We start from the raw sequence: 72,089 nt of genomic DNA, 5'->3' as shown, positions 1-72,089 counted from the left end.
TGATATGGAGTACTTGGCAGTAGGTGGCATTGCAGTGCACCTAATATGAAAAACGTACGTTTTTGGGGGTGTCCGGATACTTTTGATCACATAATGTAATTCCATCTTGCAGCCGGACCTTCGGCCGAGCGGTTCTAGGCGCTTCAGTCCGGAACCGCTCTGCTGCTACGGTCGCTTGTTTGAATCCTGCCTCGGGTATGGATGTGTGTGCTGTCCTTAGGTTAGTTAGATTTACGTAGTTCTAAGTTTAGTGGACTGATGACAGATGTTAAGTCCCATAGTGCTCAGAGCCATTTGAAGCATTTTTCCATTTTGCAGTTATGGGGTGTGAGACTGCGACTAGTCGATGAATTGTAAAAATAATATTCCAACGGCCGTTATTTTTATAGTTTTTTATTTAGCCTACCCGTTTCAACTCCTCATTAGAGTCATCTTCAGGCCCTGGAGAACGAACGACAAAAAACATGCAACCGTACATGAATGTAAGAAGGAACCTAGATTTGCACCTCGTTTGTGTGTTATCGTTGTTGTTGCATGTGTGGAGGGCACACATTGCTCCTGATGTCATATACGGAAACAAGGCGCAAATATAGGTTCCCTGTTATGTACATGTACGAGTAGAAGCTTTTTGTCGTTCGTGCTACAGTGGCAGAAGATGACCCTATTGAGGAGATGAAGCTGGTAGCCAAAATAAAAAGTTAGAGTTCCCTGCAGTTGTCTTCCTCTTTCAGAGAGAATGTCGTCAGAATATATTAAACAACGTACGGAAATTATATTCGTAAAAATCTCATATCTTTAAAAAGTGATATGCTTTTCGATTATTCTCATGTAAAAGCTTAACTCAACATGGGACAACATTATCTCCTCTCTTTCTAACGTCACTTTCGCTCTAGTGTTCATTGATTTCTATCTGCTCGCCTTGACTAATGCAGGGTTCATCATTGATCTTCCGTATTTTCTGATTCTGGTGGAAAGAAACCACGATTTGAACACTGTCTTACAGTTGGAAGATATTATTTTAAATACATAAAAGTGGAGTAGTTATCCTACTATAGCGACAAGCAGGATTATGAGAACCAAACCGGCTGTCTCCGTTAATTTTTGTGGTTAATATCGGTATATATCCTTGTCATGGTCCCTTTCCTGTTTTAATTTCATTCCATGAGTATAGAGAAAACTTCCGACAGTAACTCCTTAACTCATGCATATAAATGTATGTTGAATGGATGTATAAACTGAAGAACTGCCGCATCCGCGAAAATCGTCCATGGTCCTAGAGAGAAAATCTTTTTTTTCTGCACATTTCTGTCAAGGGCCAAGTACATTTTTACCTAGAAAATTTTGGGGCTTTCCTTGATCGCAAATTCGCTAGTGTTTTCTTCCCCGGCGTGTGTGCGACCAGAATGCTCGCTATTCCTATGTTAAGGCGTCGTATCACTGGTGAGATTGCCACAGTGACAGAGAATACGTTACGAAGAACATGGCAAGAAACTGAATATAGGCTCTACATTCTTCATACTATGAATGGTTCACATGTTGAGGTGTACCGATGTTTATTAAATAAATTCCTTGAGATGCTGCAGCATATGGTGCAATTTCATAATCATATGTGCCATAATTTTTTTCCTTTCTTGGGCCTTTGAAATGTGAGAGTTTCGACAGGGACAACCTGTATTCTGGGATAATTATTCCTATTCAAAAAAAAAATTATTTTTTAATCTGAAACGGGATGTTCGAGCAATATGTGGTGAAAGTTCGCGAACCTCTTGTCGAGTCCTGTTCAGGTGTCTGAGAATTCGGACGTTCTTGTCTCAATATATATTTTCTTTAATCTTGTTTGTTGTTAAGAATATGCGCATACTGTAAAAAATTAGCAGCTTTCACTCAGTTACTAGGCTCAAGTCCAGCCTGCACCACCTTGACCATCTTGACTCTTACGCAGAAAGTAGTGCAGTATTCTGTTGCATCCACCTTCTATAAGCTAGCACAGGAATTTTTAGAAAATCTAAGTCTAACCTAAAAATTTCCTCATGGCTCACTCTCACTCCTATGCCGTCGGGGGAGTTCCTGGAAAAGAGGAAGCTGATTCCTGCGTTATATCGTCAGTTGCACTAATATATTGAGGCTATAGATTATATTCATAGTCTGGAAGTCAATTTGTAATTAAATTGTACACAAAGTGTGTAAGAATGTCGATGTGTGCGACACGATAAATAAATAAATGGTAATATAAACACAGCTGCTTGTCTTATTACGGTATATTGATAATTTCTTCTTGTGGACCGTCTAACAGCAACTGAATGAAACACAATGTTAGTGCCATACGCGTTTCGTCTTTCTTTTCGGCAAGGCGTCACAGTGGCCTGGAATATGTACATATGTTTGCTATTTAATTTCCATTTTGGTCACTGTAACTATAGGTAATAAACAGTTCTGGTGGTTGGTATTTCCTATTAAGTAGTAATGTTTTGAACTGTACTTACAGGATGCGTGGGCAATTTCCTACATATTACGCTCCTGTTGAAATTTTGGTGATGTTCTTCTTCTTATAAATGCCAATTTGCGGTTTTTCCCCACATTCCACAGCACTATGAACTGAACGCTTGTATCAATGCAATTTTTTGATTTCTGTTGCCGAATGTCAAAGGTTTTTGCCAAAGATCGAATGTTATTGCCAAACTTTCGAGTGTAATTATTGAAGTATCTGTGATCTGTTCGTATATGCATTTGTGTGTGCGTTTGTGTATGTGTGTGTGTTTTGGAGTGATATACTTTTTATTTTTTATTAATTTATTAATTTATTTTTTGGTGGGCTGTGTGTGTGTGTGTGTGTGTGTGTGCGTGCGTGTGTGTGTGTGTGTGTGTGTGTGTCCAGAAGGTGAAGGGGGAAAAATTTTTGTTTTGTTTTATCTTATCATTTCCTTCATTAAGTGTAGTAGGAAGCCTGTGCTGATGTGTGTTTGTTCATTTATCACATGTTTGTTATCAGCTATGGCTTTCTGCATGTGGAAGTTTTCTTGCGTTTGTATAAGATGTTTGTCATGGTTGCTTATTCTCATTATTTTCATTTCTTGTTCCATGTTTGTAAGCTGATGGTTATGGTGTTCGAATTGTTCTGCAAATATGGAACGGTTTGTTTCGTACTTCCAACATCTCATATGTTCTTTGTATCTTGTTTTAATATGCCTGCATGTCATGCCTATGTATACTGCAACACAACTTTGACATTCAAGTTTATATATCCCTGATTGTTGGAATTTGTCACTTTTGGTAGCTGGTTGGCTTAGGTATGATTGGAGGGTTTGCCTAGACTTATATGCTATTTTGAAACCCTGTCTCTTTAGGATGTTTGCAACTATGTGTGTTAGTTTGTGTGCGAAGGTCATGGTGTACCATCTGGTTTTTTTCTGTGTGGTGTTGTCATTATGTGTGTTTGTAAGATTTCAGCTTGTGAGTTATCTTGTATTCTGTAAATGTTGTTTGTTTTGTATTTGTGTTTTTATTTTTTGATTGAGCCTGTGTACTATATGTGTGTGATAGCCAATGTTCCTAGCTATTTGTATGATTGTACTCATTTTTGTTCATAATTTCTCTTGTTGAGTGGGATTCTGTTTAATCCATGTAACATATGTCTTAGTGCTGCAAGTTTCTGGTTGTGGGGGTGGTTGGAAATGGAATGTATTATTGTGTCTGTGGCTGTTGGTTTTCTAAAGATGTTAAATGTATGTTTGCCATTTTCTTTATTTATTGTAATGTCATGAAAATTTATTTGATTTTCTTTTTCTTTTTCAAGCGTAAATTTTATGTTCTGATGAGCTTTGTTGATTTTTGAATGGAGTTTATCTATTTTTTCACTTGGTTCATCTACCAGAGAAATAATGTCATCCACATATCTGTACCAACATATGATTTTGAAAGTTTCATTAGTGGTTATCTTTTCAAACATCTGATTTCTAGATGCCTGATGAAAATGTTTGCTAGTGTTCCTGATACTGGGGATCCCATGGGCAGTCCATCGCTTTGTAGATAATATTCTTTCTCCAACTGAAAATAGTTTTGCTCACACATAGAAAACATCATAGTAAGAACTGAACACACCTTTACACGTGAAGAACAACAAAGTAAATGTGAAATAAACATAGCACTGACAAGAGAAGTATTAAAAGAAGAAATAAAAGGCATAATAAAATAAATACAGCAGACACACAATAAGAAGAACTAAACAGAAGCAGCCACTACGAAAAGGATAAAACAAAAGTTAACAAATAGTAACATATTAATAACAACAGCAGACAAGGGAAATGTAACAGTACTCATGGATAAAGAGCAATACATCACAAAAACCTAGGAATACACAAATACCAATATCGTACAAAAACTGAAGTCTGATCCAACTACACGATTCCAGGCAAACGTGAGACGAACACTGAAAAACATTGGACACACACTCACAGACAAACAGAAATACTACATAACACAGAAAAACTCACAAGCTCCAAGACTCCGCAGTCAACCGAAAGTACATAAAGACGGAATGCCAATGAGATATGTTATCAACTTCAAGAAAGCCCAAACATACCACACATCCAAACACCTCCAAAAGTTAGTTACAAAACACTATAAAGTAGAAAACAACAGAACAGTGATAAACATAGGAAACCTAATAGAAAACATACAAAACACACAGCATCACTGAGTTCATTCGACATAGAAAATATGTATACCTTCATCCCTATCACAGAAACAATAGAAATCATAGAACAAAATCTCTCATCCCACAGCAACCTCACCACAGACACAATAAAAGAAATGACAGATATGCTCAGACTGACAACTGAACAAAACAACTTTCAGTTTGAGAAAGAATATTATCTACAAAGCGATGGACTGCCTAAGGGATCCCCAATATCGGGAACATTAGCAAACATTTTCATCAGTCGTCTAGAAAATCAAATATTTGAAAAGATAACCACTAATGAAAGTTTCAAAATCATATATTGGTACAGATATGTGGATATTGGTATTTGTCTGGTAGATGAGCCAAGTGAAAAAAATAGAGGAACTACATTCAGAAATCAACAAAGCTCATCAGAACATAAAATATACACTTGAAAGAGAAAAAGAAAATCAAATAAATTTTCTTGACATTACAATAAATAAAGAAAATGGCAAACATATATTTAACATCTTTAGGAAACCAACAGCCATAGACACAATAATACACTCCATTTCCAACCACCCCCACAACCAGAAACTTACAGCACTAAGATATATGTTACATAAATTAAACAGAATCCCACTCAACAAGAGAAACTATGAACAAAACTGAGTACAATCATACAAATAGCTAGGAACAATGGCTATGACATACATGTAGTACACAGGCTCAATCAAAAAATAAAAACACAAATACAAAACAAACACTACATTTCCAGAATACAAGATAACTCACAAGCTGAAAACTTACATAAAAACTCAACAAACACACACAATGACAACACCACACAGAAAAAAACAGGTGGTACACCATGAAATACACACATAAACTAACACACAGTGTTGCAGACATCCTAAAGAGACAGGGCTTCCAAATAGCCCCTAAGTCTGGGCAAACGCTCCAATCACACCTAAGCATAATACAATGTGGTTTATAATACAAGGGGACTGATGACCTGAGATGTTAAGTCCCATAGTGCTCAGAGCCATTTGAACCAGAAAAGAGAGAGAGAGAGAGAGAGAGAGAGAGGGAGAGGGAGAGAGAGAGAGGGAAAGCAGAAGAAGGGCATGCGTGCATCGAAGTCCATCAGTACTTAATGATTCGTGCTACGCTTGTAGCACGGTTTTCAAAGCCCAACTATTGATTATCACAATGACTACGGAACAGTTTTTGGTCATGTCTCGTATGTGATGTAGTTCTACAAGAAACTAACACGTTGTAGAGAACACAGCTATTTAGAGTAACTTGATCTCACAGAACAAGCAAAAATTTGCCTTTGAAATTTGCAAGTGACATTAAAATTCTCCTAGGATTACGCCGATTATGTCACCATTAATGTTGTTTATAATACAATGACCTTTGAACTTTCAATGCTTGGATGTATTTTGCGACATTATAAATTGGTGATAGGTGAGCTACATGGAAGTAAGGAAGAGCAGGGCCTAAACTTTCTAATAAGTGGTGTTCACGCGTGGTCGTCAGGTCGCCGACAAAGAAGAGGTAGCTAGAGACAAAGTTCTTATACAAATTCAGACTGGACAAGGATGAGGTAAGACGTCATCCTTTCCCCAGCATTCACAGTATCTAATTTAGGGAAACTTTAGGAAACCCAAATTTAGATGGCCAGACAGGAATATGAACACTACATTCAGCGCCACCCCTCCTTCCCTCCGCGTCCCTTATTCTCTCCCAACGCAACGCTATTACTAGCTTTCAACTGCGAAGCGCAAACGCCTTTATGTGGAAACATAAGTCGTCTATAGAGCTGCGACAACACTGAGGCGTTGCCATAGAGACGTATACAAAATCGCGTTACGTGCTTGCTTAATGCAGACGCTCGTACCAAACGCGCTAAGCTCTCTACAACTGTCCAGGTTCTTCTTTTGCCGACTGCATTATAGCTCTGTGAAAGCTAAGCTCCCGGTCTGTGAGAAAGTTTCTTGTGTCGTTTTGTGTTTTGTTACAGGCAAAGTCCGATACTAACACGTTACGGAATTAAGATAGGGTTTAACTGTTGGAATGCTACTAAATGATTTCTTCTACTAATAGCATATATCTGGAGATCGCAGTTGTACAATAAGTAGGATCGACAGGCAACTCTCACTACAGTGGTCATGGATCGCACCCCAACATCTTCCACATTACCAAAGCAGTGGAGTACATTGAGGTGACAAAAGTCATGGAATACCCCCTAATATCATGTCGGACCTGCTTGTGCTCGGCGTAGTGCAGTAACTCGATGTGGCATGGACTTTACTATTCGTTGGAAATTCCCTGCAGAAATATTCAGCCATGCTGCCTCTGTAGCCGTCCGTAATTGCGAAAGTGTTGCCGATGCAGGATGTTGTGCACTAACTGAACTCCACATTGTTTCCCATAAATGTTCGATGGGGTTCACGTCAGGCGATCTGGGTGGTCAAATCATTCGTTTGAGCTCCTCAGAATGTTCTTCAAACCAATCTCGAATAGCTGTGGCCCAGTGACTTGGCGCATTGTCATCCACAAAAATTCCTTCGTTGTTTGGGAACATGAAGTCCGCGAACGGCTGCAAATGGTCTCGACGTAGCCGAACACAGCATTTTCCAGTCAGTCATCGTTTCAGTTGGACCAGGGGACCCAGTCCATTCCATGTAACCACAGCCCACATCATCATGGAGCCACCACCAGCTTGCACATTGCCTTCTTGACAACTTGGGCCCATGGCTTCCTGGGGCATGCACCACATTCGAAGGCTACCATCATCTCTTACCAACTGGAATCGGGACTCATCTAACCAAGCCACAGTTTTCCAGTCATCTAGTGTCCAACCGATACTGTCACGAGCCCAGGAGAGGCGCTGTAGGAGATGTCATGCTGTTAGCAGACACTGGCATAGGTCGTCTGCTGTCATAGCCCATTCAAGCCTAAATTCGCCGTACTGTCGTAACGGATACATTGGTTGTACGTCCAACATTGATTTCGGCGGTTATTTCACGCACTTGTGCTTGTCTGCTAGCACTAACAACTCTATGCAAACACCACTGCTCACGGCCGTTAAGTGAAGGCCGCCAGCCACTGCGTTGTCCGTGGTGAGAGGCAATGCCTGAAATTTGGTATCCTCGTCACACTCTTGACACTGTGAATCTCAGAATATAGAATTCCCCACGGATTTCTGAAATGTCATGTCCCATGCGTCAAGCTCCTACTACCATTCCGTGTTCTGTGTCTATAAATTCCCGTCGTGTGGCCATAATCGGTTCGGAAACCTTTCAGTGTAATTTGTATTGTTTGTATTTGTGTTGTTTGTTTGTAGTGTTATTTGTATTGTTTAATTTACCGCCATGTGTGACAAATGTGGATGTTGTCGTAGATCAGTGAGCATGGGAGTGAAATGTCACGATTGTGGGTTGGTGTTTCACTGGGGGTATTGTAGCGGGGAAGCTGTTATAGTGTCAGATGAAGCTCGCCAATGGAGTTGAGGATTATGTAGCCATGACAAGAAAATCGTGGAACATGGAAAGAAAGATTTGTGCCCTTCAGGCTGAACTAGAAAGTGTGTGCTTCGAATTAGACAGGTTGAAGGGGGAAAGAGACAATGGGAGCTGGGAACAGGTAACAAGTCGTAGCCAGAAGGAGAAAACCTCAGAAATCACCTTTCAGATTCCAGTGAGCAATCAGTTCGATTTTTTACCTGAAGTAGAAGAGCCTCAAACAGTTTTTGAGCAACGTACGGTGCAGCAGACTCGTAGTAACAATTGTAATGCTAGGTCGGGAGTAAAGTCAAGCAGAAAGAAAAGAGTCCTGCTGTTAGGTAGCAGTCACGGAAGACGTGTAGGCCAGTTGCTACAGGATAGACTAGGAGTCGAGTACCAGGTTACAAGCATTGTGAAACCTAGTGCTAAGCTTAGCCAGGTTACAGAAAACCTAGGGGCCTTGTGCAAAGATTTTGTTGGCGACGACCATGTTCTTGTAGTAGGAAGAGCAGGAAACAACTTGGTTAGCAATTCGGACTTAGTATTAGGTGTGACCTGGATGTAATAGGTGCAGCAAAAGCTCACACTCGTGTGGGGTTTGTGGATGTTTTGCAGCGCCATGACCAGCCCTTGGTTAATAGGGCTGTCAACAGTGTTAACAGAGAGCTGGGGGGGGGGGGGGGGGGTGTTACTGTTTGCAGAAACTGAATCAAATATCTCTGCTATGCCTGTTGATGCAATTGGGAGGTGGGATTACACTAGTCATGGCCTGTACCTGAATAGGAGGGGGAAGGATAGATAAGCTGATCTTTTTGCAGAAAATGTAAGGGGAGCCACATGCACACAAGACAAAATACCTGTGATTACTGGAGTCAGAGGGACGCATGTTTTAGGTTAGAGTCAGGTTACAGACAAAGGGTATTGAAAGAGATTAAAACATAACTGTGCCATAACGTCTGTAGCAATATCCAAAGCAATAAAATTTGTGTGTTTCATCAGAACATTAGAGGACTGAAAACTAAGATAGATGAGCTTCTTGTATGCCTAGAAAATGGGGTAAATTCTGAAGGTATAGATGTTTTGTGTCTCTCTGAACACCATGTAACCGCAGGGATGGAGAGGTTAAATTTAAGAGATTACAGATTAGCATGTTATTCATGTAGAGTCAACATAGAATATGGAGGAGTTCCTACTTATATAAAAACTCGACACAAAGTCCAAAATATTGAAACAAATAGTTTTTATATAGATCAGATTCTTGAGGCATGTGCATGTGAGCTGCTACTGCAATATACTTTGAGTTACCTGTCAGAAAAAAAAGAAAAGTTTGCGGTTTGTGGTGATTTTAGTGTACATATCTTAAAGGATAAGTATATGAAAAATGAGCTAGAATCTTTGTTTGGTTGTTTCAATCTAGTATCTGTTGTAAATTTTCCACCTCGTGTGCAGCAGGATAGTAGGTAACTTATCGATAACATTTTCATAGACAGTGCTCAGGCAGAAACTATTAATGTGTAACCATTTGTTAATGGGCTATCTGATCATGATGCACAGTTAATGGAAATACCACATATAGCACCTTACGGGATTCAGGCAGGTTCATACAAGGCAGGGAAGCTTATTAATGCGAACAGGATAGAGAGCTTTAAGTGCAGCCTAGAAGAAGTAGAATGGGATGAAGTACATGCAGAAAATGATGCTGATGCCAAATTCATTTTATTCCACCGTAAATTTGTCTCAAAATGTGAGTGTTGCTTTCCTGAAACGTTATAAAAAAAGCCATTACAAAGTCAAGTAAGCCATGGATTACTAAGGGAATTGATATATCGTGTAAGAGGAAGAGGGAAATACATGAACAGGCCAGAATAAGTCAGGATTCGACGTTACTTGCTTACTACAAAAGATAGTGTAATATTTTAAGAAAAGTCATTAAGAAGTCGAGATGCTTATGTCTTCTGACAGAAATTAATAATGCGGATACTAAGATTAAAACTATATGGAATATTGTCAAACGGGAGACGGGGCAGCCTGACAATGCACAGCATTCTCTAGCAGTACAGCTAAATGATGATGTTGTGAGTGATAATTTACAAGTTGCAAGTATTTTTAACAATCACGTTCTAAATGTAGCAGCAAAAATAGGGTTAAAGGCCTCAGTTGATGAAGCAAAAGAAAAGGTAAAAATGTCATTCCCCAGGACTTTAGGCCTTTAGAAATAGCACCAACATCCCCCACTGAAATTAAGGGAATTATAAATATACTGAAAAACAAGAGCTCATGTGGTGTTGGTGGAGTCTCTAACAGACTTCTGAAGTGTTGTTCTAATTTAATAAGTGGAGTCCTTAGCGATATATGTAATGCTTAGCTAGCACAGGGAATTTTTCCAGGCTAATTGAAATACGCAATTGTCAAACTTTTTCATAAAAAAGGAGACAAGAGTGACTTAAATAATTATAGACCAATCTCATTACTGACTTCATTTTCTAAAATATTCGGAAAAGTTATGTATTCAAGAGTATTCTCACATTTAAGTGAAAATAATTTATTCAGCATTATCGCCAGTTGGTATTTTTTGACTGTGTGGATCATGTCAGACTCTTAGAAAAACTCAGGTTTTATGGAACTGAAGGCTATACACACAGCTGGTTTGAATCATACTTAATGAACAGAAAGCAAAAGGTTGTGCTGAATAGCACAAATAATGTTGGGAGGGTGGTAAATTCTAGTGAATGGGAAGTTATCACAAAGGGTCCTCTGCTGTTCCTTGTTCATGTGAATGACCTCTCACTTAACGTTCAGCAAGCGGAACTAGTACTTTTTGCAGATGACACAAGTGTTACAATAACTCCCATTCCAGAAAAAGCACCTGAAGATATTGTTAATGATATCTTTCAAAGAATTGTTAAGTGGTTCTCAGAAAATGGACTCTCCCTTAATTCTGAAAAACTTACTATATCCAATTCTGTACACTAGTCATACCGACAATTGATGTAGCATGTGAACAGGGCTCAATTAACTGTGTAGATTTCTCCAAATTTTTGGGTGTTCATATTGATGACAACTTGACTTGGAAGAAGCATATTACTGAGCTTCTCAAACAACTGAGTTAAGCTTTTATCGCTCTTCGTGTAATCGCTAGTCTTGGTAATAAACAGATCAGCCTCCTAACGTACTTTGCATTTTTCCACTCAATAATGTCTCATGGAATAGTTTTCTGAGGTAACTCACCGTTTAGACATAAAGTACTGATTCCACAGAGGAGAGCAGTGAGAATAATTAGCGGTGTTTACCCAAGGACGTCATGTAGGCACCTTTTCAAGGAGTTAGGTATTTTAACTGGACAATCCGAGTACATATATCCGCTAATGAAATTCGTTACAAATAATCCATCTCAATTCGAGAAGAAAAGTGATGTTCATACGTACAACATTAGAGGGAAAAATGACTTTTCCTATTATCCATTATTGAATCTGTCAGTTGCTCAAAAAGGAGTACATTATTCAGCAACCAAAATCTTTGATCATTTGCCCAACAACAAATAGTGTCTGGCAGGTAGCATTGTACCTAAATGTAGTTGCATGTGTAGAACTAAAAACTTCTGTAATATTAATATTAGCACTATTCATGTGTGTATATATATCTTGTAATCTGACTTGTTCAGATCATATCCATAAAATAATCGGGAATATGATCTACGGAACGTGACAAAACTAAAACTAAAAATAAACTCACATGAATCACCTGAGTAAAGATCACAGCCCCGCCATTGCACTGGCCTTTTATACGTTGTATATACGATACTACCGTCATCTGTATAATCATCTTGTGGTGCAGTTCTTCTTGTTGTCTCCGTGCTTGCTAAGAAAATGGGATGAGAAGTTCCGCCTTACGCAAGACACCTTTTCTTCTTTTGTTTCACCCATACATGTTTCAGCGCTTTTGTGCTATCGTCAGTGGGTTCTGTTTTTATTTTTAACTGTAAATTTGTTGTTAACATATTAACTTTTGTATCGTTTACAACATTATGTAAAAGTTGTATTTATAACTTAATTGGCGAAAAGTGGGTGTAATCATAAGTAACATACCTTACATGATGTTATTCTCCACTTGTTTTGGTAGGTGTTCTGCTACACAATATACAACTTGTCATCTGCAAACAGCAAAACGTAATTTATTTTCTGGTTGTTATGCATTTACGAACGGAAATAAGACGGTATCACGTTTTCTTTCTGTAACTCACAGTTTTGAAGTTGTGGTACGTTTTCCTGTGTTGTTGTCGAAGTAAATAGGCTTACTTCTTCGCCTGTGTTCCCGTGGCAATGCAGTTTTTCCGATTACTCAAAACATAGGCGGAGTTTTCGCTGCCATTACGTGTTGTTGTGGCTGTGTGGCGTTCATTTGTTTCGTAGTGTGTTCTGCTGGGTAAGGCGCGCGAGTTTGAATTGTATTTGGTGTTAGTGGTGTGTGGTTTGTGTGGGTTTGCGTGTGTGTGATGAGTACTGGGTCAAAGAGTGAGAGAGAGAGAGAGAGAGAGAGAGAGAGAGAGAGACTGAAATTAAGAAAGAAAGAAAAGAAAAGAGAGAGAGAGAGAGAGAGAGAGAGAGAGAGACAGAGAGAGAGAGGATTTGTTTGTGTGTGTGTGTGTGTGTGTGTGTGTGTGTGTGTTACTTGTATAGTTCTTCTATTGTGGCGAAGAGGGTTTTGTTGCACAGTGATGTGTATTCATTGAGTACTTTCTTTCCTTGGGCTATTGATTTTTGGATCTGGTAGTTTTCTTCTATAGTTAATTTTTGGCATAGGCTGCTGCTAGTTTTTAGGATGTGAAGGTCAGTTTCAATGTTTGTTGGGTGGTGGTTGTGTGCTACCAGGAAGTCTGCAAATGTTGAGTGTGTGCTTTTGCTTTCCAGTGTTCTGAGGTGTTAATTATATCTGGTTCTAAAGGTCCTACATGTTTGGCCCACATATACAGATTGACAGCAGTTGCAAGTAAGTTGGTAGATGCCGGACTGGCTGTATTTGTCAGTGTTGGTGATATTTGTCAATAAAATTCTTCTGGGTTAGAGACCGCATTGTCATTTATAAAATTCCAACGTTTCGGCGTCTGTTGCAAGACGCCTTCCTCAGGGTGTGTTGCTAACGACGCAGTTAGCAACACACCCTGAGGAAGGCGTCTTGCAACAGACGCCGAAACGTTGGAATTTTATAAATGACAGTGCGGTCTCTAACCCAGAAGAATTTTATTGACATTGACAACGGCCGCGGAAGCCTACGGTTACATTGGTGGTATTTCTTCCGAGTCTTCTCTGTATTGTGTTGCAGATGACAAGTTGTATATTGTGTAGCAGAACACCTACCAAAACAAGTGGAGAATAACATCATGTAAGGTATGTTACTTATGATTACACCCACTTTTCGCCAATTAAGTTAAAAATGCAACATTTACATAATGTTGTAAACGACGCAAATGTTACTATGTTAACAACAAATTTACAGTCAAAAATAAAAATAAAAATAAAAATAGAACCCACTGACGATAGCACAAAAGTGCTGAAACAAGTATGGGTGAAAAAAAAGAAAAAAAGTGTGTTGCATAAGGCGGAACTTCTCATCCCATCGTCATCTGTATATGTGCATATCTCTGTCCCATGACTTTTGTCACCTTAGTGAATTTTCACAGTTCTTAAGATATACATGAGCAGTTTTTGACGTCATCGCTTGATTTCAGGTCAGTCTGTTTGCCACCTTCCATTGTCATTACTACTGGCTGTCGACTGTCAGCATTCCCAATGGGCAGTATCTAACTGGAGACAGGGATAGAAGTACGCTTATGACTATTCATCGTCAGTATTGATACGCATTTGTGGACTTCTCACTGTGTACTATTTATCGAGATCATTGTTCCGACTGATGCTCTTTCCGTCCTGAAAGACTGTCCTAACACGATATTCCAATAGGATGATGATCAGCCGATGACATTCAGACTATCAAAGAAAGTTTCTGCGAAAATCACGAAAATCGCTAGGCATTCCTTCGTAGCTAACACATTAAACCGGCCTGTATAGAACACCATGTATCACCGACAGAACATGTGTAGAACACGATGCTCAGAGACTAATATCTCAAATCCCACAACTTATGTGTACTTAAATATAAATCACTAAGAAGTGCATGGCATTTTGTACATTTCGTTTTATCATAAATTGAAATACCTTCTCATTACATTCAGGGCTGGAGTGACGGAATAGTAGATGTTCATATACGCCTCAGTGATGTCTCTGGGTGAGCGATACCATGAAAAGAGAAAATTTTTCGTAGCTTCCACCCATTACACCAATTCTTCGAATTTTCTATTCGTCTTATTCGGAGATATTATGTGTCTCAGAGTTCATATTCCTTCCTGATAGTCAAATAAACCATTCACGTTGTCCTTCATAGGGCTGACGGACTCTCCCTGAAACGAACTGTCCCAGGATGATTTTCACTTGGTAGCGTCCACAGTTCGTTTTGCTACAAGTGTAACGTCATCTTATGTAACGTTGAGAATAACTAGACAACACTTCCTCTCATGCATAATCAGAATTTTCACAGTGTACATCGTTACCCAGATTCTCACAATTGTCTTCTCGTTCAGCATTACGAAAGCATACGTATAGCTTCGAGAGTATGAAATCCATAACTTAGAAAGTATAGGCTGACCTCTTAGAAACCGTCCTTGGGGAAGATCAATATGGGTTCCATGTAACTGTAGGAACACTCGAACCAATACTTATCCTACGACTTGTTTAGCAGATAGTCTCTGTATGTCCATCTTTTTTAGAAATGGTTGCGTGATTCGGCTGTTCGACAGAAGATGTCAAATTAAATACCTTTTAGCCGCCAATTTTCAACCTTATGTTATTTAGCAACCAGTTTCAGCGTTTTACTAAGCCACCTTCAGGTCCCTGACCGACGTGCAGGAAGAATCTACCTCGGTTGTGTTCAAAACACGGGCCAATATTTGCCACAGTGATCACTTCAACCATCTCCATCACTAGTCGGCAGGTGATGGCTGAAGTGATCACTGTAGCAAATATCTACCAATACCAGTATTTCTGGCCCCTGTTTTGAACACAACCGAGGTAGATTCCTCCTGCACGTTGGCCAGGGACCTGAACATGGCGTAGTAAAACGCTGAAACTGGTTCCTAAATAAAATAAGGTTGAAAATTGACGGCTGAAAAGTATTTAACTTGACATCCTCTATTTAGAAGATAGGTTGTAGAAAGGTAAACCGAAATGTATAGCTTTTGTAGGTTTAGAAGTAGTTATTGACAGTGTTCATTGAAATACATTCTTTGAGATTATAAAGTCGACAGGGTTAAAACACTGGGTGCAAAACTTTATCTACAAATGGAACAGAACCCACGCAATTACAAGGGTCAATGAAGATGAATGATAGGGTGGCAGTAGCTGAGAAGAATTGAGGCAGAGTTTTAGCTTACCCCTGTGTTATTTAATTTGTACATAGAGGAAACAGTATGGGGAACTAATGAGGAAGTTGGAAAGATAACTAGATTACAGCGAGAGGAAATAAAAACTTTGAGGTTTCCCCACGATACTGTAATTATGTCAGAGATGGCAAAGGACTTGGACGATTCAGCTGAACGGAAAGGATACTGTTTTCAGAAAAGATTATAAGATTGACATCAACAAAAGTATATCAAGTGTAATAAATAAGACACTGAAATCAGTAGATAAATTTTGCTGTTTGGATGGTAAAATAACTGACAATGGCTGAAGTTATGGGGATGTAAAATACACTCTAGCAACAGCAAGGAAAACGTTTCTGAAAGATATAAATTTGGTATTGTTGTTGTTGTTGTCTTCAGTCATGAGACTGGTTTGATGCAGCTCTCCATGCTACTCTATCCTGTGCAAGCTTCTTCATCTCCCAGTACTTACTGCAACCTACATCCTTCTGAATCTGCTTAGTGTATTCATCTCTTGGTCTCCCTCTACGATTTTTACTCTCCACGCTGCCCTCCAATACTAAATTGGTGATCCCTTGATGCCTCAGAACATGTCCTACCAACTGATCCCTTCTTCTGGTCAAGTTGTGCCACAAACATCTCTTCTCCCCAATCCTATTCAATACTTCCTCATTAGTTATATGATCTACCCATCTAATCTTTAGCATTCTTCTGTAGCACCACATTTCGAAAACTTCTATTCTCTTCTTGTCCAAACTATTTGTCGTCCATGTTTCACTCCCATACATGGCTACACTCCATACAAATACTTTCAGAAACGACTTCCTGACACTTAAATCTGTTCGCGATGTTATAACTTTCTCTTCTTCAGAAACGCTTTCCTTGCCATTGCCAGTCTACATTTTATATCCTCTCTACTTCGACCATCATCAGTTATTTTGCTCCCCAAATAGCAAAACTCCTTTACTACTTTAAGTGTCTCATTTCCTAATCTAATTCCCTCAGCATCACCCGACTTAATTCGACTACATTGCATTATTCTCGTTTTGCTTTTGTTGATGTTAATCTTATATCCTCCTTTCAAGACACTGTCCATTCCGTTCAATTGCTCTTCCAAGTCCTTTGCTGTCTCTGACAGAATTACAATGTCATCGGCGAACCTCAAAGTTTTTATTTCTTCTCCATGGATTTTAATACCTACTCCGAATTTTTCTATTGATTCCTTTACTGCTTGCTCAATATACAGATTGAATAACATCGGGGAGAGGCTGCAACCCTGTCTTACTTCCTTCCCAACCACTGCTTCCCTTTCATGTCCCTCGACTCTTATAACTGCCATATGGTTTCTGTACAAATTGGTATTATGCTATATAAATTTAATTATTATAAAGTCATTTCTTAAAATGATTTTTCCTGGAGTGTTGTCTCGTATGTATGTGAAATGTGGGCAAGAAGCAGTGTAGATACTAGGAGAATAAAAGCTTTTTAAATATGGTGTAACATAAGAATGCTGACGATTAGATGGGTACTGAACCGAGTCGGAGAGAAAAAAATACGCCACAACTTCACTGAAAGAAGGGTTAACGTTGACAGATTAAAGCCAAAGCATCAAGAGCCTGTGGTGTATGGACCACTCGCCTCGCAGACCTGCAACCTCTCTCACACCTTTGTATGCAAACGGCCGAACGAAGAACGGGTTACATCAGCAGATGACAGAACTTCAATCTCGCTGGCCGACTATAGGCGACACCGCGAGTGCTGCTGTAGGTCGCCAGCCCCACAGACTGTGCGCTTCTCTGGGTCACGTGACTGCAAATAGTTCTTCAAGTATCATACACGACCTGGGCATTTGGGGCGGTGCGACGCCATACCACCGCTTCGGTAGCCACGCGGTTAGCATGGCGGATTGCTAATCCAAGGAGCCGGGGTTCGATTCTCATTCCACTATTGAGATAGATGTATGGACACATCTCGAAACTCAATACATTCATAACAACACCACTCCAAGGCAGATTTCTGTCGAACTCTGGACCATGTGCCAGCTACAACCACAGGTCTTCAGTCAGTCTCGTTCGTAACCGTCGCTACGTTCGACGCCGTAGCGTTCCCCAGCCACCACCAACCGAAGGAATCCCCAGTGTCTGTCACCGCCATCACCAGGACTTAGCCTGTGCATCAGAAACGAGTGGCCGGTTCTAGGCGCTTCAGTCCGGAACCACGCGACCGCTACGGTCGCAGGCTCGAAACCTCACACGGGCATGGATGTGTGTGATGTCCTTAGGTTAGTTAGGTTTAAGTTGTTCTAAGTTCTACGGAACTTATGACCTCAAATGTTAAGTCCCATAGTGCTCAGAGCCATTTGAACCATCAAAAACGACCAGGACTTGGATATCAATCATCGACCTTATCTTTGTACGTTGTTCTTCTAACCTTCCCAAACTATTGAAAGTGATTAGCTTTTCTTCAAAGAGGGGTTTTGGTTCATGCATTTATTAATAAAACTGTTCTTTTCACGAAACTTCCCAAACTATTGAAAGTGATTAGCTTTTCTCCAAAGAGGTGGTTTTGATTCATGCATTTATTAATAAAACTGTTCTCCTTTGAATACTTAAGCTGTGTTCTCGTTGTGTCTCAGCCAGCACGAGACACATCAAATTCGGTAATGAAAGGAAATGTAGGGAGTAAAAATTATGGATGGAAATAAAGGCTTGACTACAGCAAGCAGGTCCAAGCGGATGTAGAGTGCAGTAACTGTGCAGAGATGATGAGACTTGCGCAGGGCAGACTAGCGTGGAAAGCTGGATCGAACCAGTCTTCGAACTGAAGACGACGATAAAACCTGAGCCATTCAGGGAACGACTCTGGCTTTCGATTTCTGAGAATTGTCGCTGCAAGGTCGGTTGTGGCTAAGGATTCTCTTGGGGAAACGAGTAAGTGGACGTAGCGACGACTGGAACTTAGTGTCAGGTCAGTCAGCGGGTGGACGCAAGAGACGGAGGTGCAACCTCAGTGCGCCACGGGAAATCAACAGGCTTATCACATTCAATTGCTTTCCAATATTTTGTGTACTGCTACCACCAGGGCTAGACCTAAGCTGGTTGAATATACACACATGTGTAAAAGTATTCATGAATGTTTGTAATTTATGTGCTTGAGGAGTTGATTTTGAAGTCTGGTTGATAAAAAATGGAATTAATTCTAAATGCCATTCAGTGCTCTTGAAGATGAAGATTGATTTGTCTTGTCACTAATTTGCCTAAGCGCACCTTCCTATTAAGATGCAGCACTTCGTACGATTGTAATTTAGTTCTTGCGACGAAGTGTAATTTTCCAAATGTTTTCACTGATAAATTTGATTTGTTACATATTATGTTTAAAACCGGCACGTTCCACTCACCATGTCCCGGCACTCTACCGTTTCAAAAACAACAATAAGATAGCTGTTTTAATTTTACTTTGTTGTTCGAATTTTCTCCAGCCGATCCTTTCGGAAACTGTACTAGATTGTTAAGAACATAGTCATTTCATACCCTGCATGTTGCATTGTGATAGGTGCAGAGTATTGCACCTCTCCACTGTAATACTAGAGGTCACATTGCAGGTCCCAGATTGCAAAAATCTTTTTGTATAGGTTGCCTCTCGCCTTTGCTTGGTTTAAAGCAAATAAAGGTTTTCCGTAGAATTTGAAAGTTTCTACATTGCCTCACAAAGAAGCGAAGCGCACAGTAGAGGAGAAGGAAAGGAAATGAAACTTTAAGGATTGAGAGGATATTTCATGTTACTCCAGTGATTAAAAACTCTCATCAAATTTAAAAAGAACTTGACAGCATGAGCCTCCTTATCAGTATGACGTTGCACATCGTCTGACCTGGATTCGAGTACTAATTCAGTTGGGAAAGACCTTGGATCATCTCCTGAGGCAAGCTGGCCCACAGTCGTTGTAAATGATCCTTGATATTCTGGACACTGGTCCTCGGACGAGCTGACATTCAAATTGGTCTCACACATGTTCTATCGGGGACAAAAGTAGGGATCTTGCGATCTAGGAGAGTACTTCAGCATAACGCAGACAGTTCATAGAGGCACGAGTCGTGTCTGAACGAGCATTGTTCTCTTGAGCAATGGCACCAGGATACTGCCCGTGAGAGGTAACACATGAGAGCTCAGTATATCCTTGATGTGCCGTTATGTCGCCACAGTTCCCTCAATCACTACCTGTCGCGACCCGAAGTCATACCCGAATGCTTCCCACACCATGATACCAGGAATAATACCGTTTTGCGTCGCCATAACATTGGAAAAGTGTAAACCTTTCTCAGGTCGCCGCCTCAGTCGCTGACGATGGTCATCTGGGTTAGTGAAGAATCGCGATAAACTGATGAACGCAATGTGACGCCATCCATCAGAGTTCATGTTTCCCGGTAACGGCACCACTCCAAAAGTAGTTGTTAGTGTTGTGGTTTTAACTGCAGCCTACGAATGGGAGTGTAATTCCCTAGTCCGGGAGTTCTAATCTCCGATCGATGATGCAGGATGACAGAGAATGTCGCAGGGAGTCCATTACTCGTTATCGGATGGAAGGCGTGGTTGTGAAGTCGTTACATTGTGCTTGGTGCATAATACGGCGACCGTCCCGTGTGGTGGTCAGACGTGGTCGATCTGAACACTGACGAGGAGTATACTATCCTCACGTTCCCGTCCAGTCCAAAATTGAGCCACTGTGATGTCCAAACGCCCCTAAAATCTGGATATTGCACCGTTTCATTAGCCGACCAAATGAGAAAACGAAGTTAGGTCCGTTTCAGTCTCTGTCAGGTGCTGATAACGCCATCTCAAAAGAGTACACAGAATGTAAGTGTCCTTCACAATACAACTCAACATATGACCCTCTCCATGCTCCTTACAAACCCTTCCCACCCTGGTAACAACAGTAAACACGAATGCACTTTGGTGGCCATTCTACCTGTCACAGAGAATTGCAGTTATAATTATTTATGTATCCGTCGATGTTGTGTACGTATAGGAAGTTACACTGGCATCCGAACACGTCTTGTGCGTGACTCACTATATTTTTTCGGACAATGTATATTGGTGGTTGTGTGCGTCGGTCGCAATGCTATGGTTACTCTGTCATGATATGCTCCAGATTTTGCATCATTTCTCTATCAAGTAAAAATTATGGTGCTTCATCTATCCACTATGAGGATCTTTGGAGGTGATTAGCGATTATACGATATCAGAGATGGATCAGAACCCAATCCTGTATTTACCAATTTAGTCATTCTCTGGAGGTGGGATCTATACGATGATGCTCTGTCCAACGCTATTCGCTGTTATTTTGGTCTGTTATCGTTTCTTGTAAATTCATACGTTGTTGTAGCGTAACCGTTATTGAGATATGGTACCAGATGTAACATATACAGGGTAGGTTAGGTGAGGGTAAAGACCCGTAATTTTCAGTTTTTCTAATATTGTGATGAACGATTGATAGATTTTTTCGAGATTTTAAGTTGACGCCGTCGTGTTGGTTACTTATAACTTATCAGAATTCCAGCTCTGTCTAATTATTAATTTTTACCCCAGAAAATGAGGTAAAGCCCCGCAATGCCGGTGAGAAGTCTGAATCTGACTCTGAAGAATACTCTTCTGGCTGTTTCATTTGTTTTCTTTCTTTTTTGGCACTGATGTAGACTGAAGTGACAAAAGTCATGGGATACCTCCGAATAGCCTGTCGGAATTCCTTTTATCCGGTGTAGGGCAACAGCTCGACGGCGCATGGACTCAGATAGTCGTTGGAAGTCCCCTGCAGAATCACTGAAACATGCTGTCTCTACAGCCATCCATAACTGCGAAAACATTGCCAGACGAGGATGTTGTGCACGAACTGACCTCTCGATTATGTCCCATAAATTTTCGATGATATACCTATCGGGCGATCTGGATGGCCAAACCATTCGCTCGGCTGTCCAGAATGTTCTTCAAACCAATCGTGAACAACTGTCGTTCGGTGACATGGCGCATTGACATCCATAAAAATTCCATCGTTGTTCGCGAACATGAAATCAATGAATGGCTGCAAATGGTCTCCAACTACCAGAACATAGCCAGGACCCAGTCCATTGCATGTAAACACAGCTCGCACCATTATGGAAGAACTACCAGCTTGCACAGTGTCTTGTTGACAATTTGGATTCGTGGCTTCCTTGGGTCTGCGCCACACTCGAGCCCTACTACCTGCTGTTACCAACTGGAATCAGGACCCATATGACAAGGTCGTGGTTTTACAGACATCTAAGGTCCAACCGATATGGTTACGAGCCCAGGAGAGGCGTTGCAGGTAGCGTCGTGCTGTTAACAAAGGTATTCGCGACGTTCGTCTCCTGCATTAGCTCATTAACGCCAAATTTCGCCTCACTCTCATGACGGATACGTTTGCGGCATGTCTCACGTTGATTTCTGCGGTTATTTCATGCAATGTTGCTTGTCTGTTAGCACTGACAACTCTATCCAAACGCTGCTGCTCTCCGTCGTTAAGGGAAGGCCGTCGGCCAGAACGTTGTCCGTGGTGAGAGGCATCGCCAGAAATGTGGTATTCTCGGCGCACTCTTGACACTGTAAATCTCAGAATATTGCATTCTCTACGGGTTTCCGAAATGGGATGAACGATGCTTCAAGCCTACCACTTCGCGTGCAACGTCTGTTAATCCTCGTCGTGCGGCCATAATCAAACCGGAAACATTTTCACGTGAATCACCTGAGTAAAAATGAGAGCTCCGCCAGTGCACTGGCCTTTTATACTTTGTGTACGCGATACTATCAGCATTTCTGTATGTGTATGTCGCTATTCCACGAATTCTCATCTCAGTATAATGAAATCTAACTTAGTCGTTTCGTTTCTATAGCAGGCCATTTTCTTTCTTTGTTGCGCCTTTCCTAATGAGTAGTAAGCTTTTTTGTGGTGGTTATCAATGAAGAATTGTCGTCACATTGTTGGTGTTGTGGGAATTTGTCCCATTTCACCATTTTCTGACAAATGCGCCATTGTTGATTTTGGGGACTAACTGGAACAGTTATTTTCAAGCGAAAGTGTAGCCCAATTCAACAGTGTCAACGAGTAATTCTTTGATTCTTCTCTTCAAACCCTACATTATACAATGTTCAAGTAAAACATAAGAAAAGTAACATGTCTGAACCAAAAAATAGGCTTACCTCGTTTTATCACCTCTGGAACTATCTGCCGGAACAAACTTTCATGAAACGAAATGTTACAACAAGGCAAACTTGCTACCAGGTGGTCAACTCCTGAATCGATGCCGGTCTGTTCAAAAACTCGGTGTGGGCTTTACCCCCACCTACTCTGTTTTAATCCTTGTGGATTTCTTCAACATTTCCATGATGCTCTCCCATGAGTCAAACAAACCATCACGGTCCGTGCCACCATTCTTTGCATACGGTCAATACACTCTGTTAATCTTATTTGCTATAGGTCTCATACACCTGAACAGTATTCTAAGATGTGACGTATCAGTTATTTGTAAGCTGTCTCCTTTTTAGATTGACTGCATTTTGCCAGTATCCTCCTACTGAACCTGTCTTACCAACAACTTATACCATGTCGTCAATTCATTTCCTAGAAACTGTTACATCCAAGTCTTTATGTGAGCTGAGTGATCGTAACTGTGAGTCATTGATATTGTAGTCATATGATGCTACGTCGTTTTGGGCGGCCAGTGTGGCCGAGCGGTTCTAGGCGCTTCAGTCTGGAACTGCGCGACCGCTACGGTCGCAGGCTCGAATCCTGTCTCGGGCATGGATGTGTGTGATGTCCTTAGATTAGTTAGGTTTAAGTAGTTGTTAGTTCTAGGGGACTGATGACCTCAGTTGTTAAGTCCCATAGTGCTCAGAGCCATTTGAACCATTTTTTACTACGTCGTTTTCTCGTTTTGTGTAGTGCATGACTGTACATTTCTGTAAATTCAAAACGACTTGCCAAACTTTGCACCACTTTGAAATCTTACCGGGATATGAGTGAATGTATCTGCAGCGTTTTTCAGACGGTATTCCATTATAGATTACTTCATCATTTTCAAAAAAGCCTGAGGTTAGTGATAATATTTCCTGGAAGAACATGAACAGCAAGGGTCTCAACAAACTTTCCTGGAGCACACGTAAAGTGACTTATATCTTTATTGACGACTCTCCATCCAAGATAACATGCTGCGTCCTCCGCATCAAGAAACCCGTATCTGGTAACCAATATTGTTTAATACCCAATACAGCAGAACTTTTGTTAATAAACGTTGTTGTGATACAGAGTCAAATTTTTTCGGAAGTCAATGCTGCGTACACATGGTTGCCTTGATGCATGGCTTTCAGGATGCCACGTGAGGAAAGTGCCAGTTGAGTTTCGCACGACCGATGTTTTCGGAATCCGTGGTGGTTAGCATCGAGGAGGTAATTCTGTTCGTCATATTTCATTATGTTTGAGTTCAGAATATGTTCTAGGATTCTACAAAAAACAATGTTATTGACATGTTGTTGTTGTTGTCCTCAGTCCTGAGACTGGTTTGATGCAGCTCTCCATGCTACTCTATCCTGTGCAAGCTGCTTCATCTCCCAGTACCTACTACAACCTACATCCTTCTGAATCTGCTTAGTGTACTCATCTCTCGGTCGCCCTCTACGATTTTTACCCTCCACACTGCCCTCCAATGCTAAATTTGTGATCCCTTGATGCCTCAAAACATGTCCTACCAACCGATCCCTTCTTCTAGTCAAGTTGTGCCACAAACTTCTCTTCTCCCCAATCCTATTCAATACCTCCTCATTAGTTACGTGATCTATCCACCTTATCTTCAGTATTCTTCTGTAGCACCACATTTCGAAAGCTTCTATTCTCTTCTTGTCCAAACTAGTTATCGTCCATGTTTCACTTCCATACATGGCTACACTCCAAACAAATTTTTTCAGAAATGAATTCCTGACACTTAAATCTATATTCGATGTTAACAAATTTCTCTTCTTCAGAAACGCTATTGAAATTGGGCAATGATATTGTTGATAACGTCTGTTACCGTCTTTGCAGGAGGATGTGTCCTGTTCTTGTTCCAGTCACTGGACGCAATTTTTTCTTTCAGGGCATCTGCGGTGTATTTTGGTTACAATGGGGGCTAACACAGTTGCAAGTTCTGTATAGAATCTGACAGAAGTCCCATCAAGCCGTCGAGCCACGTGTAATCCTAGCTGACGCTAACATCTATATTACTCACCTTTGCAGTTACCCGAGAAGTAAACTGAGGCAGGACATCTGTATCTTCCGTAGTACAGAATGATTGCAAACGGAGTTTAGTATTTATACTTTTGTTTTTATATCCTCAATTTCGGTTCTTGTGCTCTTCATGAGTATCTGGACCTAACTTGGATGTTACTGGCAGCCTTTAAATAATACAAAAATTTGTTTGAGTTTTGGAATTTGTTTTTTGATACTGTTACGGTAATCATTGAAGGCTTCAGGTATTACGCTCTTCAAAGCCAAATCTATTTAATTCAGAATCCCTCTATCTATAGCCTTACGTTTTGATTTACATCTGTTATACGGAAATCGCTCTTTCTCTAGAAGTTTCTTTACGGTGACCAATACCATGGAGGGTCCTTCCCATCATGAACCGTTATATGCGTTGACGGAAAAGAAAATCACAACATCAAGAAGGAGTTTGGTAGATAAAGCAAGGTTGGTAGGAAATATGACATTATTCACATTTCGCGCCGGTTGCATAAGAGTGGAGTAAATAGGACCACCATGAGAATGCGAATCGGGTTTGCCTTAAATACGTGCTGTAATGGTCGTGAGCGTTAATTAACTTTGAGATTGCATGTATTTTATTGATGTTAGTCAATTATGTCTTTAACCCGACGAAGAAGACGAATTCGTGTAGTAGGGCTACGAGAAGTTGAATGTTCCTTCCGCGATACTGCAGAAAGACTTGGCAGAAATGTAGCGGTGGGCACGGAAAGGTATGGTGGCAATACGACCGGGCTCTGGTCGTCCACGTGGTACTTCCGAGGTGGAAGACGGTCGTGTTCGGCGAATCTCTGTGGCACATTGTACTGCGTCTGTAGTAACAATCCGTGCGGGAGTTGGCACCACAGTATTGTCCTGCCATTCACGAACAGCATTCCAGGGGATGTTTTCCAAGAGGATAACGCTCACCCACGTACCGTTGTTGTAACCCATAATTCTCTACAGAGTGTCGACTTGTTGCCTTGGACTGCTCGATCACCAGATCTGTCTCCAATCGAGTACCATTGGCTGACAACTTCAGCGTCATCCACATCCAGCATTAACAGTCTTTCTATTGACCGACCAAGTGCAACAGGCATGGAAGTCTATCCCAAAAACTGACGTCCGGAACCTGTACGACACAGTGAATGGACGTTTGAATGCTTAATTCAACATTCTAGTGGTTTTACCGATTATTAATGTACCAGAATTTCACATTTGCAATGGCCTTCCTCGCGCTTACGTTAATCTGCAAACTACAACGTTAATCACTTAAATATGTTACTTAGATGAATGTATTCAGGAAATTTCATTACTCTGTATTAATTATATCTTTGTGCTGGGATTTTTTTTCCCGTCAGCGTAGCTTACCAACAATGTCTACTTATTTTAGATGCCTTTCTACTGCTAATAAATGTGTGATATGTACTCTAAACAGCAATCAATAGTAAAAGATATGTTACAGATTGAGCTTAAATTTCGAATACTTTAGCAGAACATCTACAAGTGTTTTTTATGGACTGCCAGTTAAGAGTCCGATATCGATATTAGACACAAAGTAGTACATTGATGTATGTGAAGAGACTGTAAGATTAACCATACTTTCAATGAATTCATTTATTGAAGCACTACTTTTGTACAGAAAGGAGTAGGTGTTGTTACAATGAAAAGACGAACAGTACAAGTTGCATGATTTAGATCACACATTTTATTTTGCTTCTTTAGACTATACACCACTGAGTACAGTTTGTCACGCCATAATATGTCCTTTCCTTATGCATACACAGTTTGGGGCTTGATTCCTTAGGGAGAAATTAAAATTAGTGAAAAGGAAAAATAAGTGGTTGCGGCTGGTTTATCGGCGTCGGCGGCCGAACCTGAGGAAGACGTGGTCCACATCGGGTCGCTTGTCCTCCACGAACAGCTCGGGATCCCGCACTGCTGCTGCGAACACACAACCAACGTCACGCTCCTGGCTGTACTGCTTTCAGAAACCTCTTACAGAGACGCAGGCCATGTCTGATCAACTGTACAGTGCATGATGTCAACTATACTGACAATAATAAAAATTAAAAAAAAAATATATTAGTGCAGTCTGGAAGCTCAACTGCTTGCGTATGAAATCACCCCATCATCTTAATGTTTAAGCCGATAGACTAGCTAATAACTTGTTTAGGGTTGAACAGTTTGACAGTGCTATTTTATCCTGTTCCCAGAATGAAGCCTGTGACTAATACTAAATCTACAAGGGCTTGCTGAAAATGAATGCCTCCGAAACTCTTATGTGAAAATTCTTAAAGCTCCCTAAATAAAACAATCATTAGTAGCATTATAAATCTTTATTCTTCATGTCTACATATTATTTCTCAACACGACCACCATGACGATGAATGCATTTGTCCCAACGAGAGACCAGTTTGTTGATACCGTTACTGTAGAATGGTTGACTTATTTGACGGAGCCAAATTCTCTGATTGCACCGCTTCATCATAGTCAAGTGAAGTGCTCGAAGGTGGTTTGAAAACAGATGAAAATCGGTTGGATCCATGTTTGGACTGTAGAGGGGATGACAGATGACAGTGAACCCAAGGAGTCGGCTTGTTGCACATTTCACAGAGCTGGTGTGTGGTGTGTGTATTCCATGTGTGCAGGAATTCTTCGAACTAGAAACTCGATTGCAGCAAGCTGTTTCCCACGAACCGATGTAGTTACGTTTTACACCGCCACGTTACACTCTACATTTCGCAGTCCTCTAGCGGCAGAGGGCTACAAATATGAGGACATGAAGAATAAAGATGTGGAATGTTAACAACGTTTGTTTTATAACAAACTTTGAGAGTTTCGTCATAAAAAATTGGGAAGCATTACTTTTCAGCGTGCCCTCGTATGCTCCCGATTCTCATCAACACAGAAAGAAATCAGCCCAGTGAATAGTAAAGCCACACAGCGACTGTCCTATAAATACGTTCCTGAGTGCTGTATGACAGTTAACAACACATTTCTTATTTAGTTATTTACTACAGATGCAAAACTGGCTCTTATTCACCATTAGTATGATTGAATTTCTGTCTTATCTGCACCACAGTTCCAGGCTGTTTGCACTGAAAAGCTCCGTAAGAACTAAATACATTTACACTGAAGGATATCCAGAACGGGGCAGCATTAGTTACATCTCCTATATATATGTGTTGTGTGTGTACGTAGATGCCGACAGGTAGGTCGCTGGACAAATAGACAGGCAGGCAGACAGAGACGAATTTATTTTAGTGACCTGTTACAGAGTTCTTTTTTTTCCAACAGTTTTTATTGTGTTGTATGCTTGGGAATGTAGCTTCAGTGATTTTCAGTGTTTCTACACAGGTAATCTTAGGAAGAATCAGTGTGTTTTGTAACATGTGATAACAAGAAAATGTTTCCTCCGCAGTAATACGAATTTCCATGGCATTACATATGTCGTTATTGACCTCCTAGATGTTTGGAACAGATGGGCACAACTTCAAATTTTGTTTCTTAAGTGGTTAATCTGAATTTCAGAACGTTTCCTTCTTTCGTTATATATTATGTGAAGTGTGTTTAATTTTATTAAGAGCAACAGTTTAGTTATATAAATGGTATTTATTTTAGCATAATTTCAAAGCATCGTTTACAGAGACGTTATACATAGGTCTAACGGGCTGGGAGGTTATCGCCGCTTGCCGAATCTCAGGAAGACGTGGCCGACGTCTTCTCGCTTGATGCCGGCTGGCAGCGGGCGGACCGATTGTCGGTGCGCCTCCGCAGCTGCAAGCACAGGACACGCCACTGCTACCAATATCTCATCGGTTCTTACGTGCCATGCAATATTTCAAAGCCTTATAATCATTGAGATAAACTGAAAAAGTGCAAAAGCTACGGCTTTCCCAAGGAGTGCAAAATGCAGGGAGGAGGAGGTCCACACGAGGACGTGTGATATACCTCGAAGGCGAGAGTTTTCTGCGAGCGTCACCTCGCCTCTTGAGTTCAGTCGCATGCGGTTCTGTTCTAACGTGCAGCTAATATGCAAGCAAAGAAAAGAAAAACTCGCTGACGGAAGTACAGCTTATGAATAATAAACGAATTGGTAACCAAGACCGCAAGTATCTTTTGTACGTAGAAACTCACTCGCCACTTGGGTTAATAAAACCTAAAAGGCGCGTAGAAAAAAAAAAAAGAAAAACAGTTGGTGTGAACATCTGGAGTGATCATTAAAGTGATCGAGGAAAACACTGGTGTATGTAAAAACGAATAATAGTGTATCATATAGCATCACGGTGGACCCAGGACAAATTCCCCTTTATTTTTCTGCAGACACGAACCAACGTAAACGAAAGTTAAAAGTGTATAACGAAAAATGGTGTAAGTGCACATTTATAACTCTTACAATACCAACCAGGCACTGATAACCCCACAAACCAAACATCATCGTCATCATTATCATCATCGTAGTACCATGGTAAGGGGGGAGGGCATGGGGTACTTTGTGCAAGGGGCCTCCCGTCGGAGGTTCGCGTCTTCCCTCGGGCATGGGTGTGTGTGTTCTCCTTACCGTAAGTTAGTTTAAGTTAGATTCAATAGTGTGTAAGCTTAGGGACCGATGTCTTCAGCAGTTGGTCCCAGAAGACCAAATTGCCAAATTTGTGAGAGGGGGAGAGGAGTACTTTATGCCCACCTTTTGTTTTTAATGAATTCTTCTACTTGATTCCATATAAATTTTAAATTGTGCAGTTAAACTTAACCCTAAAACGTAGTTCTCAGTAGTAGATGACACCCCAGGAAACGTCGCATTCAATATTTCCAGGTTTAGGGCCTTGCTTACACATCAATATCTCTTTAAAAACTATGTTGAGAGTAAAAGTCAACAAGAATGAACCAAATTTGCAATTTCTAAATTTTTTGTGGTGACCGTAAAGTCGGTAGTACACGTTATTGAAAGAGCGTCGGTACTGCTAAAGGTATTTTCAGATTCCGAACCCTACTTACAAATCAGTACCCCTTTAAAAATAGCGATATTACTATAATTCAACAACAATCAAGACCCCCCTCGCTTTGGTAATGTGCGTTATAGAAAATGCCTTGGTATTGCTACGGTCAATATCAAACAATTCCAACATGACGGCATTTACTGTCAATACTAAACCTTTTTCCGTAATCTATTTAGTCAAGAGATCACATTTAACTTCTCTTTTTTTATTTTCTTTCGCTTACCCCTTAGTCCCACAGCGATCGCAGGGTCGGCGTGGTTACAACGGATTTGGCAAGGTTAGTTTTATGGGTAGCCGGATGCCCTTCCTGCCGCCACCCTGTACACCCCAGAGAAGGAATCACTGTACCCCAGCTGTCTGCATCTAGTATAAATCCTAAAATAGTGCGAATGTGTTTCAAATGTCTGCGACGCGTGAACTGAGGGGGAGCGTGGGGACCAGCCCGGTATTCACCTAAAGGGATGTGGAAAACCGCCTAAAAACCACATCCAGGCTGCCCGGCACACCGTCCCTCGTCGTTAATCCGCCGGGCGGATTCGAACTGGGGCCGGCGCGCCTACCCGAGTCCAGGAAGCAGCGCGTTAGCGCTCTCGGCAACCTTGGCGGGTTACCTTTAGCTACTCTATGCATGATTAATGAATTTTCAACTGAGACCAGATGAATCTTCGGTACCAAAGAAACCATAAACTCACTTAACCCCTAAACGCCGAGTGTCACGAATTCGCATCACATCAATGCGACACTAATAAACAAATGGAAGGTTAACAATTTTTAAGCTCCAGTACCAGTAGATACATATTCGACACGACGCTTCTATCACTTCTGAAATGTGCTGCCATTTCCTGATTGTTTCGGGTATTTCTAAAGCGACATATTTTTTTCTTTTTTCTTTCAGATATTGAGAGGCTAATAAAATCAAATGGTGTGCGTATAAAAGAAAATAAAGGAAGTGAAAATGTGTAGCGTAGTTACCAAAATGGTCGAGGTAGTCCTTGGCGGAAGTGGCGAGCTCGGAGAAGGCTTCATACGCCTGGCACACCTTGCGGATCTGCGGGGAGACGTCGTCGGTGGCGCAGACGATGGGCCGCGTCACGGGCACGGCGTTCGCCTGCGCGCCCCACCACGCCAGCTGCGCGCTCACCGCCAGGGCTACCACAATCACCATACAGCTGCGCATCCTGCAACACACGGGGACACTCAAAACCTCAGCCAGTCTGCCACCTGCGCTGCACAGACGTGCAGGGATTGGACAAAAATATGGCAACACCGCGAGAAATGTATGCTTCGACGTAAATGCAGTAATTAGTCGAGCCTGAAGGTGGCGCTGTCCTATTTGACCACAAATAGCACCCGTGCAATGCCGACAACAGGTTGCAAGTGTCAGTCGTGGCTAGAACAGTGTTCTGCGTAGTTGTCAGTGCATTACGTGTGCTTCCGTAATCGAGGTAGCCGAAGAGTTTGGTGTTTCAAGAAGCACCGTATCGATGATTTATACAGGATACAGGGAAAGCGAAAAACATCATGTGCTATGTCACAAAGCGGAAAAAAGCGTGTGTTACAGTGAACGTGAGGGGCGGTAATTGAAGTACATTGTGACAAAAAATAAGAGGATAACAGCTGCAAAAGTCACTGCAGAAATGAATATCGCATTCGCGAACCCTATCAGCATCAAAACAACACGAAGAGAGCTTCAGAAACAGGGAATTACAGGGCGATCAAGAATTAGAAAACCAGTCACCAATGTTGACATGCCCGTAACAGGAAAACGTGGAGCCAAAGCCACAGAACACGGACTGTGGAGCAATGGAAGAAAGTCATTTGGTCGAATGAGTTCTGCTGCAAACAGTTTACAACTTGTGACCGAGTTTACGATCCAAGAGTGAAACCTGCTGGAGATTCTGTTATGATTTGGGCAACCATATCATGGTATTCCACGGGCTCTGTTGTTACTCTGCAAGCCATTTTGGATAATGAGATCTATCTTAAACTATAATGTCTGTTCCTCAATGGTTCAAATGGCTCTGAGCACTATGGGATTTAACTTCTCAAGTCATCAGTCCCATAGAACTTAGAACTACTTAAACCTAACTAACCTAAGGACATCACACACATCCATGCCCGAGGCAGGATTCGAACCTGCGACCGTAGCGGTCACGCGGTTCCAGACTTTAGCGCCTAGAACCGCTCGTCCACACCGGCCGGCGTTCCTCAATGGTGATGCTGTATTCCAAGATCACAAGATTCAGTTCACACAGCTCTAATTGCCAGGAACATGTTTTGTGAGCACGAGAATGAATTGTCGCATCTCATCTGTACTCCACGGTCACCAGATCTCAACGTTACTGGGCCCTGGTGGTCTACTTTGGAGAGAAAGGGGTGTGATTGGTATCCACCAGCATCATCGTTACCCGAACGTGCCACTATTTTGCAGGAAGAACGGTATACGATTCCCTTGAAAAGCATAGAGTATCTGTATTTATTTATTCCGTGACTGGAAGCTGTTTTGAATGCCAACGGTTTTCCTATACTGTATTAGGCATGGTAATGTGTTGTGTTTTTAATGTTTCTGTATTTTTGTTCACCACCCGTACTTTATCGACTGAGGTGGTACAGCGTCTGTCACACTCAACTCCCATTCGGTACGACCGGGGTTCAAATTTGCGTCTGGCGATACCAAAGGACCCTCCATCTCAATCAGTTTGCCTCCTGGCGCAACTAGTGGCTGCTCATGTTCATCTCTTCAAGACCTAGGCAATCACTATAAGACGGACCACCCGCAGCTTATACTCCCACGACTTCTACCTCAACATTTACATCCTCCTATCAAATTAAAAATGTCGTGTTCCGTCCGTGCTTCATGTCATCTGTAATGACAGATGCTAAAGAATTCAATAGTTGCTTTTGGCCTGATGAGACAAGATTCCATCTTGATGGATTTGTGAATCTCCGCTAAACTTTTTCTTGTAGTAGTACCTTAAGAATGGCTGCAGACAAAATTCACCTCCACACTACTCACGAATTACAAAAAGGAAACGAACGATTTTGTGCTGCAATTTCTCAGCAAACATTACTGCTGGTTTTTAAGAACATACAGCGACGTATCAGTTGCTTGAACTGCTTGACAGAATCACTCTCAGCAAGTTCAGTAACTCCAAAAGGATGGCTTACTATTTGAACATCCAGTAGTTATCACTTTCGACCTTGTCGCTAACGCAGTGGTAACGTAAACGACAAACGATAATTGACATATTTGAAAGGGTGAAAGTTATTGAGAGTGAAGAGGCCAAGAAAACGAAAACTGTGCCAACCAAAGCGGCTACATACGAATAATTGTAGTGGCACATGAAAGGGATGAAATCATTCGGCAGAGCTATATAATAAGGGAGAAATTAACGTATAAGGTAGACGACATGTCGAAGGCGTGATTAACAGAAGTGTTCAAATGTTTGTGAATTCTTAAGGGATCAGACTGCTGTGGTTATCGGTCCCTAACTTACACACTACTTAAACTAACTTATGCTGAGAAGGACACACACACCTATGCCCGAGGGAAGACTCGACCTCCGGCGAGAGGGGCCGCGCAATCCGTGACATGGCGCCTCTAACCGCGCGGCTACGGCTGGCCAACACAGATGTAGCAGTTATCCAAGGATAAGGAAGGAAACCGACTGTGACTTATTGCATTCGCTTGAAGTAATTTACAGAAAGAAGGCTAACCTCTATCAGAATGACCGGACAGGAATACGAGCAATGAGTCTAGTGCTTTAACTGCTGCATTATTATGATTAGTGACGTAGTAAGGAGACTAAACAATCGATACAGAATTCGAGAATTTGAGCGGCACACCCATCTGCCTTATCTTTTTTTGTTGTTGTAATAAGTTGTTTCACAGTCTACCGAGGAAAACAGTAGTTCTAGCATATATAATTGTACCTATCGGAGAGCCTTTGTAAAAAAAATTTGGCGCTACAGCTCCCTAACTGTACTCAGATTAAAGGAAAACGATGCGATTAAGTTATAAAGACAATAATGCGCTCTCTCTGTCCTGTGCTTATTATTGTAGTAGACGGATGACCTCAGTGTATGATGCCATAACTTAATCCAAGTATGCAAAAGCTAAGCAAATTAAAGCGTCTGGGTGCCCGTTTTTCTCATTTTAGATGTCTTTTTCTTTGAAAACAGTAGTTAAGCTCTACAGTTACATGCAAGTGGTGCCTAATCCGTAACTTCTTATTAACTTAGTTATAGGCTTATGAAAACTATGTAAAATAGACTTTTTGTACAATTTTAATTTTTGCAATTGGAACGTGTTGTGACTATTTGTTATGTGCCTTTTAATTATATAGTGAGGATATGTGGTCTTAAACGCCAAAAACTGCAACTCTCTTTCTTCTGGAGAGAGCGGAAGGCGGTCTTGAGTACTCTATTTCTTATGGAAAGTGGGGAGATCTGGTCTGGAGTACTAGGAACTGTCCTCCGATTCTTCTGAAGTCAGGGAAAATGTGATCGCGTGTACCAATAGTTACAATCATTTTCTTCTAAAAACTGAAAACATCCTTCTAAAGCAGCAGCGATGTTCAGTTATATAAACAAGCCGGAAAAAATCACTCGTACACTTTGTTCGATTTTTATCCTGATTTTAGATTGAGGTACGGCAACTTTATTACTCGTTGATTGCTCATCGGGTCGCGTTGTAAGAGTGTTCTAGCAATGGATCAGACATGAGTCCAAGGTTGCTCAAGGCACCTTGAGAAATCCGTTACAGTAATTGGTTATTCACGTATTCCTGGAAAGGTCGGTATCATTCTATCTTCATTGTGTGTTAGACAAAGAAAATACGTCATATTTATTATCAGTTCTCTTTCCTTACAAAGATATATTACACAGCTATCGGCGCTTCTGTTGGTGAATATTATGTGAAGAAGCTTCAGTAAATTTAAGTTGTTTGCGGAGGTATCTGTATAGTTTTACTCTTGACGAACAATGTATAATCGTTCAGTAAGATAAAAAGTGTGAATTGCGGGTGTTAAGAAAGATTTTTTTTTGCACATGACTGAGTGTTATGTCAATAAAGAATGGCCCATGATTCCACGATTCCCTACTCACTGATGAAAAGGGCGAAGTTGCGGTGTGACGAGTTGGTGGGCTGCGCAACATGGGATAGCAAGGCCGCAGCTGCGCGGTGCGTATCCTCTTCAGCTGCTTATCTGAAATGAGGTCTAGGCGCCTGCAAAAGGCGACGCTCCGAGCACAACCGCTTGCTGCTAAATAAAACATAGGTCCCAGGCTGCTTCTATTTAGCCACGCTTTGTCTGTACGCGATGCATCTGTAATTACTTACCGTACTAAAAATCGCCTCAATTTTCCCATGTCCGGTGCAGGGTGACCATGTGTCACCACAAATTAAATATGAGTCAGTTTCCTAATCGGCTTGTTGAACACCACACTCAACTGGAATTTTCCCATCTTGGGATCAGTCATACTGATCATAATGCTTCAAGTTTATGAATTCTGTTGCCGACATGTTTGTTTGTAATTTCTCAACTTTATCAGAATACGGTTTATTTGAGACAAGAGTTGTGTGTTAAAATATTGATAATATCACTCAGTTCCTGGTCATCATAATTTATTCGAGAGTGCTTATACCTCACTACTGTGTTTAACTTTCTATACGGGGATCCATTCTCGATTATGTGCCCAGGTTTCAAGATAGTTTCACTTCGATCATAATGAAAGAGCCCAAGAATCAACGTTACTTTCTTCAGATTTCTAAAGACGATTTCGATCTCTCCTGTCTCTCTTTATATGATTGCTACTAAAGCTCAAATGAAACTGTAGAAGCAGGTGCTTGGTTTAAGTAAAAGGGCCGTTCAAAAAGATTCCGGTCGAAGGTCCTACAGTCCACAATCAGTATGCCAATCAAGCAAAATCACTGTGAGCATTGAGGCGACCATGCCACAGATGCACCAGGTTGAAGATATCCGTTTGGTAAAACACCTTATCCTTCTGCGTGAAGAAGTTCATAACTGCCTCCTGCATATCCTCATCCGACAGGAATCGTCGACCCTTCAAGGCCTTCGATAAAGAGCCGAAGGCGTGATAATCGCATGGAGAGAGAAGAGGACAATATAAGCGGGTGATCGCGTGTCTGCCACTTGAGTTGGCGTAACTTCTGCGTTACAACATTTGTGATATTTGGGACGTGCGTGAAGCATGAAGCACCAGCACCCCTTGTACCATTCCACAACTGTGGGTTTTGAGAGACACGCTGCCCCATACACATTATTCATTCTCTGATAGATGTCTACCGGATATCGGCAACTAAGAAAAAAATAACAACACGTTTGTCCTTTTTGGACACATTTGATAATAACGTCGCCATAACACACGCTTCCGCATTTACCGTAGGCACGTTGTAAAACACGAATGCCACACTAATCCCTTGCCTAGAAGGTGGTGTCGGAAGTTCCATGAGGCTTTTCGCGGATGATGCTGTAGTTTACAGAGAAGTTGCAGCATTAGAAAATTGCAGCGAAATGCAGGAAGATCTGCAGCGGATAGGCACTTGGCACAGGGAGTGGCAACTGACCCTTAACATAGACAAATGTAATGTATTGCGAATACATAGAAAGAAGGATCCTTTATTGTATGATTATATGATAGCGGAACAAACACTGGTAGCAGTTACTTCTGTAAAATGTATGGGAGTATGCGTTCGGAAAGATTTGAAGTGGAATGATCATATAAAATTTATTGTTGGTAAGGCGGGTGTGCCAGGTTGAGATTCATTGGGAGAGTCCTTGGAAAATGGAGTCCATCAACAAAGGAGGTGGCTTACAAAACACTCGTTCGACCTATAGTTGAGTATTTCTCGTCAGTGTGGGATCCCTACCAGATCGGGTTGACGGAGGAGATAGAGAAGATCCAAAGAAGAGCGGCGCATTTCGTCACATGGTTATTTGGCAAGAATGATAGCGTTGCGGAGATGTTTAGCAAACTCAAATGGAAGACTCTGCAAGAGAGGAGCTCTGCAGAGTCTTTCAGAAATATCTCAAGGACGTATGAAAAGGACGTTAATGGCTAACAAGTTTCGTTCAGACTAATTACGAAGGTATCAGCTAATGTTCTCCGCGAAGTGTTTTCCACCATACACAGCCGGCACCGCCCACAGAAATGGAGAAGCCACAGATCTCGAACACAGTACTGTATTACATGACGTAATATTGCCCTACGTTTGACGGCGGAGTGTCGCAAAATGCTTCATGGCGCCTTTGTGACAACGTGCGAACGATTTCGGAAATGGGGTTAAGTCTGAACCTGTTAACTTTACGCCTGTCTCAAGAATGTCAGACTTCATTAGCAGGCTATAATTGCGTTCTAAAGTAGCTGCCAGAAGCCCAGCTGATTGAAATTAGAAGAGAAGGGTTGGCCGCGGCCTTAACAGTTTCGGAACTGTTTGCTGCTACTTTGCTATATCAACATATACAGCTTCCCGCAAATGTTGCGCAACACGTGCGACCCTGCATCAAAAGCAGAACTCTCAGTTTAATGCTGGCGTAAAATATCCTCAGGCAGGCACGTGGAGGTTCCTTATTTAACCTATCTGTTGTATTACTTGTACAACAGTTCATATCGCAACCAAAGAGACGCTTTGTTTCTGAAACATGTACTTGCAAATTTTTGAGAACTTCCAATCGCGGTACGATGTGTTAACAGAAAAATATGCTTTTCCACCACTGAATCTGTAAAGAAAGTTTTTCAGGATGATCGAATCTCAAAACAGGTTGCCGTAAGATTCGAAAAATAGTATAGCTTGTTTTCTACAGAAGGCAAGGAGTCCTGCAGTGAAATCGCATGGTTTGACGCATAGGGTAAGAACAACCTACAAAACCGGCGGTTTCGGTCTGTATGATATGCAGGGTATCCCAGGAGGAATGGTCAATGTTCAGAAACGCTCGTCTGAATCAAAAAGTTTCATATGAGCATATGCCCTATTCCAAAAATGTTTCCGACATAGAACACATTTTTGGGTTATTGGTGCGCACCTATGTGTCTTACCTTAATCGCTGGATTAGTCGAGGTAGTACAATTAATTGACCGCCAAGATCGCCAGACCTTGCTCCATTAAATTTTTGTTTGTGGGGTTCGATGAAGTCCTAGGTGTACAAACAGAAGGCGAAAACGCGAGATGAACTGCTTGGTCTCATCATGGACGCTGTTTCACTCTTTAGGGAACGAGCAGAGGTACTCACACAAACAACGTGGTATGTTCACCTATGAGCATTGAAGATGACGGTGAGCTGTATAACAGCTGTAATGTGACGTGTACGATAATGCTTAAAGGACGATGTGTTAAAAATACGTATTTCTCAAACGATACTCCGTGAAACGCATGTTGTAATTTTTACTGACTGTTGTATTGAGCGTAAATTGAATAATACAGAAAGCAAATAACAATGAAAATGCGTTCTATCGGGGAAACCATTTGGAGTAGGGCCTATTGCCTGTTTCTATTTTGCAGGGCAGAGTAACAAAATTGACCGAGTACTGACACGGCAAGAGATAACAGAGTAGTCAGCGCTTAAGATTCACTAAGACAGCAGTCACTGTTCCTAGCGAAGTGCAGTTAGCGTACAAAGAGCACAGAATCGCATGTCGGTGTTTCAGCGTCGGCTGTCGGACACCCTTGAGAGTACCGCACTTACGCAAGGGGCAAGGGTGCTGCCGCTGACAGCAGTAATTCTGTACCTGCCAGTCACATCGTCACACACACGCCAACGCCACATGAGGCTATCACGGCCTTTGTCAACGGTGTGGTAGCTGCGATGGTCAAGAACTCTGCCAGTTCCTCGTCAGTTCCGTCAATCTAATGTGGTTTCCTGTATTCTTGTACCAGGTTGTCATGCTGGTTTGTCACGCTGGTTTTATATTTTTAGCCGTAAGAAAATGTAATTAACATTCAACAGAAGTGATACATTCCACTACATTTCGGCTGTATCGTCGACATTAGAAACGTAGTGGTAGAAATCGTTGGGGCAGATATCGGCCGTAGCCTAGATGGCTGAACCATCCCAACATTCGCTCAGAAGTAACCCATAGAATATTCCGTCACTATGGACGGTCTGTGATTTCAGTCGTACTCCACTGAAATAAGAATCCGTTCCTACGACCATTATGGCACTCTTATATATGGAGAGCCGTTGCTTAAGGGGTGATATTATTGACATGAACATTTCCTCTAATGCATGTGAGCTAAACTAAATTAAAGGCTTACTCCTTCTCTGAATCACTACTTCTACTTTCAGACGCATTTGTTCACTTGACCTGACGCTTTTATAAACAATTTTACGGCTAACCTATGTAGCTTGAAACTCTTTCACTGTGCGATAAATTAGGTAATGTTCAAATGCTTAATATGCTGCCTTTGATTTCACGTTGTGGTGACTCTACAAGATTATAGATCATCTTAAGCTGTTACGCCTTCTGGTACTGCATCAACTGACAATATACGTATAGATAGGCATATTTAGGGACTAGTAACAAGAAAAATTTACAGTTATTTTTCAAAAATTAATGGCTATATTTCTCACGGTCTGCCCTCTCTCAGGCTGACGACATTCCCCATAACACCGTTCTATTAGAGGGAAGACTGTCTGAGAGACAACATCATATTCATATATCTATATCAAAAATCATATAGTAAAATTGTTTTAAATAGGATGTGAAAGGGTATTATAGAAAATATGAACTATTTACATTATTAAACAAATTAGTATTTAAAATTTATTATAAAACATCTAGAACACAAGGCACGCTTAGTAAAAGATGAGCGGTTACGGTTATCACATGATCATCTTCAGACCTTCAACCATATTGATGGGCAATGGCTGTCATGGAGCAAGAATCTCTGAATAACGATAGTCAACTGCTCATTCAGCGGTTTGTGCTCCACGTACAGCTATTGTCCATCGATATGTCTGAAGGTCTGAAAATGATCATGTGATGGTCGAAACCGATCACCTTGTAATAAATGTTCCTTGTGATCTACACTGTTTTATAATTAATTTCAAATATTACATTGTGACTGGTTGACTTTCTCCAACAACGTTTTCAAAAATAAAAAAATATTATTTAGTCATTTTATCGTTATGGGGCGAGGTGTCGCAGTGGTTATAGCATACTGGACTCGTAAATGCGAGGACGAAGGTTCAAGTCCTGTCCGGCCACCCAGATTTAAGTTTAAGTCACAAGCTGTTCGGGAACTGTAAAGTAATATTGCTTACATAAACTAACCGCTTCCCTCTCCAAGTGAGGTTAATTCAAAGGGAGCTATGTTGTAGTCTAGGAAATATTTTTCTGTACTACTATGGGGCGGTGTTTGTCCATAGACATTACAGAAATTCATGTGGCAAAACTCTTCTAGAGCTGTAGAGTTTTATGTGCCTGATCCTTTTCAAATGTATATATCATATCATCTGAACGCAACTGACGTCGCTTTGAGTGCGCCGTGATTCTTAAACTGGACGACGAACACTATTTTATGGAAAACAAAATGTATTTATCAACGATGTTAAACGAATACGCTTATTCTGCCTCACCGTCGTATCCGAATGCTACCACAGATGTCAGCTCAGGTTTATGGTCGTAGCAAATCGCAGGGGAACATTTTAAGCGTGGCAAATAAAATGTGCGCGTACGTGCTGCCCATCTTAACGTCTACCGGCGCGCACTGCTGCCGGTCACTAATGCAATCGCGCGCCGGCGGCGGTCCCCGGGGAAATATATTTACAAGTACACTCCAAATAATTACTAGGCCACTTACCGAAGAAAACGGCGCCCTATCTTTCATCACTTTTCGTGGCTGGGATATCAGGTGACGTACACCCTGCTGGCACTTAAATCTGTCCTCTTCCGAAATTGCACCTCGCATTATATTATGCTATATTTACGGAGAAGAGCTTTCTAGCGGAGTTCCAATTTCCGCGCCTCTGTGACATCTAGATATTCAAGACATCCTACATAATGCTCTGAGTGCTTGGTTCTCTACAACAGAGAACGTAACTATGGAGACGATCGGTCTCAATAGAAGACCTGTCCTATTTTAACTGAATGAAACGAGACACGAAATATAAGCTATCTATTTCTTCGGGGAGTAGGTAGACTACGTCCGCTTTTTACCAGTAGATATAAATGAACTATGGTTATGTGTTATTGTCGTGTAACAAACACTGTAGAATGAGTAATGATACTTCTTTCGAATTCCTTACTGCATCAAGCACCAATAAGAAATCCACTGAGGTACGCAAACATTATGACCACCTGCTTAAAAGCGCGTTGGTCCATTTCTGGAACGCAGTGCAGCAGTAATTATGTGTGTAATGGATTGGACAAGTACTTGAGATGTTTCTAGAGATCTGTGGCACCAGATGCCTATGCGCAGGTCACACACTTCTCGTAATTTACGGGCGGTTGGTTTTTGGGCGTGGAGTTGGCATTGATAGCGTCCCAGCTGGGTTTCATTGGATTCAGATAAGCCGAATTTGATGGCCAAGACATCCACTTGAGCTCCCTACATGCTCCTCAATCCATTGCAGCACGATTATGGCTCTTGTCACGGACAGTTGTCGTCCTGGAAGACGCCATCGCTGTTGAGGAAGAAACGTAATACTGCTCCCACCGGCCTGCGTCCGTGGCGAGCTGCATATTTCGAGCAGCCGATCGTCTGGATGGCTGCGTATCTGGACACGACCATCGATCTGGTTTGACAATAAACGGGATTCATCCTACCAGACGACACGATTCCACTGATCCGCGGTCCAATCTCGACGATCCCGCGCCCACTCTAATCATAATTGACGATGTTGTTTGGTCAGCATGAGAACACGGAGGGGTCCTCCGCTGCGAAACACCATGTGCAACACAGTGTGGTCCAACACAGTTGTGACTGCACCAGCACTGTACTCTGTCGTCAGATCGCCGCCTATCCTGGTTTAGAGAGCGACAAGCCTCCGAGCACTAGGTTCTGTGATGAGGTATGGACGTCCAACTTGTTGTCGCCTACTCGTGGTTTCGGAATTCTTCAACTATTTTCCATAGATGCTCCCGACAGTAGCACGGGAACAGCCGACTAGCTTCGCCGTTTCTCAGAAGGTCGCCACAACAATCTGGCTTTTAACTGTATATACACTACTGACGTTTACAATTGTTACATCACGAAGCTGACATGATACAGACGCGAAATTTAACCGACAGGAAGAAGATGCTGTGATATGCAAATGATTAGCTTTTCAGAGCATTCACTCAAAGTTGGCGCCGGTGGCGACACCTACAACGTGCTGACATGAGGAAAGTTTCCAAGCGATTTCTCATACACAAACAGCAGTTGACCGGCGTTGCCTGGTGAAACGTCGTTGTGATGCCTCGTGTAAGGAGGAGAAATGCGTACCATCATGTTTCCGACTTTGATAAAGGTCGGATTGAAGCCTATCGCGATTGCGGTTTATCGTATCGCGACATTGCTGCTCGCGTTGGTTGAGAGCCAATAACTGTTAGCAGAATATGGAATCGGTGGGTTCAGGAGGGTAATACGGAACGCCGTGCTGGATCCCAACGGCCTCGTATCACTAGCAGTCGAGATGACAGGCATCTTATCCCCATGGCTGTAACGGAACGTGCAGCCACGTCTCGATCCCTGATTCAACAGATAGGGACGTTTGCAAGACAACAACCATCTGCACGAACAGTTTGACGACGTTTGCAGCAGCATGGACTATCAGCTCGGAGACCATGGCTGCGGTTACCCTTGACGCTGCATCACAGACAGGAGCGCCTGCGATGGTGTACTCAACGACGAATCTGGGTGCACGAATGGCAAAACGTCATTTTTTCGGATGCATCCAGGTTCTGTTTACAGCATCATGATGGTCGCATCCGTGTTAGGTGACATCGCGGTGAACGCACATTGGAAGCGCGTATTCATCATCGCCATACTGGCGTGATGGTGTGGGGTGCCATTGTTACACGCCTCGGTCACCTCTTGTTCGCATTGACGGCACTTTGAACAGTGGATGTTACATTTCAGATGTGTTACGACCCGTGGCTCCACCCTTCATTCGATCCCTGGGTAACCCTTTATATCAGCAGGATAATACACGACCGCATGTTGAAGGTCCTGTACGGGCCGTTCTGGATTCAGAAAATGTTCGACTGCTGCCCTGGCCAGCATATTCTCCAGATCTCTCAGCAATTGAAAACGTCTGGTCAATGGTGACCGAGCAACTGGCTCGTCACAATACGCCAGTCACTACTCTTGATGAATTGTGGTATCGTGTTGAAGCTGCATGAGCAACTGTACCTGTGCACGCCATCCAAGCTCTGTTGGACTCTATGGCCAGGCGTATCAAGGCCGTTATTACGGCCAGAGGTGGTTGTTCTGGGTACTGATTTCTCAGGATCTATGCACCGAAATTGCGTGAAAATGTAATCACATGTCAGTTCTAGTGTAATATATTTGTCCAATTGCATACCCGTTTATCATCTGCATTTCTTATTGGTGTAGCAATTTTAGTGGCCAGTAGTGTAAATCAACGCCCTAGTTCATTTTTTTGCAGAGAAGCTTCTTCCTTCAAACGTATAACCAAAAGAGAGCAACCTATGGCTTCAAGTAGATAGTCAACTGCGAATATTTCGACATGGGCCTGAGTGACGTTCAGTTTTCATGGGCGTCTATACTGTTTTAAAATAGCTCAGGTCCCTTTTTAGAACAGCTTCATAACTGACTGAATATGGTTTGTATGTATACTTCTTAATACTAGCAGTGCCAACTGCTGTTACGTATTCGCTTAGCGGTAAAAATGGTTTCATGTTGTTTGTGTTATTACATCTAGTAATTCAGCTCTGTTGCCTGACTGAAAGTATTTACGGAAGCCGGATATCAAGTTTTAGCATTTTTTTTTAAATTACATTTTTCCAAACGTCACTCACACAAAAGTACTGCTCGTTAAAATTTTGGGGCAGAATAACTGTGAAGAAAATCTGTTGGGTACACAATGTCTAATAATGAAACCTGCTACTGAAATTGAAACCCGCATGACCATACCGATCAATAATTTTCTTACTTGCGTAAATCGCAGAAGATCAAACCTGAAAGGATTCTTCGTGTAATGCTACAGCCAATTCCTGTATATATTGGAGAGCTGGAGCTCGAAACAACTTTTTGCCGACGGGACATTACACGCTGAAAAGAAAATTCAGAAGACTGCGCTCCGAGATAAGGATTTGCGATAGCTCACATTACGTCCGTATCTCGTTACTCTGCTAAGGAGGGGAATATGCCGCCCATAATTTACGCGTCATCTGAAATTCCCCGCTTGGTCAGATGTGTACCTTCGGATTTTTTCCGTTCGAAGTGAATTTGGGCGAGCAGAGGCTGGCTCCTTATCGCAGCCAATCACTTTTGTTTGAGTGCGGGATCTGCGCGCTCTAAGCTCCCCTAATCCTGTCCGAACTTCGCCGTTTAGTGTCCACATGAATGGTACCGTCGCAGCTTCAACTTGTCGCCGGGCTCGTTATCTGCAATACATGCGGTCTCGTTAAACAGTTCTAAAGCGCTTCTCAAACAGGAGCGTGAGATGTGTTAGTCCCGCCGAATTTAGGGAGGCGTTTCTAATTTAGAGCTAAAACAGTATCCGCAGACGTTTGGAAATGCTTCAGTGTCTCAGACAATAAAGAAAAAAATGTGTGGCGACATTATTACACTCCGCTAGGTTATATGAGGATATCAAATCTGTGCAGAATGAGAGACAATTGGAATAGTGAAAATCGTTCCAGAGGGAATGCACAAGGAACCGTAATTTGGTCTAAATGTAGATATTAGCTAGTCGTATAGACAATCAGGAAATTCGTAAATGTAATTATAGGAGATTCGCAGAATATTATAAGAAATCGATTAACAACACGTCGACATCGAGACCATTAGAGACGGAGCACTAACTCAGTTAGACGGGGATGAGTAAATAAATCGGTAACGGTTTGATAGAGTAAACTTCCTTTACGATCTTTCGACGATACTTTTCGTTTTCTTACCTGAAACTTTGTGCTCCATCGAAGTGGAGGTCATTAATATATGTTTAACTGCTTTATCTGTCTTTTTACTTATTAGGAGTAGAATTTGAGTTGCGGTGTGTGAGATGGGTTGACTGTGCGAGTCAATGCGAGTGAGATGGCAGTGAGTGAGTGAGTCAGTCAGTGTCATTTTGTAAATTTTCACATCTCTTTATGACAACAACGCGTGACCGCTACGGTCGCAGGTTCGAATCCTGCCTCGGGTATGGATGTGTGTGATGTCCTTAGGTTAGTTAGGTTTAGCTAGTTCTTAGTTCTAGGGGACTGATGACCTCAGAAGTTAAGTCCCATAGTGCTCAGAGCCATTTGAACCATTTTTTTCTGTATGACAACATTTTAACCCAGTTATTCACATTCGTTCCTTTTACTATTTATAAGGACGCTGATAACCTCGCAGTTGAGCGCCCTCATAATCTAAACACACACATAACACACGCAATTTTGGTCATATGTTAATAAAAGTTGTGACATTTCTCGATCCTGCGTGTTCCGCATTGAAGAATTCATAGTAATGTGAGTGGGAAGTAGATAATTTCTGAGTGGCATTTGAATCCGTACATTGAGATGAGGCGTAGTAATCCAGTTGGCACGTTAGCCCTAACAAATTTAAGTGACTTCTCCTTAGCTGTTATTTTGTTCTCTGGTATCTGTACAGCAAAATTCATGAAATAAATACGACGTAATTAAGACTTTTAAAAATAAATGGTGACACTGTTAGCCACCTTTCTCTCTTGTTTTTGCCGGATGCTGATACTGTTGAGAGCCTGATGTTCTGTGACGGCACTGCTAACCAGTGAACATAAGCCATGCTGAGATTGCTAACGTTGCATTCATGACGACAGCGCAACGTGTTCCCGTTGATGTCATTGTCCTTATAGCCGGAGGACACGCTCAAAGCGGCGAAAATGAGCACGAAATTAAGCAAAACCTTCTTCAGGGAACTATATTGTCATACACTGAAATCTGCGGTGAAACGAAATCTGTATTGGCAGCGAACATTTAGCCTACGCTCCTTTCGAATAACGGTCCAGTATTTCTACCAGCACACCAATACGTTTAATAGCTCAGTTTCGACGGAAGACGTGTCTGAGAATCGATAATGATTGTCACGAAAGATTTGACGGACGAGGAATTGGAGCTGCTGAAATATCTGACGAAAGGCGTCAGCAATTTTTCCCATACTGAGGAGATGGATTCGAACTATGCACGCTGAAGAACTGCATCTGCAGTCATAAACGGTTTGCACAGTTACTTGAGCCAGTTAAGTTATTATATGACATAGACCTTTCACAGGGAAACTTAGAAGGGAAGGAAGGAAGACGACGAGGTCATTCAGAGACGGAGCACCAAGCTTCGGGTAGGAAAGGGTGGAGAAAGAAATCGGCCACGACCTTTATAAAGAAACGACAGTGGATGGCCGGATGGGAATTGCAACAGTCATCTTCTCGAATGCGAGTCCAGTGTGCTAACCATTGCGCTATCTCTCTCGGTAAGTCTTACTTGGACGCCAGAAGTTTGTTACTGTTGGCAACAGTTGTTGGCAACAGTTGTTGGCATATGTTTATGAAGATATTTCTCGTTGAGATCTTCCATTCTTTAATCAGCAAGCTCCTAATTATTATCAATTTTGGTAATCGGAGAGGAAATTCCGTGAACTGTCACAGTTGATATTAATGTTTTACTAACCTGCAGTGCCTTGTTTTACTAGAACTGAACAATGAGGCGTACTGCTTAAGATATTGTTCGAAACGGGAGTCACGTTTCCGTCTACATCTACAACTATATTCAACAAGCCATCATACGGTGTGTGGCGGAAGGTACTTGAAGTACCACTAATATATCCCTCTTTTCTGTTGCACTGACGAATGATAGATCGAAAGAACAATTGAGCTTTAATTTCTCTGATTATCCAATCATGGTCATTTCCTAAGTTGTATGTCGGAGTATATAATATATTGCTTGCCTCTTCCTGGATCGTCTGCCTTCAGAATTTTAAGAGTAAAGTCGTCTGTGGCGCACAACACCTCTTTTGTAACGTCTGCCACTGGTTCTCCGAAGGGGACACGCGCTTTCCAAGCGATCCCGTGCCGAAACGCTCCATTCTTCTTTGGTCTCTACCTCCTTTATCAGTCTAGTCTGATATGGTTCCTAGATCGGCGAGCAGTGCTCAAAATGGGTCAAGTCAAACGAATGTTTTGAGAGCCACTTGTTTAGTAAATGAATTACGAGAGAGTGCTGAAAATTAATGCTTTCGAATTTTTTATGTGAAAACTCTTTAAGATTTTTAAATAAAACAAACATTACTAATATTCTATATCATTATTGTTCATGGTTACATATTTATTTGTCAACATAGCCACCCTGGCAACAAACACATTTCTTCCAAAGAGAGACCACTATGTCGATACTATCACTGTAGAATGTTTGACGTTGTTGACGAAACCACAACCATGCCTCTGCTTACTGCGCTTCGTCACTATTCAAGTGAACTCCTCGAAAGTATTCTTTAAGTCTGGAAACAGATGAAAATACACTACCGGCCATTAAAATTGCTACACCACGAAGATGACGTGCTACAGAAGCGAAATTTAACCGACAGGAATAAGATTCTCTGATATGCAAATGATCAGCTTTTCAGAGCATTCACATAAGGTTGGCGCCGGTGGCGACACCTACAACGTGCTGACATGAGAAAAGTTTCCAACCGATTTCTCATACACAAACAGCAGTTGACCGGCGTTGCCTGGTGAAACGTCGTTGTCATGCCTCGTGTAAGGAGGAGAAATGCGTACCATCACGTTTCCGACTTTGATAAAGGTTGGACTGTGGCCTATCGCGATTGCGGTTTGTCGTATCTCGACATTGCTGCTCGCGTTGGTCGAGATCCAATGACTGTTAGCAGAATGTGGAATCGGTGGATTCAGGAGGGTAATATGGAACGCCGTGCTAGACCCCAACGGCCTCGTATCACTAGCTGTCGAGATGACAGGCATCTTATCCGCATGGCTGTGACGGATCGTGCAGCCACGTCTCGATCCCTGAGTCAACAAATGGGGACGTTTGCAAGACAACAACCATCTGCACGAACAGTTCGACGACGTTTGCAACAGCATGGCTGCGGTTACCCTTGACACTGCATCACAGACAGGAGCGACTGCGATAGTGTACTCAACGACGAACCTGGGTGGACGAATGGCAAAACGTCATTTTTTCGGATGCATCCAGGTTCTGTTCACAGCATCATGATGGTCGCATCCGTGTTTGGCGACATCGCGGTGAACGCACTTTGGAAGCGTGTATTCGTCATCGCCATATCGGCGTGATTGTATGGGCTGCCATTGGTTACACGTCTCGGTCACCTCTTGTCCGCATTGACGGCACGTTGAACAGTGGATGTTACATTTCAGATGTGCTACGACCCGTGGCTCTACCCTTTATTCGATCCCTGCGAAACCCTACATTTCAGCAGGATAATACACGACCGCATGTTGAAGGTCCTGTACGGGCCTTTCTGGATACGGAAAATGTTCGACTGCTGCCCTGGCCAGCATATTCTCCAGATTCTCACAAATTGAAAACGTCTGGTGAATGGTGGCCGAGCAACTGGCTCGTCACAATACGCCAGTCACTACTCTTGACGAACTGTGGTATCGTGTTGAAGCTGCATGGGGAGCTGTACCTGTACACGTCATCCAAGCTCTGACTCAATGCCCAGGCGTATGAGGGCCGTTATTACGGCCAGAGGTGGTTGTTCCGGGTACTGAATTCTCACGATCTATGCACCCAAATTGCGTGAAAATGTAATCACATGTCAGTTCTAGTATAGTATATTTGTCCAATGAATACCCGTTTATCATCTGTATTTCTTCCTGGTGTAGCAATTTTAATGGCCAGTACTGCAGAATGGGGTCAATTCGGGACTGTATGGAGGATGATCGATGACAGCGAACCCGAGGCGTCCGATAGTTACAGATGTCGGAGTGCTCGTGTATGGTCTGGCGTTGTTACGCTGAAGGAGAGGTTGCTTGATGTGTGGACGAACTCTTCGAATTCGAGACTCGTTTACAGCAAGCAGTGTCTCACGCAAGTTACATTAAATACCGCCATGTTGCGCGCTAAAATTCGGAGCCCACTAGCGGCATAGGGCTACAGATATGTAGTCATGAAGAATGAAGATGTAAAATGTTAAAAACGTTTATTTAATTTTAAAAAAGCATTTAGAGTTGTCACATAAAAATTGGGCTGCATTACTGTTCAGCATGCACTCGTACAATTCCTTAGTACCATTAAGGAAAGCGCAGACTATGATCCAGTTTCACTATAACTGATTTTATGTGGACTTTCCTGTTTAGGTCACTCTGTACGGATACTTCCTTGATATTGTACAGCTGTTATTTTTTCCAGGTCCCTATCGTCAGTAGTGCAAGTGAACAGCGATAGAAATTTCAGCCTACTAATATGCAAAACTATAGATTTATTTACGTTGTGATTTAACTACCGATCCCAGTACTAAACGTTGATTTTCAGCAAGTCTTCCTGTTATTTTGCTATTTTCTTGTGTTGCAACTATTCTGTATAAACCAGCATCATCCACCGACAGCTTCACGGAAGTTTCGAAGTTATCTACTAGGTCGTTCACATATAATGAATAGTAATGATTTTATTACAGTCGGTTGGGGTACCTCCAAAGTTACTGTTATGTCTGATTTCTCTTCTTTAAGGAAGACATGCTGTGTTATGTTTACTAAGAACCTTCCAATCCAGTCACAGAGCTAGTCTGACATTCCGTAAGCTCGAATTTTTTTTTGTCAGGCAACAGTGTGTAACTGTATCGTACGTCTTCTGGAATTCAAGGAACACAGTATCAGCCTGGGCGCAGGTATCTACCTTCTGGGCCTCCTGGACGAACAGAGCGACCAGGGTTCCATATGTTCTTTGGTTGCGAAATCCATATTGATTCCTACAGAGCAAATTTTCGGCGTCCACAAATTTCCTTTTCCATTCATCTCCAACGGAACACGTGCTGCATATCTAATGGCGTCGTCTTCGTAGACATGACAGATTCTAACCTTCCATATAATTTTACGCATCACTGAATCTTGTTAGTTACTATACTCATCCTAGTTATTTAGTATGGACTTTCCCGTGCTTAGTGGTGCACAATCTTGTACAGTTCTATAACAGAAACAGAGGGAGTATCGTCGGACATACTTGTGAAATGCAGACGTAATTGAATATCAGAATACAGCAACAAAATCGCCAGTTGTACATGTATCTTAGATGGCAACTATATTTTGAATAGTTTCTTCTTTACAGGCAGAAAAAGTAATTAGTCCTAACTAAGAATAACTCGCAATTAAATCTCTTCAGTGTAGCGTGTGAAATCCTTTCATTCCACGCCAGCTGCCGTTACCATTAGCCGGTCAGTTTCGTGTCGTAGATGGAAAAAAATCTCAGCCAAAATTCTGCAGTCTGACTACAGTCACTTCTTACAAGCTTCTGTGAGCAATGGCTCGAAATGAAGCGTCTCGTGTGTGGGGCTACGCGAGAAGGTAAGCGGATCTTGCTGCTCCCAGGAGACCTGCGGCCGCCCTATCTGCTTCTGTAGGAGACTGAATGGTCGTTGCACTGTCTGCGTAGAGAAACTGTCCCAGAACTTGAGCGCTGAATATGAACGAGATTCGCTGCTGCGGTGCAAGTTCTGCCTCTTCTAAATGAGCTCAGAGAGATGCGTGCCCCTAAATAAAAAAATAAAAAAAACTTCGGGACATCTCGTTACATATTTTTCCGCTTGTTGAATAGAACCTTCAGGAGCTTTCTTTTTTCTACGTGCAGCAATGAACTCCATAACGATATTAACGGAAACAGAAAAGGATTTCAAATGCGGCAAGCGATTTGTGAATGATTAGTTCTGAATTATATATATATTTTTCTGATGTCACGAGGTATTCCCCAGGCTCGGCAGGTCTGCGGAGTGAAACGACTCTTTAACCCTTCTGTTAAACACTATTTTCTGCCCCTTACACAGCGATATAAAGACACCACAGTCAAGATTCTCAAACTTAATGCAACGTTTCACGGGAGTTACACACACATTTAACCCATATTCCGCAAGGTACAGTTTATTGTGAGGGTACGTGACACAAAAACTAGCTTCTCCCTCTCGTGTTTTATCACTGAACGAAGCAAAGCAGAAAATTTTGCCTTTTCGTGCTTTCTTGTTTTCGTTTCATTTTTCTTGCAGGATACGTCTGATAGGAGTAGCAGCAACATTTCAATGTGTGTAACGGTATAAGAAATTATGACAATAGCCCTTCGTGAGGGAAGCAATGTCTGTTTTAAGTTTCTAAAGTATAATCAGCATCCAATGACTCTTCTTACGCGCAGTCATAACTTTCGTATCTGACACTCATTTAAACGCAGGGCTAAAAATGTATTGCCATTGCGGTTCACGAAGTGCTGCAACTGCCAGACACAAATATATGATTTAATATTTAATTTTCGCACTTCTTAGTCTATCCCATTGACATACCGCAAATATATCTATAGTAACGGAACCAAATGCGTGTTGTTGGCACACGCCCTGTTTTGTGTTAAAAACTTACTTCAATTTTCATAGGTATTTTAACTATATATCTCCGTCATTTTACTGTTTTAGTAGGAAGGTGAACTTGTTGTTTTCATAGTGTCTGATTTGTTTGGATCCGTCTCGAGGATTGTGCCTGTTCTAAAGATTGTCTAGAGGGCGGAAGCTGCAGGGGTAGAACGTCCAGAGAGCACACATCCGCTCGGCAACATTGCGGCAGTTAAGCAGGTGTGGCGAGTCCCATGAGAGACAGTGCCGTCTTCATTACTTCCAACAATACGTCTTCGGGCCTCAGCGCCAAATCGTTACAGGCGCCTATGTGAGCCACCTTCTAGGCGAAGCACAAGAACTCACGAGTAGCTTTTCCTAAAATAAATTCAAACCATTGAGGTAGCAGTAGAGAATCTGTGAGATTAAGTCCTGTGTTATACTAAGAATATCTGTGACTATACTAGATGAAATTTTGACGCACAAGGAAAGCAGCACATCTGCGATAAGGATTTGAGTCATTCCACATCAGTACTTTGATTCCGTTTCTTTTAAAGATTTCAGATGCGCCTTTTCCATAGAACAACCAGTGATAAATTAATACCTCACATCTCGTAATCCATCACGGCGAGGAAGTTTCATAAGTCATTCACATCCCTAATTTTTTGTATGGGTTCTAGCAGGTATATCTACTGAAAAGGCGACTGCTAGAAAACATTCTTCATCATCTACGCCGTTTGCGAAAGCGTGTATACTTTTGGACCGCATATTCGTTGCACCCTCCTCTCCATCGAGAGAGGTAGTATAGTGGTTGAGATAATGGGCTCGCCTTGGAACAGACTGTTGTTCAGATCTTGGTCTGACCATTGAAATTTGTTTATGTCGCGGATTTCCAGTTCATGTTTATCGGATACAGGAATGATTCATAGTCCACTGGCGAAGGAGTTTTCAATGACAAACTAAGATGATCTGTATTTAAACATGTATATGTTATTAGACATTTTATTTTCATGGGTATATATTCAAAGAGCTCACCGCTTTCTCACGAGAAGTTGGCTTTCTTATAGGAAAGTGTAGATAACTTTTCCTTCACAAAAATGGTACATATTGCTCTGAGCACTATGGGACTTAACGTCTGAGGTCATCAGTCCCCTAGAACTTAGAACTACTTAAACCTAACTAACCTAAGGACATCATACACATCCATGCCCGAGGCAGGATTCGAACCTGCGACAGTAGCGGTCGCGCGGTTCCAGTCTGAAGCACCCAGAATCGCTCGGCCACTCTGGCCGGCTAACTTTTTCTTCCACTTTTATATTTCTGAATGTCGCAGCGGAATTGGATGTTGTCAAAAAATTTCATCATAGAATAAAGTTCTCTGTTTATTATATTCCCAGCTACTTAAATAGATGCCTATAACATTTATACGCGTGAACCTTACTCATAAACTCAATGATCCTATTTTTTGTCTAAATGAAAGTATGCTCTTGGCTTGACCACTTCAAGAACACGGATGTTCCATCATGTTTTCGTATCGCTATGAAATGAGTATTAGTTCACTTGATGATGTTTGAACTGGTTTAAACTTCCCATACATGATTGTTATAGTATATCTGTCGTGCCAATCAAATGGTGACACGACATTTAACTTCTAACTAAAATCTCTCTTCGATCCAATCATTTGATCATCAGAGTGACGATAGGCTCTACGTTTCGCTATTTATACCATCACATGATCATCTTCTAGTCAGTGATCTCCAGAGAACACATCACTTTTGTCTCTCTTGTGACGTTGCTGTACACGCAGTGTTCTACGTTACAATTGGTTGTCGACATTGAGGAGTCTGTCGGCTGATTTGTTATAGACAGACGAAATTCTCAACTTATGACAGAATTTCTTTCTCTATTCAAGTGTTACGTGCAATAGACTGTGAGTCCACTGGAGAAGAACACTCAGGCATTGTACGGACGGAGTACGAAACCAACACGGACAGTCCTTAAATATTCGTATGTAGTATTCATATTCACAATACTCTTAACTAATTTAGGGAAACTGTGGAAAAAGTCCAGAAAGTGTGGAGAAGGATTTGTACCATATTCTTCCTTGAAAAGTAACTACCGATGAATTATTCTTCAGGCTGGCAAAAGTTTAACGTTCTAGAAGGAAATTTCTATCTGTAGGACTATTATTTTTAAATGCGTATGTTTCAGTTTAGTCATCACCTTCTAATCAAATTCTTATTAGAAAACAGTTTTTGGAAGCTTCGTGGATGTGGTGTCATTGACCAGACTAGATAAGAGTTTTTTCACTTCATACCTAACTGAGCAGCTTTCCTATACGAACTGTGAATGTCTAGTCCTATCTTTAACTGTTTCTCGTAGGTAGCTCTAACGAGTACTTATACAATGCGATTTCGTGCTTGTACAGGATGGGGCAAATGAAAGTGGCCGGGACAAGAGGGCACGACTCGACGTGAATGTATGCATATAATCACACCCCAACAGGATGGTGCAACTGCCCATCAGCCGGCCGAACCTTGAAGCACATTTACACAACCTTCACGTCTGACAGATTTGTTAGCAGAGGTCAGTATAGTCGCGGTCGTAGCTGGCCACCTAGGTCACCTGAGCCGTCACCGTGCTATTTTTTTCTGTGGGGAGCCCTCAAGTCTAACGTGTATCGCAAGAATCCTCGTAGTCTTCAAGGGCTGCAGCAGAACATTTCGGATTAGATGGCAGCAATTTCAGCAGTCTAGCTTCGATCTGCCTTTAGCAGCATGCTAAAGGGGCCAGAGATGAATGGTGGTCAGTTTCAACATCTTATACAGTCAGTTAAGTACTATATTTCCTTTCCTCTGCTGTGTTTCCTTGTACCCTGTAACTCTGTTTTCCGGGCCAATTTTTATTTGCCCCAACCTGTATTAATGACAATGATGTTGGGATATGTGTGCCGCCGAACATGAAGTTCCCATCCCACAAAACGATTAAAGTAAGCAACGTCACGTACTGGTCATGAAAGATTCTTCTATCACCAGAACTTGAACGCGTTAATCACATGTCTTGCACCATATGCTAATATGCGTTTAGCGACCTCACCTACGAAAGTAACCAGTGAAATCGTGGTTCTCCCCGCGAACGAACTAATGCTTGACGTTACAGTACATCAGTTATTTACTACTGTAAAGAGCGAGTAGAAACAGTGAAATAACTAAAGACAAATATAATTTCCAAATGATGAGAGGAAACTTCGTGTTTCACCCGTTTGCCAGACAACATTTTACTTTTCACATTCAGAGTCGAAATGAACCCCGTCTGTTAACAAATGAAAAATAAAGGCTGTGTCAACTGTAGCCTGTTTCCTCAAACATAATCAAATAGTGGAACATTTTAAACTGCTTCCTAAATTCACCACTTTTGTTTATGAAGGTGGGTTGGTGTGCCATTGTTTGAATGCCCTTATGAACTAATATCGTTCGTGAATGTGGACAGGAGATGTCCGTTGATCCGAGGTTGACAATATTCAGCGAGTTTTCCTGATGTCTCGTGCAGCAGGAAATCGGATATTTGCACATACGAGACTGGAAATTACTTTATGCGCAAACAACGGATATCGCGTGCGCCCGGTAAGCGACGGACATCGATTGAAATGCGTTTGAAGTATACCTTACGTTAAATATATATGACGCATTTTTCCGTAAATACGGGACACAAACTTCGAGAAAAAGCAATATGTATTTGTTGTTATTCGATGTTTCATGGCAACAGCGGAACGATAGCAGCTGTACTATTGCAACAAAGTGAGAGTAACGGTCATCCATAGTAATCGAAAATAATTTTTGCGACAACGCATTCCTGTCTTTACCGTGACTTGCATTACTAGCTACTTTGTACCCGAAACGAACTACTGTTTATAGTCAATCGTGATTAGTGAAAAGTTTATGATGCATTAATAGACATTACGTCTTGTTATATTATGAGATAATTCAATACGTCGCCGTCCTCCGCTAGCATCAATGAGGAGTGTCAGTGAAGGTGAGGAGTCGAAACAAGGAGCCATGCTTGACTGAAGAAGCAAGATGCGACAAAAATTTCGAGATGCTATCTTCTCGAAAGCTGCGGAAATACAATGAACAACGAAAAAACGATTGTGACTTGTGTAATGTTCTGAACTAATTGGTGCAACAAGTGAGAGGATTTTAGCAACATTAACATTCACCCCAAATCTTGAGAGTCAGTTCCCTTCTTGTAGCGCTCTCTCCTAGGGTCCGACCAGCGAGGGGAATCTGAAGTATTTACATGCTTCTCATTTCTGGGGGATTATTTTTACAGAATATGGTGCAGACTACGTCACTGTTCCTCTAAATTCCTCGCTGTCCACTCGGAGAGCTTATTAAGGCAAAATGGCTGAATAAACTTGCAGGAGAGTGCCTACAAAATATGTAGGTTGCACCAATATCCTTTGTGCAAATGAGCAAATTACATTTATCAGCAGGACTAAACATTCCTATTCTCAATTAATATAACAGAATCATAACGAATTGTGAAAATCAACTCTGTTATTTCACTGGAGTCGATCTATTTTCTTATAAAAAATCTTATTGTCAGCTTAAGTTAGTTAACTTAACAATTGGATTCTTTGGACAGTAAGCTACCATACTTTGTTCCATGACATTTAACAATACTAAATGACATTTTGTCGCACGCACCTGAGGCTTTGCTAGAACCCTAAAGCAATATTGTGAAAATAACTAATGAATTTTAACTCATGGACTGTCAGATTCGTAAAGAAAATAGAGGTTACTAGTCGTTAATACAGTGTCACGACTTATCCTTGTTCTAAGACCAAAGCTGCTGCGTTTCTTCATTTTGTGGTGATACTTCTGTGGGAGAGCTCAGTATTTGCGCCTAGGTTTACTTACATAATAAATATGTTTCAAAGACTCTGCCTTGAGAAAAACGCAATTGCTTTTTTCGTCTTCATGAAAAATACAGAAAAACGATAAATTGTGCTTTGCTTAAGACGGGATATTTTCAAAATATTTACTATTGCGTTTCTGGTGAACTTCCCCTGGTAATACTAAGAGCTTTGTCCTCACTATCGAGACTTTTTTAATTAGTACAGAGTGTGCTTGGTCTTTATTCAATACCATGATGTTGTGACTCATTCTCATTGCTGTATGTGGGACGTAGAGAAATGTGAGGGTAGGGTAACTGTTCATTCCTCAGAGTAATGGGTCCATTGTTTATCTGTGCTATGTGGGTACTTGCGCACTCTAGTATTATGCTCGTGTTTTTATGGGCCGCGCGGGATTAGCCGAGTGGTCTAGGACGCTGCAATCATGGACTGTGCGGCTGGTCCCGGCCGAAGTTCGAGTCCTCCCTCGGGCATGGGTGTGTGTGTTTGTCGTTAGTATAATAAGTAGTGTGTAAGCTTAGGGGCTGATGACCTGAACAGTTAAGTACCATAAGATTTCACACTCATTTGAACATTTGTTTTTATGGATAGGTAAGGAATGAAACGAATGAAGGGTGAAACTTGGTGAGAGTATATGGTATAATGTTCTAGAACAGCGATAAGAAGACTGGCAGGCTTTATAACACCATTAATGGTGGCGCAGGTGCCTTCACCGTGAGAACCTGCGGGTAGTTCGGGGATTGAACGCAGATATTGGCTGATCGTGTGGTGTTCTGGAATTTTGTTGCAATACATCTAATCACATTTACAGCCAAATACTGACAATATTGCTTGTTCTATCACTAGTAATTCAATGAATTAGCACTGAGTATTACGGAGATAGATATTAACCCATTGCGTAACGGAAGTATCCCGTCGTCGCTCGACTCAAATACGTCAAGTGCCCCAAGATAAGTAGGAGTAGTACCTGTGCTTTCAAGACAAGGTTAAAGCCCTTATCTTGAGCTGACGGGGTTCGACCATAGAAATGCTTCGAATCCCACGTTGAAATGGAATTCTAGTCGACCATACAGTTTTGTCTTCAGAGAGCATCAAACATAAACCGTAGTTGAGACCAAACGTTAATTCTGTGTTGCAACATCCATAAAATAACTGCTGAATCACTCTCAGGTATCATGGCTCTTGGGTATGTGTTGGAGCCCATGATAAGCCACACATCACAAGGTCAAATCCCAGGTATTACATTTCGCGTAAGGACCACGAAGATAAGATAGGAGCAATTAGAGCTCAATACGGAGGCATATAAATAGTCGTTTTTCCCTGGCTCTATTTGTGAGTGGAACATGAAAGGACATGACTATTAGTGGTAGAGGGTACTCTCCGCCACGCACCGTACGGCGGCTTACGGTGTATTTATGTAAATTTAGATGTAGATGGTGCGTGGGACGTCACGGAGGACCCATACAACAGTGCAAAGAAGTTTCTTTTAATGAAGAATGATGTCACACTGTATGGAGTCCTTATGGGAGTGAGCGAGCTTAGTGACTACCTGGTGGACGGTACCTATCGCCTGCAAAGTGCCTTCAATGCATTTTACATGTTAGGCAAGCACATCGTTGACCTGTACTTCTTGGAAAGATCTCCAGTATCTTGCTACTGGTCAACGCGTAAGTACTGACGTTACTCGGATAGTGTGACGACGTATGTGATGTGTAAAGCTGGTGACCTGTTTGTAAATTGGTAGTGAGGCATAAAAATGAAAGATCATTCATTCGTATTTCACAGTATGGGATAATCAGTTACGTACCTAAAGCGTTGTGGTCTGCTCAGAACTTCAAACCTAATTGAATATTTAAATAATTTAGCTTGCAACACATTCTTCATACTAGACCACAACTAACAACACAGAGAACCCCTGTATATGATAAATTGCTTTCTATTTTGTGCAGAACTGATATCGAACGTATGGGGAATTAGCTTGTGATAGAGGTGAATGGTATAAATTTAATGAATGATCCAACAACAGTCTCCTCGTTAAAATGGACCTGTGAGGAAATTTTGACTGCATGGAGGCTGATGGTGGCTCAGTGATTAAAGCCATCGACACAGAGGACGAGGCAGTTAACGTTGATATGCACGCAGACGAGAGATCCAGCCTCACGAGACACAGCGCCGTCGGCACGTGGAACGATCTGGTTAAAGTGATTTTGCGCTCTCCAGCGATAGATGCTGGTTTTATTTGGCTCGCAAACAATACAATTTGTCCACGAAAATGACAAGCGTAAAATTCCTACATTAGTTCCATTGAAGCGCACATTTTCTCGCTTGTTCATATGTTAGTTATGTTGTGCTGTCTATGGTATATATAAGTAATAATTGCAATATCTGTGAACATGTTATAAGACAAATAGGAAAGCCACATGTTCAGTCAATAAAGACATCAACTTATAAAAGTTTACGAAATCGAACAATCTCACTCCTGACAGAGAGAGCACTAATGCTGTATTTACATACATCAAGTATTACAGAAATTATTTCTATTAATTTTATAAAAAAGTCCCACCTTTTAGAAAACGCGAAAATGAAAAAAATTAGATATAACTGGTGTTGATCCCTCTACAGACGTACAGTGTATTCTGTACATGACGCTTCTACTCACGACACTATATTGTAGTTTTCTTGGAATTTTCTATTTTATAACATTGTTCTAGAGACTTTATTCGCCAAACTATTATTATCTGACATTTAATTATAACAAAAGAACGACACGTTTTTCGTGACTCTTCAATGTGCTCTAGCCTTAAAACGCATTATTTTTATAATACGCGAGTTATAATACGAAAATAATCAACTAAATATGAAAATTCTTTAACATCAATATGACGTTCCCCGTCATTTTATAACAACAAATCGTACCAATAATGCTTCGCTCCCGAAATATTCAATGTGGTGGTGCTTAGAACAGTATATATTCGTAGGGTATAACATACAACGAACCGAACATAGGCATCTACTAAACACGACAAATACAACATGGTATCTTGCTTTCTACGGGCATCATGCTTTCTGCTCGTGACACAGGTAGCGTTCTTGCTTCCTGTTGGTTCTACTTTACGTGACACGTTACCGAAATATAACAGAACTTATTTTGTGTTTCACGTGACGAAATGGCACCTCAACGTGAAATAGCACGAAGTGACGTCACAAAACTCATTGAACACCACATCAACGTTAGCGAACGCGGCCAATGTGGCGACGGTTTAGGATACTGGACTCGTATGTGTCTGTAGCATAGTTCAAATTCTCGCCCAGATACCCAAATTCAGTTTTTCCACCATTCCCAGAAACCGCAAAACGCAAATTCATGAATGACTGCTTTGAAAAGTGCGAAGCTAATTTCCTTCCCCATTCTCCTCCTATACGAGTTTAACCTCCATCTCTAACGACCTTATACTCTACGGAATCTGGGAAGAAAAAAATATATATTTAAGTACGCAATATGTTCTGAAGTAGCATTGCTCCTTGAGTAGAATTTTCTCTTCTTCAAGGAAGAAATTCAACGCATTTCTGCTTGGAATACATTTTAAAGATTACAATTTCCTTGACCCGCAACTAACGCTATTTCTCAAGCGTACTTTATGACAGACGACAAGACTTAAAATATTCCGTAGAAATCGATGTCGTCGAATTCAGAAGTAGGCTTAGTGAAAGGACTAACATAGTATCTGGTAGCACCAACGGCGCGCTCTCTCAGTTACGGTTCCAGTAACTGATATTAGCTGCAAATATTTGGCGACAACTATAACGCATTTAATGTTGAAGTGTTCTGTTTTAGAGCTTCATCTACGAGGCAGGTGTCTTATCTGTCGATTACACCCTTCAAGAAATAATATCCGTTGGAGTGAGCTGTCCATGAACCCTTTGTCAGATCATCCCAACTCCTGCAGGCTCCAGTTTACAGAGGATGTTCCGCACTACCTCATCTGGTAGGTCGCAGCAGTTTGCCCTACTGTTGTTACGTTTCGTTACAAGTTGCAAATCTACAAGTATCAGTCCCTTACCAGTGCGAAATACATTCCAGAGGACATTGTCCCTGCTGTCAAATTCACTCGTTTCACTTTCCATTCACGGAAGAACTACGGGGGAAAACTATTGCTTATTCACCTCTATTTGTTCTGTAATTAATGAAACCTTATCTTCGCCAAACCTGAATAAGCGGTACGTGGACAGCTGCTCAGTATCCTAAAATTTCCAAGGGAAAAGCGACCCTAAAATTTTATATTTGATCTTCAGCCACTAGTTCTTGCTCTAGACACATTCCAGCTTTTTCAAGACAGAAAACTAAATTTTTATAAACTGAAAATACTGTCTGCCATTATAAACCGATTCTCAATTCTATGCAAGACAGCTAAGAAAATCGACAATTTCCCAAAATTCATCTTGTACTGAAAGTGTCGGAGACATTTAGAATGCTCCATCACAAGTTGGAAACATGATAAACCAGTCGGTAGCTCGTCATTTTGAGATAACCATGAAAATAACAGAATGGAAGTTTTTGACGAAGTCAGGGAGGTCATGCTTATTGACACCCCGGCAACACGTGCGTTAAACCAGCCGATGACGGGGATCTTTCGTGATTCGGAATGTTGTAGTGCCCAAAGAACTCAGCTTTTAGTTACAGAGCGGGTCTAGAATGTGTTTCGTTCGAACTCGTTCCATCGACGTATTGATTGTATTTACTGTTGTGCAAGAAACGAGATATGATAGAAAAAGGCAATGAGTGAAATCTACAACAAGAAGAAACATTGCTTCCGATAAAAGTAATAACAGAACGCATTGTACTTCAGTGCTAAAATACTCCGACTAGGAAATCGCCTCGATCGTCTTCGAGGTCTGAGAATACCTTTTCTAATTTACCAGTCTCTTCAGACGCCAGCGACATTATCCAAGTTTATGCAATTACGCAAAGTTGGGACGCCCCGAATCTGGTATCCTTGCACAGAATGTGAGCGTAATTTTATCTCGACTGATCCAGGAAAATCATGAAGCACCTCAACAGTGACCGATGCAGCGGATACCAACTACGAACCTTCTAGCAACCAGTATAGAGTCAATAACTCCGCCGACCGAAACATATTGCTGGTGGCAAATAACACACCGTATCTATAATAATGTGACTATCACATTTTATTTAACTTCATTTTGATCCATCGGTACTCTGCAGATTTGTTTGCTGTAATATATTTCTTATAAAAGTGCAAAATGATTTTGTTGCAGTTACCTAGTGCGAATAATGTTTTCAAATTATCAACCACTTTCAATACATGGTTCAAATGGCTCTGAGCACTATGGGACTTAACTGCTGTGGTCATCAGTCCCCTAGAACTTAGAACTACTTAAACCTAACTAACCTAAGGACATCACACACATCCATGCCCGAGGCAGGATTCGAACCTGCGACCGTAGCAGTGACGCGGTTCCAGACTGAGCGCCTTAACCGCTAGACCACCGCGGCCGGCCTTTCAATACATGTTCATGCAGAAATATTTATGTTATTATTACAGAAGGATAATTTCTTGCTTTTGAGTGAATTCTACCTGGTGTTTAGAAGGTCGGAATGTTAGAACCGATTTTCGCATCGACGTAGAAAGCATGAAAACGCAAACGTATGTTGCGCTGGTACTGGGTCCGAACCTTTCTGTTCCCGAGTATTAATCCAGTATCTTAGTCACTGCTTCGCCATTCTGTTCTTTCAGATATTTCATCGTGAGAAGCAAAACATCTCGAAATGTAGTGACATACTGAGAGTTGTAATTCTGACACCTTAGGAAGTGCCTGTTGGCAACATATGGGATAAGAGGGAGAAGACTAGGTTTTCCCTTCTCAAATGCCATCTCCTAGCAGGCTGCGGTATTACACTAGCATGGGTGTTGTGACATTACAGCCTCTAAGCCCCGTTTTAGGTGCTTTCTTGGAATATGGTTAGCAAGTTAGAACGGCCATTGTTTCCGGGGAGAGAGGTAGGCTCTGGCTCTGAGCACTATGGGACTTAACTACTGAGGTCATCAGTCCCCTAGAACTTAAAACTACTTAAACCTAACTAACCTAAAGACATCACACACATCCATGCCCGAGGCAGGATTCGAACCTGCAACCGTAGCGTTGCGCGGTTCCAGACTGTAGCGCCTAGAACCGCTCGGCCACTCCATCCGGCGGAGAGAGGTAGGGGTTGCTCAGGTGCTTGTACACAGGATGTGGACATTATGTGGCGCATTGGCCAAATCTGTTTGAAAAGCTTTAAATGTGATTCAGCTGGAGGTGCTATGAACAATTACAATCGGACTTGAGCATTTGTTTCTGTACGGTGGATGTACGAGTTGAGCATCTTGCCGATGTTCCAGTCACCAGCAGTTTAGAACAGACTCTGAGCACATTTGTTTTAAATTAGAAAATTGCATTTGTCTGTATCATTTGGTAGCTGTGCCTGCATTTGCCCATATCATATTACAGACAGTGGTAGAAAGCCAACAAGATTGTCGGACTCTTTTCAAAGATTTTTGCGGTCTCCTAGACGGTAGATTGATCGAAATCTGACTATTTGGGCAGTTGAATACAAATTTCCCATTGAAAAGAAATCGAGTTGTTATAATAAATATTATTGACGAATGTTAAGTTTCATTGTTCAATGCATCTCGAAGTACGCTTGAGTTTAATTCATTTTATAATGTTCGGTTAACACGAATGACATAATTTTCTAAAATATTGTTGTTACCTATTGATATTAGGAGAAGTAGCGAAGGACGCTGTCACTATGTCCGGGCAACTGTATGGACCCACAAATCGCGATATCGATTTCCGTCAACCACCAGCGTTGAAGGCTGACAGTTGTTTGCAGATCCCTGCCCCTTGATGTGAAGAAACGTTAAAAATAATCAAATGAATGATTCGTTAAGCAACTTCAAACGTACCTTATACAGCAGCGTAGGATTGAGGTGGAACAACAACGTAAAGATGTCATCTACAGATATGTTGCGTGTCAGAGTTATTGGAGGAGGAATAAAAAAAAGTGTTCTTGTTCCACGGCATTCGAACTTACCTATTCAGGAACTAGCAAACAAGAATTTATCCTAGATCAAATACGGATTTAGTACTTATAGTCCAGACTGCTAGTAAAGCCTGCCGATACTTCAGAAATGAAACATATTGCTACTGGCGAACATCATATAAACTTCTGAAATTGATTTTACGTTACTTTATTGCGAAATTATTTAACAGACAATCGTGGAAGGAACATTTTACATTAAATTCAACGGGTGAATTTTTGGTGAAGTTTTACGTTACAGTCTTAGATGGCGCGCGTGTTTCTGAGTTTCTGCGATCTTAACTATCGAAGAAATTTTAAAAAAAGTTCTGGCAGGCTGACTAGGTTCTCTGGGTTTGCTTTAGTTGAATGATCGCTGGGTAGAGTTCTGGTGTGTTTACGGGAGGGATTTTAATCTGCCTGTCCTACGTCTCTGGGGTGCTATGTGTTGTCTTATGGCGGCGTCGATACGCAGTGGTGACTACAGGGGCTTGTCGCCTCGGCCTTGTACAGCGCCGGCTACAAGAGGCACAGAAGTACCTCGCGGGAAGCTGCTGAATACAATATAGCATGCGAAGAGCGCCTAGTAAGTACTTTACATGAAAATTATCCAAAGAGAAAACTGAAATGTACAATTTGAAAGTAAAATGAACATTTTAAACACTACCTATTTTTGCAATATTGTATTCAAAACTTCTTAATACGTTCAGAAATTATCTAACATTTAAGGTATATTCTACATACATTTAAAAATCGTGTACATTTAATAAAAAATTCGTTAACGAGAAAGAGGGATATTCTCACTACAATGAACAAATTCTCAAGATCAAACCAAAATGAAATGATTGTTTCCAACAATTTATACTATAAAAATATGTGCAAGATGGAGAATTCGACAGTTCAACAAGCGAAATTTTGTTGTATATGGAATAGAAAAATAAAACTGTTAGACAGTTAAGAAGCGCAAAGGGTTCCCCAAAGCAGAATATTTGACAAGGACATGCCAGAAAGTATCTCTTTCATAAATTTTTCTAGCCGGTACGCTAACTGTGCTTTACGACGTACAAAAGTAAGAAGAGTTCTAAATGAAAGGCAGAAAACGAAATTTTAAAAATCATGAATACTGCCATGATTGGTGATATGTTACTTGTCATAAAAGTAACTTAAAAATTAGTCATAGTATTTTAAGTTTCCGAAATAAGTTATCAAAGTTTATGTTTTGAGATTTTGTGTCGAATGGTCTGGATTGCTAGATGCAGTCGTGTTGCCTAGGAAAGTACTTCGTGCCGGTGGATATCTACGCACTGCGAAAAAAAAATATTCTTAAGATCGAAATGAAATGAGAACACTTCCGACAATTAAGACCTTGAAAATATGTACAAGGACGAGAATTCGACACTTCAGAATGGAATTTCAGTTGTGTATAAAACCGAAAAAGGGATTTGTTAAATGTACATGAGAGCTGAAGGTTCTCCAAAACAGAATATTTGAAAAGGCCGTGACAGAAAGTATCTCTTTTATTCATGTTTTGTAGCGGGCAAATTAAATGGAAGTTGCTCTGTTCTAGATCATACTAACGTAACTGAGGGGCAGAAAAAAGTTAAAAACACGGGAATACTGCCACGATTAATTTTTTTTCAGAATTTCTTTGGAAAAATGTTATAAGTAAATTGTCACTAATATTAGTCGTAATGTTTTTAAATTTCCACGAAAATGTATGTAAATCCATGATGGACTGCTTGTCAAGGGCTGCGTCTGTGTAGGTGAAAGTATTGGTATATTGATGGAGTGACTTTTATTTTTACTTTAAACACCACTGCGCTTTTCGATGGTTATGCCGTCATTTTCAAGTGGATTACGGTATTTTTAAATGTTTGAATTTTTTGTAACATACAGATGTGTCGTCTATCTGGCACAGCGCTGTGACGGGGAGCTTATGTGTCGTCTTGCGCGAGTATCTGAGCGAATATGATCGGTGTATGCTGCCATAGCGAACTCCATGTGTTTGTCACTACAGACTTTCCAGTGTTACAGTATTTACTCATAAATGTTGAAGCACTGGAAAGTATGTGGTGACAAACACGTACAGTTCGATGTGACAGCTTACAACAACCATATTCGTCCAGATATTCATGCAAGACACGTAATATACCTGCCACAGCGCTGTCTGCCAAATAGCCAACACACAAGTACCTTACAAGTAAATTCAGTTATATATTAATATTGCATTCCACCTGAAGCTATTGACATCACCATGAAACACGCAGTGGTGTTTCGAATAAAAAGGAAAGGACTGAACAGTATACCAGTAATTGTATCGTCTTAGGCTGAGTATGGAAACTGTGACGGGAGGTCCCGGTGCCTAGCGGCAAGGGAGGAGCGGCAGGCCGGCGGGCCAGAGGCTGCTCACCTGCGTGTAGAGAAGCAGCGAGAGGGATGGAGTTGGCGTCGGCGTCGGCGTCGGCGTCGGTGTGAGCGTCGGCGGCGCGGCGGGCCTCTTATAGGCGCCGCGGGCTCGCCCCGCCCACCCCCACTCCGCTGCCGCTGCCGCTGCCGCTGGACCGCCACCCCCGCTCACCACCGCCGCCCCGGCCGCTTTAAATACCGTCATCTCCATCGATACGCCTCCGCATGTCGCACGAGGGTGCCGAATCACGTACACGAGCAGTTGCACGAGCCGATCCACCTTGGAAGCACGTGGCTGATCGAGTGACGCAGCCGTTGACTGGATTTTCGTGCTCTGCGTTTCACTCTGGGTAGTTTTTGGCCCTAAAACACGACTTCTGGATGTCTCCCGCCACGGCACTCGCTATCCGACGGTATTAATTGTTCCAAAAATCTCCCAGTGTGATAACGTTATTTTATCGTCCACAGAACCGCATCAAATAGCTGGTTACTTACGTTCGCTCAGATTTACCTGTAGAGCTTTAATCGCCACGCACCGTATGGTGGATTGCGAAGTATGTACGTAGATGTAGATGTAGATGGGACTAACGCTTGTCTGTTTCTGATTTCTACGTCTCCGGAGCTATGTGACTCTTCGGAGCGGTATCTGGGAAACAGTGTGTGATAAGTAACATGTCATAACTAGGTGTAATAAAATTGTCCTGAGCAAGACTAATTCAGATCACGGTGTTTCCGTATTTGCTTATCAATACGTTTGCGAACTCGATCTTTCGTATCAGAAAATAATTCTTTCTTCACCAATACATACGAGGGATACCGAGAAAGTAGATTCCGAACGATCGCGAAGTGGAAACTACAGCGAAAATCCGATGAAGCTTTGTACTGATATGTTGGGCAGCGTCTCTCGTACGCTCGTCGATCGCGTCACGTCGCTCTTCGTAGTTCTGAGTCCACAGTGATCACGTAAAGACGAAAAGAAAAAAGTATCTCTCGCCAACTAAGGTGCCTGCGATAGATTTCGCCTCATTTCACGCAACAGCACATAACGTAACTGTATGGCATTGCTTTCTTTATGTCACTTCTTGGTCGCACACTGCAGGGGCAGTGAAGACGCTCCTGCGGTGTTTCACAATACAGCCCGAACGTCGCTCCCTCTGACTTTCATCTATGCTCGCATGAATCACTTCTATGAAAATAACAATTTGGCACAGACTACGAGTCGTTGTTTTTTTTTTTTTCTTTTCGTGTGAATAGGGCCTCCCGTCGGGTAGACCTTACGCCGGGTGCAAGTCTTTCGATTTGACGCCACTTCGGCGACTTGCGCGTCGATGGGGATGAAATGATGATCATTAGGACAACACAACACCCAGTCCCTGAGCGGAGCAAATCTCCGGCCCCGCCGGGAACCGAACCCGGGCCCTTAGGATTGACATTCTGTCGCGCTGACCACTCAGCTACCGGGGGCGGACGACTACGAGTTGAAGACCAGCGTAGAGAACTGGCGGAAAGCACGGCTACAACGCTGCGAGAAATGTGTAAGCTGCAGCTTGTGTTTGATTACAGTGGGCTTGTGTGTTACTTGAGTGCACTGCGAGTTGTCAGTCTGTTAGTGTGTGACAGTCCGAGCGGTAAGTCGTGAGTGAACAATGGGTTTTACCAATGCAGAAAAAGCCCGCGTGGTATGGTGTATCGAGAGTGTAGGAAGAATGCAGTTCGTTTTTGTATGGTGTATGCGGCAAGATATCCCTACAGACGTAAACCACTTCGGCAGTTATTCATCAACCTCTTCAACCTGTTACGTAGGGTGATAGTGTAATACCTAGGCGCTACAGTCTGGAACCGCGCGACCGCTACGGTCGCAAGTTCGAATACTGCCTCGGGCATGGATGTTTGTGACGTCATTAGGTTAGTTAGGTTTAAGTAGTTCTAAGTTCTAGGGGCCTGATGACCTCAGAAGTTACGTACCATTGTGCTCAGAGCCATTTGAACCATTTTTTTTTTTTTTTTGTAATGCGTAGACAACCTAACAGAAGGAAACAAGTAACGACAAAGCAGAGGGAAATAAATGTTCTTGCTGCTGTTGCATTTGATCCGCACGTTAGCTCCCGCTCAATCGCACGAGGAAGTGGCATGAGTCAGATAAGTGTCCTATGCATTTTCCATCGACATAGGTTCCATCCCTATCACATCTCTCTCCATCAAGAACTGCAAGGAAACGATTACGAGAACCGTGTTAACTTCTGTACATAGGCATTAAGACATGGTCACTCAAGATATATCATGTATCTTGTTTAGTGATGAAGCCACATTTAGCCATCACGGCTAGCTAGGTAAATCGCGGAAACATGTATCCCCGTTGGCTTCGTCAGGTGGAACGTCAGCATGCATGGAGTGTAAACGTGTAGTGTGGGATAGTGAGCCATCATCTCGTAGGCCCGTTTTCATAGACGGAACGCTCACAAGTGTTGCAGCCTCATAACAAATCTTGTTCCACGGATGCTAGAAGACGTTCCTTTGCAAGTTGGGAGGAACCTGTGGTACCAGCATGACGGCTGTCCAGCCCATAGTGTACGAAGTACTACAGCGTGTTTTCACGAATCGCTTCCAAATCGTTGGACTGGGCCGGATTTGATGCCTCTAAACTTTTTTCTGTGGGGAAAGCTAAAAGGCGCGATCTACATTTCTGCTCAAATGCTAGCACGTGTGCACCTGTCGTTCCATAACAGACTGTAAGCGAGTATTCCTTTTGTCGGTGGTCATTTTGAACACAACCTGCGATGATCAGTTGTCTCTTTACTTTTCAGAATCTACATAACCAGTGTATGCACTTGTGCTGTTCTTTAGTGCGTGCTAGCATAGGTTCTGTGAAATTGACGGTGTTGCAACTTTTCAAAATACGATATCTCTTAAACGACTCGCACTATAATCCTGCAACAAACACCACCGACGTTCTAATTTAACGCAGTTTTAGTTTTTTAATGTCATTAAGCATTATTCCATTAAAAAATTTTATGTTTGCATAAAAAGTACACTTTCTAAGTATTATTATAGTCTGTTGAATGGCTAGCAATACGAGCTCCTGACTACCAATCCATTGTGTGAAAACCGCACATCAACAGCACTTTCCATTTCCGCAATATTTGCGGTACAAGGTTTAGGTGATTCACCCTGCATAGTCACCAGCGATGATGTCAGGAAACCAAGTTTTGATTGATCTACATTTCCGTGTCTGTCTGTCTCGCATCTGCTTTGTGAATCGTAACACAATCAAGCTTTTGATCGAAGACCAGTGAAGTTCGATTTAGGTGAGCACTTTGTTTTATTATCTCGTCCGTTTACAGTAACTCAAATTTCCTTGCCCCTTTCAAATATAATTCACCTCAGTTATTAAAACTGCCGATGAACTGCCACAACACGGTACGTTGTTAATATACTCCGATTTTCCAGAGCAGAGAGCGCTTGCACCCCAAATGAAAGCGGACATGATTCAGTTAGCGTATCACATGTCGAAACCTCTTGCTTCATACGCTACTATAATGGGCAACAGATCTGAAATCAATAACGTGCGCGTGCCTGCTTCCACCAGCGTAATTTCATATATGCAGTATTTCGGTTACTCCTCTATCAGAATTTGCGTCATGGACCGAACTTTGTCAGCTTACGTTCACTGCTTTAAGAGAGCAGTTATATATTCGTTGTGGTAATGAGTTTTTTTCTTTTTATGCAAGACTGTACATGCAACAGTAGGTAGTAGTAAGCGGTATATTTTACGTTTCATTTACAACTGCGAAGTTTTTCTGCCAAAAATTGACGAAAGGCTCAGTTAAAATGAAATATTTTAAGAATTGAGAACTCGTGCGTTGTGATATACAGTGAACCATAGCCACCAAGTTTTGCACGTTGTTCTAGAATATTTTCTGAGTATTTTGGTATAAGGTACACGTAGCCTTAGGTAGTTCGGTGAAAAGGAAAAATGTACTCGTACTATAATTTAGTTTTTTTACACGCGTTACCATTGGTTTTGGTGAAATACCTTATAGAAAAACGAAAAATAGTGTAAAGTATGATCACAAAAGCATACAACACAAAACACGGAATAATGCAACATCTCTCAGATCTGAAATACAGAAGTAAAAACTTCAAACAGCCAAGACCGCTAAATACAACTTTATTTTGATGATTCCGGCAATATAAGTTGCCCTTATCGGATCTGTAAAGCATATAGATAGAAATTATAAGGATTTTTCTTCTTTATTGTATTTCAATGCCCCATATGGGGCGTGCTGGCAGCAGCGTAGGCGCCGCTCTTCAGCCAAGAGACAGACAGTACGTGCAGAACACGGAGACATTTAAAAGCAACAGAAAGGAGAAAATACGGTGAAAAAGACATATAAAAGGGGGAACATAGTAGACGATGGCGTAAAAAAGTGGGTGACGGTAAAAATGGCGATAAAAATCTAAAAACTGTACACAAAAAACCACACACTGTGACGATTAAAAGAAACATGAGGCGAAGCACGGCCGGAGCACAAAAGTAGCGATGGGCGGCATAGTACATAACAATCACAGACAGCAAAACTATGTACGATTAAAATCACAGCTCTTGACGTCAAGGGAGAACAGCACCAAGCACAACAGTGACGTAGCACACCGGTGACGATGAACAAACTAATTATAAGGATAATGAGACAAGTATATTAGGGTGTGGTACGTATTTATATAACATGGATATATATAATATACTTTTTGCAAATACACCACAATCCATCTCCATCATACGTAGAATATATCGTGTCACATCATGAAAAGTTAGCTCAGGACCGTGATAGATATATTTCAAGTACAAAACAAGATTTACATAATATATCATGCATGTTGGACCGACGACACAAGCTCATGTTCGTACAACAGATAAATGGAGACAGGTTCACAAGTCAACAGAACAGATGTTACAAATTACCACCAGGTGGCACTGTAGTAGTGAACAGACAGAAATGCATCGTAACATATGAAGCATTAGGGGGAAGCTACATCCAAGGAATGTACAAACCAATGCAAAACATAGATTTTTATATGTACATATATAAAGGAGGTATTTAAAATCAGAGTGTAATAGAATAACAAAATTCCTTTTTTTCAAAATCAAAATTTTTATAATTGAAAATTTTAGAAACATATGAAAAAGGTGTCGCGTGCAAATTGTAATATCTCACTGCATATACAGGGTGGTCCATTGATCGTGACCGGGCCAAATATCTCACGAAATAAGCGTCAAACGAAAAAACTACAAAGAACGAAACTTGTCGAGCTTGAAGGGGGAAGCCAGATGGCGCTATGGTTGGCACGCTAGATGGGTCTGCCATAGGTCAAACGGATATCATCTGCGTTTTCTTAAAAAAATAGGAACCCCCATTTTTATTACATATTCGTGGAGTACGTAAAGAAACATGAATGTTTTAGTTGAACAACTTCTTTCGCTTTGTGATAGATGGCGCTGTAATAGTCACATAACATACGGCTCACAATTTTAGACGAACAGTTGGTAACGGGTAGGTTTTTTTTAAAATTAAAAAACAGAACGTAACGCCCGGGTTCCCGGGTTTGATTCCCGGCGGGGTCAGGGATTTTCTCTGCCTCGTGATGGCTGGGTGTTGTGTGATGTCCTTAGGTTAGTTAGGTTTAAGTAGTTCTAAGTTCTAGGGGACTGATGACCATAGATGTTAAGTCCCATAGTGCTCAGAGCCATTTGAGCCACAGAACGTAAGTACGTTTGAACTTTTTATTTCGGTTGTTCCAATGTGATTCATGTACCTTTGTGAACTTATCATTTCTGAGAACGCATGTTGTTACAGCGTAATTATCTGTAAATACCACATTAATGCAATAAATGCTCGAAATGATGTCCGTCAACCACAGTGCATATGGCAATACGTGTAACGACATTCCTCTCAACAGCGAGTAGCTCGCCTTCCGTTACGTTCGCACATGCATTGACAATGCGCTGTCCGGCGTTGGCGGTGGATCACGATAGCAAATATCCTTCAACTTTCCCCACAGAAAGAAAACCGAGGAC

At 41.7% G+C, this 72,089-nt stretch overlaps 1 protein-coding gene across 2 annotated transcripts; it reads right to left on the bottom strand.

Annotated features, from left to right (window-relative positions):
- Positions 1-26,607: 26,607 nt before the first annotated feature.
- Positions 26,608-66,077, bottom strand: LOC126297601 (myosuppressin). 2 transcript variants are annotated; one of them, XM_049988583.1, is made up of 3 exons: positions 66,021-66,077; positions 30,890-31,095; positions 26,608-26,861 (listed from the first exon to the last, which is right to left on the bottom strand). In XM_049988583.1, exons 2-3 carry the CDS (start codon positions 31,092-31,094, stop codon positions 26,773-26,775), a joined length of 294 nt encoding a protein of 97 aa, XP_049844540.1. In that variant the 5' UTR covers position 31,095; positions 66,021-66,077; the 3' UTR covers positions 26,608-26,772. The 2 variants fall into 2 exon arrangements, with proteins under 2 accessions (XP_049844540.1, XP_049844539.1); XM_049988582.1 differs by lacking the exon at positions 26,608-26,861 and adding an exon at positions 28,513-28,697.
- Between the last annotated feature and the right edge of the window lie 6,012 nt (positions 66,078-72,089).

This window comes from Schistocerca gregaria, chromosome X (assembly GCF_023897955.1).
Source record: "Schistocerca gregaria isolate iqSchGreg1 chromosome X, iqSchGreg1.2, whole genome shotgun sequence".
Classification (NCBI taxonomy): domain Eukaryota; kingdom Metazoa; phylum Arthropoda; class Insecta; order Orthoptera; family Acrididae; genus Schistocerca; species Schistocerca gregaria.
Note: the sequence above shows the minus strand (reverse complement) of the source record. Positions and strands in the feature narration are given on the sequence as shown.

Bases quoted from the DNA above. Each gene is read 5' to 3' on its own strand.
- LOC126297601 (XM_049988582.1), bottom strand. From the start codon at position 31,094: ATGCGCAGCTGTATGGTGATTGTGGTAGCCCTGGCGGTGAGCGCGCAG. The intron at 28,698-30,889 runs GTAACTACGCTA...CTGTGCTTGCAG, and splicing joins GGACTACCTCGACCATTTTG to CTGCGGAGGCGCACCGACAA.